General features: G+C 36.7%; 2 protein-coding genes and 3 pseudogenes across 2 annotated transcripts; all 5 read right to left on the bottom strand.

The window, feature by feature from the left end:
• Positions 1–11,938: 11,938 nt before the first annotated feature.
• LOC141812976 (UPF0481 protein At3g47200-like) lies at positions 11,939–13,152 on the bottom strand (annotated as a pseudogene).
• Positions 13,153–19,613: 6,461 nt separating this feature from the next.
• Positions 19,614–21,272, bottom strand: LOC141812881 (UPF0481 protein At3g47200-like; annotated as a pseudogene).
• A 17,774-nt stretch (positions 21,273–39,046) lies between these two features.
• LOC141813980 (UPF0481 protein At3g47200-like) lies at positions 39,047–40,633 on the bottom strand (annotated as a pseudogene).
• Positions 40,634–43,544: 2,911 nt separating this feature from the next.
• LOC141813714 (putative arabinosyltransferase ARAD1) lies at positions 43,545–47,477 on the bottom strand. Its single transcript, XM_074701693.1, has 3 exons — positions 46,586–47,477; positions 45,136–45,501; positions 43,545–43,981 (listed from the first exon to the last, which is right to left on the bottom strand). The coding sequence occupies exons 1-3, from the start codon at positions 47,441–47,443 to the stop codon at positions 43,790–43,792; spliced, it is 1,416 nt and encodes a 471-aa protein (XP_074557794.1). The 5' UTR covers positions 47,444–47,477; the 3' UTR covers positions 43,545–43,789.
• Positions 47,478–48,378: 901 nt separating this feature from the next.
• On the bottom strand, positions 48,379–62,397 carry LOC141813303 (uncharacterized). Its single transcript, XM_074701242.1, has 16 exons — positions 62,369–62,397; positions 59,725–60,134; positions 59,391–59,616; positions 59,051–59,299; positions 58,854–58,969; positions 58,384–58,479; positions 58,210–58,297; positions 55,512–55,741; positions 53,745–53,929; positions 53,193–53,392; positions 52,295–52,633; positions 52,074–52,175; positions 49,994–50,291; positions 49,493–49,641; positions 49,134–49,418; positions 48,379–48,975 (listed from the first exon to the last, which is right to left on the bottom strand). The coding sequence occupies exons 2-16, from the start codon at positions 60,036–60,038 to the stop codon at positions 48,799–48,801; spliced, it is 3,054 nt and encodes a 1,017-aa protein (XP_074557343.1). The 5' UTR covers positions 60,039–60,134; positions 62,369–62,397; the 3' UTR covers positions 48,379–48,798.
• Positions 62,398–72,089: the final 9,692 nt, after the last annotated feature.

The following is a 72,089-nucleotide window of genomic DNA, read 5'->3' as shown; positions in this document are numbered from 1 at the left end:
TGGAAGACAAGCGTCCAACTAAAAAATTTGCATTTAAGCTGAATATTCACGGGTTTAAATGCACATTTATGTTCAAAACAAGCATTTAATATATTTAAATAATAAAAAAATTAATAAACAGCTGGAAAATCAAATAATGCCTAAAAGATTAAATATTCAATCAACTGTCCTTGGAAAAATCCTTACTATGGAAGACATTGGAGAAACTAGATTTTCACCCGTAGTAGTATCTCAACGTTTTGACGATAAATAAAAATTATTTTAAGTTATTGGACAAACTATTTATTTTAAGCAATCTTTCTTTCAAATATTGTTGGAGATTTCACTAGAATTACAAAGGATAGTCTGAATTGAAAGTACAAATCTAAATCAGACTTGTTCCACCTGATCACGCAGGTAAAATACAGCTAACTCAACTTGTTACCAGCCTCAGTGCAAGTAATATACATGAAGGTATTAATAACGTTCTCTAACTAAGAATGTGCAAGTCATGGGTCAGATATATCCCCCATGGAACAGAGTCATCCGGTCCTTTACTGATTTTGCCAATGTGAAAATCTGACTCCTATCCCTCGTCCTACTAACCGTAGGCGGTATCAGGTCTGTCGACGGTATTTTCGGAACTTGAGAACTCCGCCTTACAGCTGGGGAGTTACGGGTCTGCTCCCGATTATCCCTATTATCCTCTGAACTCTCTGTCTCTACAAATCTAGCGGAGCGTCTCCGGGGTCGACCATGTGCTTGGTTTCGTCCAGAAGCCATAACAAAATTTAATCTCACCTGATGACATAATTACTATAAGCTTCTAGAAATGGATTAGATATACAAGATGACTTTACTTACAATTGCTTGGAGATCATGCCTCTGTCTGTCCCATCTCACAATCTGGATCGAATAACGATAACCAAATACGATTACTAATTCCTAAGAAGCAACGACAAATCCGATAACACATCCAACCGAAAAATAGACTCCGACACTATGAAATACAAAACGTAGATAAAACCAAACAATGATAAATCCGAATGAACCTAACCTTGGACCTGTGGATTATAGGGTCCACCACGCTTCCACTGCGCCACTCTAATAACACTAAATTGGTATCAGATAGGCTACAAATACAACGAAAATCCAATGACAACTCCCGAAGAACCGAACCTCGCTCTGATACCACTAAATTTTCACGTCTCGGGAGGCTGTCCGAAAAATTTTGACAACATCTCCCCTGGAACCATGACAATTTTCCCTGAATACATACGTAATCAAATGAGCCTACATGACCAAAACAACAATACAATACATGTGTATCCAACTATTATCTACACAAATAAAGGCCCACACGGCCATACAACATATATACAACTTATCATCAACTAGAAACACTACCACAACAACGAAAAATCGACCATGATTATACAAAAAGTCGACGTATAATAAAATCTACACAATGCAGTGGAAACATAACGATAACAACTAGAAATCTATTTTATACAACGTAAAACTACAAAAATCAACTCTTCTTCTTGCTGTGAGATGGGGGTAATCTGGCAGAACTCCAAGTTTTGATCAACATCTTTATCTACTACCTGAGGAGACAAAAAACCCCAGGGTCTGGGTGGTGAGTATAAAAATACTCAGTGGATACTAGATAAAAGTGCATAATATAGCAAGGTGTCAAAGAATATAAGGATGGATATCAACAGGTATACAGTTCAATATGATACTACAAGAGCAAGGTCAACATATAATATAAGAATCATGTATGCCATGTCATACAAATGCAGCAGTCATATAACAACAAGTGTATAATCATATAATAACAAGTGTAGCATCTATAAAAATGTAGTAAACAACAACGATGCATACATCATCACTGTCTGCACTCACCACCCCCAGACCCCCATATAATGATCTAGGGTGCAAAACAGGACAACTGCGCAAATTGTTCAACAACAGACCACTACACGTGAATGGGGAGCGGGAAAAATCTCATTGTCTGACCTCAACCTCCCAACAACAAACCACTACACGTGAGGGGTGTTGATGCAGTCTAACCCTAGTCAGACCCGAGTCTGACTCGAGTCAGACCTGAGTCTGTTTTGATGTTTGACAAAGATTAATTAGATCAACTAATCATGATTTAAGTTTAGCTTTAACTGGTAGAATTGAGTTAGGAAAGTCAAATTGAAGGTCGCCCGGGAAATTGACAACTTGCCCGGGATACCTAGGTTTTGAATAGGTTCCTTAGCTCCTGGGTTGATTGGTGAGGTACCCGGGAGAATGCTATTTTGACCAAGAGAAAACTTACCCTGGAAGGTTTAACTGGGAGAGAAGAGGTTGCCCGAGAATAGGTTTCACTGATAAGCTCTTGCCCGGGAAGAAGATAAACTTAACTAGGAAAGGTGAAACCAAGAGAAGATCTCACTTGCCGGGTGAGTCTCATGGAGAAACTACTCTGGTCGTATAAGACGTATGCGGGCTTGGCCGGGAGATGGATATCTTAGCCGGGCATATAATGTTGAGTTTGCTATGATCGGGAGAAGTAAGAAACGATTTATACTGACATGGTCGGGAAAGGTTTATATTGACCTGGCCATGATAAATCTGGTTAAAAGGAAGTTTTGTCCGATATCTAGAAATGGTTGTTGGGTCCAAAAGGATGTTTGTATCTCCACAATGGCATGATATTGTCCACTTTGGGCCTAAGCCCTCATGGCTTTGCTCTTGGGCTCTCCCCAAAAGGCCTCATGCCAATGTAGATACTTTCCATGCTTTTAACCCCATGATCTTTTCCATGTGCTTTAGATGTGAGACTATGTTTGCACCCTTGCAACCCAACAATCCCCCCTCAAACAAAGGACCACAGGGCCCCCCCTGAATCCTCGACCCACCAGGACTTTTTCACCTAGCCGCAGCTAGGACTTTTGGATCTACAAAAGACAGCTTTTCGTACTCGATATAGACACTATGAGTTTTTGGTGATGCCATTCCGACTCACCAATGCTCCGGTCGTATTTATGGATTTGATGAATTGGGTTTTCTTAGAGTATTTAGATTGGTTCATTATAGTCTTTATCGATGACATTCTCATATATTATCGATCAGAGGAAGAGCATGAGTAACATCTTCGCATTGTATTAGAGACATTACGTCGTGAGTAGCTGTATGTAAAATTCAACAAATGTGCTTTCTGGTTATCTTCTATGGGATTTCTCAAACACGTTGTATCTAGTAGAGGTATTTCTGTTGATCCTTAGAAGATAGAGGCTATTACTAGTTGAGAGTAGCCAAACACAGTTCAGGAGTTCCGTAGTTTTCTTAGTTTGACTAGATATTATCGTAGATTTATAGAGGGTTTCTCTTGTCTTGCTATACAACTGATTTGTCTAACCAAAAAAGGGGCAAAGTTTTTTTGGTCAGAGGCTTGTGAGACTAACTTCCAGGAGCTTAAGTAACGGTTAGTGAGTGCCTCGATATTGGTGATTCCTTCTGGTGAAGATAAATTTATTCTTTACACCGATGCATGATTTCGGGGATTAGGTGCAGTATTGATGCATCGTGATTGGGTGGTTGTTTATGCTTCTCGTCAGCTGAAGGACCACGAGAAGAACTACCCTGTTCATGATTTAGAACTTGCAGCTATTATCTTCACTCTGAAGATTTGGTGATATTATTTGTATGGAGTTACTTTCGAGATTTTCACTGATCATAAGAGTTTGAAGTATCTGTTCACTCAGAAAGAGCTGAACCTTAGATAGAGACGTTGGATGGAATATCTAAAGGATTATGGTTGTATCATTAACTATCACCCAAGGAGAGCTAATGTGGTAGCTGATGCACTAAACCAAAAATCTCATGAGATTCTAGCTAGTCAGTGGGTGGGAGTTACTGATCTAGTCTGACAGTTTTCTGAGTTGGGATTGGAGGAGCTTGGTCAGACTCAACGAGGAGTGTTGATTTCTATGATGGTGCAATCACCTATAGTAGAGAAGATCAAGTTGGCATAGACTAGCGACTAGCATATTTAGTTCATCTGCAATAGGGTGGACTCCGTACAGTAGTTAGGATTTTCTTGTAACGCAGATGGAATACTTCGATTCCTAGGACGACTTTGTGTTCCAGAGTAGCATCCAATTAAGGAGTTATTGCAGGAGGCATACCATTAATTCTAGGTTTGCAATACATCCTAGTGGTACTCGTATGTATCGGGATCTAAAACATTCTTATTAGTGGAATGTCATGAAGAGGGATATCGCAGATTCTGTTGCAAGATGTTTAGTGTGTCAATAGGTGACGGTTCAACATCAGAGACCAACCGGGTTACTTCAGGAGATACCGGTACCTGAGTGGAAGTGGGATCATATCATGATGGATTTTGTTATAGGCTATCTGGAAGGGGCATGATGTGATTTAGGTAATCGTTGATTGGTTAACCAAATCCGCTCATTTTCTTTTGATATGTCGAACTGATCCGTTGGATCGTTTGGTGGATTTGTATTGTAGAGAGATCGTTAGATTACATGGAGTACCTATGAGTATTATTTCTGATAGAGATCCGCTTTTTATCTCACGGTTCTGGCAGAGTCTGCAGCAAGCACTGAGTACAGAGCTTTGCTTTAGTATAACATTCTATCCATAGATAGACGGTTAGTTGGAGCGCACTATTCAAACTCTTGAGGACTTAATGAGAGCTTGTGTTTTGGATTTCAATGATAGTTGGGAGGATCACTTGCATCTGGTTGAGTTTGCGTATAATAACATTTATCATTCTATTATTCAGATGGCTCCGTTTGAGGTTTTGTATGGTAGACCTTGTTGATCTCCGGTGTTGTGGGAGGAGGTTGCCAAGAGACAACTGTTGGGTCCGCAAGATATTCAGTAGGATGCCGAGCTTGTACGAGTTATCAGACGACGTATGTCAGAGTCTCAGGATCGACAAAAGAGTTATGCGGATCAGAGACGGAGGCCTTTGGAGTTTTTTATGGGGGATCATGTGTTCTTATGCGTATCACCCACGAAAGGGGTAAAGAGGTTGGATTGAGGGGGAAGATATCTCCATGCTACATTGGACCATTTGAGATATTGGAGCAGATTGGTGAGGTGGCATATGTTCAGATTGAGGGGGAAGTTAGCTCCGTGCTACATTGGACCATTTGAGATATTAGAGCGGATTGGTGAAGTGGCATACTACCTGGCATTACCGTCGATACTTGTTGGTGTTCATAACGTATTTCATGTCTCCATGCTGCGAAAATACGTACCTCATCCTACTCATATTCTGAAGGAAGTACTTAGACCTCTTCAATCGGATGCGTCTTATGAGGAGATTTCAGTGCGGATTCTTGGCCATAAGGAGTAGCAATTGCAGAACAAAATCATTCGACTTGTAAAAGTCGGATGACAGCACCATACAGATGAGGACGCTACTTGGGAGCTGGAGGATGCTATCCGGGCTCAATACCCTGATCTATTTACTTAAGAGATGATTTTAATTATTATGGTATTTGTGTACTGTAGTATGAAGATAGTAAATTTAGGGACCAAATTTTATTAGTGGGGGGAATATAAAATACAAAAAGTTTTAGGAGTTATTTATAAATAATTTGGCCCTAAATTGGTAAAGATTAAGAGGCTAATTAAACCATCCCCTAAAGCCCAATTTAAGGCCCAAATAAACAACCCAATTAAAGCCTAATTAATTAATGGATTGAGTTTGGGTTAAACCCAAAACCCGTTAAAAATCCATATATACAGTGGCCGCGATTCCTCTCCTTTGTATTCCCGATTGTGATCCTCTGTTTCTTCCTCTTCTTCCTCAACGCGCGAACGCGTTCATCCGTAGACGGTGTCGACGTCGAGGAGAACCACCAACGATTAGGAGCTTTGGCCGTTGGGCTTGTATCTCGCTAGGGGTTGGCTAGGAACCGGTCGGTGGCGACAATTGACACGAACAGAGGGGAGTGCAGAGCTGAGGAAAGATCTTGATCAATAAGTTGATCCCTAATTAAATCCCTATTTCCATTGGGTTTTGTAGTCAGATTTCTGAGATTTGCTTCTGGATCAACAGATCGGAGGGAGTTCTTTGGTTTTAGCCGTGAGCTTTGGAACTGGAACTTGATCAGGGCTGAGCAAGATTTCTAGGGCGATCGGATCAATAGCTCTGAGGTAAGTGTTCTTGATTCGGTTAACAAATTGGTAGATTGTTTTTGGGATTTGATTGATTTCAGTTAGGTTACGGTTCGATTGGGATTTCTTGGAATTGATTGGTCTTGCTCTGTTGGATGCCAAGATTGGTCGATAGGGTTTCGGTTGGATTTTTATGGGTTTCTGTTTGATTGGCTTAGCTGATGGATTGATCTGATTAAAGATTGATTCATATTAGGTTTTGGATTTGTTGGATCCTAGTTGATTCTTAGCTTCAGATTAAGCTAGGTGTGGAATGAGGTTAGTTTAAATTAAATTAACCGAGTTGTGTTAATTTGATTTAATTGGGTTAAGTTGGTGTTGGATCTTTTGGATCTGTTGGATTGGCTTGTGTTGGTCCTAGATGATCCGGTTTAGGCTAACTTGAGTTAATTGGAGTTTAATTGATTAGGTTAAGTATTAGATCTTAAATTGGCTAAGGTCTATGTATTTATTATTGAATGTTGTTTATTCTATTTGCAGGACTTTAATTGATTGTGGGTTCGATTATATACGAGGTTATATTTTTTGGGGGTTCTTATATCGATGTTCGTCATATCAGGTTGGTAATCTCTGTACATGGGCAATATAAAATAAGTTTTTTTTTCTAGTGCATGTTTCTTTCTATTGTAGTTGGTTGGATACCTTGGGCATACTTCTGTTTATTCTATGCTTGTTCTTAATTCGATTGATCTTATGAACATCTATACTGTTGCTTGTGCAATCCCTTTGTTATCTATGTGATTATTATTTATTATCTCTAGTTATGATACCTGTGATCAGTTTACTTATACATGTTGATTTAGTATAGTAAATGTTGGTTATTGTTGCTTGATCATCACATCATGCATGGTGACAATTATAACTCCTAATGTTGTGGGGCAATCGTCATTGATAGTTGTCATCTCTTCATCACTATCGGAGGACTCTTGCTCGGATTCGGATGATTCTTCTTTCTCCTTCTTTTTCTTCTTGTCCTTCTTATCTACAAGCAAAGCAATACCTTTCTCTTTTGTGGACAAGTTAGCTTGCTCATGTAGCTCAAACTCACAAAATAATTCATCTAGTTTTACAGTAGACAAGTCCCTTGATACTTTATAAGCATCGACCATTGATGCCCATAGAGTGGTTCGGGGGAAAGCTTGTAAGACATACCTTACTAGATCTCGGTTGTCAATCTTTTCACCAATGATATGGAGGTCATTCATGATCTCCTTGAACCGTCCATGCATTTGGCTTACATTCTCGTTGGTCCTCATTGAGAACGATTGGAGTTGACCCACCAATAAATCTCTTTTGGCTCGCCTTGATTCGCTTGAGCCCTCATTGAGTTCAATAAGCTTTTCCCACAATTCCTTGGCCGAGTCGAATGGACCAACCTTGCTCAATTGTTCTTTGGAGAGTCCGCATTGCAAGGTTGTTGTGGCTTTCGCATTCGCTTGTGCCTTCTTGCATATATCCTTTGACCAATCCTTTGTAGGAAGAGGTTTTCCAGAAGCATCCTTGGGTTTTTCGAACCCATCTATAACACTAAACCAAATGTCAATATCATTCATCAAATAGTATTCCATCCTACCTTTCCAATATGCGAAATCGTTGCCGTCGAAGTAAGGCGGTCGTGCGGTGTTGTATCCCTCTTGAAACGCCATTTGATTCTTTCGGTTGAATGTTAGTTCGCGCGAAAGGAACCTGCTCTGATACCACTTGTTGGGATCGGTGCGTTCGCTAGAGGGGGGTGAATAGCATTTTTCGATCTTTCTCTGCGAAATAGTTAGCGGAAGCAAAATAATAATAAGAAAGAACAAGATCAAACGCTAACCCGGTTCGATTTACTTGGTATCCACCTCAACGAGGTGACTAATCCAAGGATCCACACACGCAGCCGACGATTCCACTATGAAACAATCTCCTTCTCAAAGCACGCTTCGAAGGCGGAGAAACCTTTACAACAGAGCTCTTCCTCTTACAAGGTTTTTAATGAAGTTTAAGGAGGAAGAGAATGGAGTTTTTCAATCACAGAGAGCTGTCAGAAAGATGAAGAAATCAAGTGTTGTTTTTCTGCGACGTTGATCGCTCTTTTTATAAAATTTCGTGCACCAGTCGACTGATCCTAGGGCCAGTCGACTGATGGGCTTCAACGGCTCTTTAATACGCATTTAATTTGCCAACTGTCACCCAACGGTAGTCTATCAGTCGACTGCTCCAACACCAGTCGACTGTACGACTGTACCTCTCGACTGATCTTTCTGTTTGACACCAGTCGACTAGAATTCAGGACTTCAGTCGACTGATACTTCTGAACTTGGCTGTGTGTTCTTCGGATCAACCCCAGTCGACTGCTGGCAGGGCCAGTCGACTGACTAAGCTGAAAACTCCCTTTTTCAGCTTCTTCTTCATCCCTTAGCCTTGACACAAGTCTTCAAACGCCTTCCACAAGCCTCGTGCACTTCCTTGCACTAGCTTGAGACGTTTCCCTCGACTTTGTCGTGCTAAGTCTTCTCTTGCCAAGAGGCCTCGCCTCCGGGACTTCGTCCTTTGCCAAGAGGCCGCGCCTCCGGGACTTCACCAAATGCCAAGACTCCATTCCTGGACTTTCCTGTGAACTCAAGTCACACATGTTAGATCACAAACATTGCCTAACTTAAACTGATTCAGCCAAACATTAAAATCTAAATCACTTGGGGGAAAAATAGCAAAATTGCCCCAACATTTGTCTCAGATCCAAGGACTATGCGATTTGGATTATGCACAGATGGATTCAACCCATTTGGTCAATAGGAACTTTTGTACCATATTCTATTATTAATAAAGATAAATTTTTTTGTTATTATACTTACTTTATGTTTGTGCCAAATAACTAAGTATAATAATGTCCATAGGTAGCTAGTTCTAATCTATATCATATCGATTGTTTGAGTCGATAGTGAGATGATGTAGAGAATAATACTCTTAATCAATCCTAGTCAAGCATTAATATTCAGGGACGATATTCATGCGTTGAGACTAGCATGTTGGTCAACTGGATGACTTGATCTCACAAGTCATGGATATGAGATATCGAATTGACACATGGGTATACATTAGAAAATGTATAATGAATTGATCCGCCATGAGAAAGTTTCATGGATCGTTATATGAGTGTCATAAACTTTCTCATGTGACTATTGGTATGAATAGTCTTTCGACCTGAAGTCACTACGGTTCACTACATAAGGAGTTATGTACTTTAGTATCGTCAAACGTCACCCGTAACATGGTGGACTATAAAGGCGATCACTGGATATATAACAAATTATGCGGAGGGATGTGAGTGATGTAGATAGGATCTATCCCTCCCATATGACATGAGTGATATCTTGAGGCCTCTTAATAGAGTAAGATCACGAAATACATGGTCATGCTTAAATGAGTCAATATGAGATATTGAGCTCATTTGTTTGAGTGAGTCTACTTGGGGATCAAGAAACACAAAGATTGATAAGAGGATGATAAGGTCTATGCCTCATTGATCAATCTAGATATCGAGGATAGAAGGACATGGTCATACATTATCATAGTCACGAAGGTTATGTCGGATCTCGACATTCTTGTCACTTGGGTAGCAATGATGCATTGCTAGATGCCACTCATTTCTTATGTTTCTAAAATAGATTTTAGAGGCATTGCCAATGTTATGAGAACCATTGGGTCACACACAAATAACATTCTATTTTGGAGATGAGTTCATTTTAGTTTGACTAAAGGAACAATTATGCTAATTGGACGGTCAAGATTTGAGTTAGACTCAAGTTGGTTGATTTGAAACTTAAATTAAACCAAGTTGATGAATCAAATTTGATTCATTATGCATGATTAATGTGGATTAATCATGTATTGAAAAAGATGAGGTTATCATGCATGGAGGTTATCATGCATAATTAATAAGGATTAATCATGCATTGATGAGAGAATATCAAAAGCCTAAAACCTTTGGTATTCATAGCTTGGGTATAAAAAGAGTTTTTCTTCCCAAAAGTCATGCTGGATATTCATCTTCACCTTCTCTTCTTCTCTTGGCCGAAACTCACACCAAGGGTTGCTAGCACAATCAACTTTCTCCAAAGTGAGTATTAGTGTGGATACGTATAGAGGTACGGATACTTGAACATGCAAGAGATCCGACAAACTTTGGATGAACTGAATAAGCGAAGGGCATGCTCCAAAGGTATATCCTACTAGATAGGATTTTGTAGATCTAAACTTGTATGAGTTTGTTTTTACATGGATCCATAAAGGGATCATTTTTCCACTGTGATTTATCATTTATCGCATATAATTTCCTACAGTGGTATCAGAGCCACTTGCGAAAGATCGTACAAGTTTTTTTATATGTGATATAGAAGTAGGATATGTTGTTGTTATGGGTTGCCTAATTGTATGAGTATTTTGTCTGTATTCAAAAGTTTGTGTTGATCAAACTAAGAGGATATAACATCATTATATTGACAGATGTGCAAATGTTTGTCTAACGAAAGTGTGTTATAGTTCGATTACATTTGACAAAAGTGTGATAAATTTTTCATAATATGTTGTAAACAGATTGTGCGATTTTTGTCACAAGGATGCATCAACGGAGCAAGAGAGTCTTGGGTTCATTTTGATGAACAAAGGGCAGCAACTCATTCAAGGAGTTGTAAATAAAAATTTACCGTGAGGTTTGTGTTCATGAGTACATTTTGCAAACATAATAATATTAATGTATTAGATCTATTTGTTGTGTGTTGGTTGTCATGATGCATGGTTATGACCCTTAACCCCGATGTGACTGTGGTTGTAATGTGTGTGCATGTTGTAATTCATAATATGTCCTGCGTGTTGTGCCTTTCTTTCTATTTTCTAGTTGTAAAAATAGATTTAGACTCGAATATAACTCGAGTATTCTTATTTTGTAATGTACAAAATGAGGAGTGGAAAATCCATTGGAGGATGAAGTTAAAAGAAGGATGCCGACGACACATGATGACTAAAGGAAACACTTGGAGAAGATGTTATCCCTAGGCTGACCATTCGATCATAGAATATGGGTCATAACCATGTCACGTTTAAGTTTATATGTTGATATATGCTATGCGTGTATGTGATGCATGTTAGATAATAAGTTTTATCTTAATTAAGTCAATTTGATATGCCTACCAAAGTTTGATACTCACTATTATCTCGATCATTTGTTGTTGGATTTGTCAAAATAAAGTGACATAATTTATCTTGGTAGAGTATGAGAGGATAATTGTGATGTCCCGCTATCGAATTTTGGGTGTGACTTAACTAAGTTACCTCAATTAGATTGAGAAAAATTTAGAGGCATATCCTAAAAGTTGGGAAAGTTGGGTAAGAGAAAAATTATACTAAGTCTTGAGTGATTAGCCAAAGCTAACTCAAGATGATATGTAATGTGAATCTTAACCCTTTATTTTCAAGAGTTGCATAAGATATAATTGGTAAAATATTGCCTACCTATCATACTAAGTTTTGGGCGATTAACCAAAGCTAACTCAAGGTGAGGTATAATGAGGATCTTATCCCACATGAATTTGTAGCTATTGGGTTAGGAGCTAGTAGTGTGGGCAAAATGTGTTTGCCTACATCCAAGACTAGCCTCTACCAAAGCTCTATGATTCAGTGGGAGCATCATTTAATTAAAGATCTAATTAAATGATTTAGATATGATACTTATTTCTGCATTTTACTATTATAGATTACTATGTCATCTAACTCGTCAAATACTTTCTCTGACGCGCGCGTTTCTGCAGTAGTTGTGCACATTGTACATTACCTCTGCTCTGCAAGAGACAAATGGTCGAAGTCGACGATAAGGGCATCCGTCCTTCGGAGCTTGTTGAATATGTGAGCCACTTCTTCGTCAGTGCGAAGGCGGCTGACGATGATCTTGTGTTTCCGGAGCACCGCCACGTCCTTGTCGGTGTTTATCAAGTAGTCCATGAACCAAACGTAAATCTAGATGTAGTTGTCGACGCCATGGCATTGCTGCTCGAAAACGATGAGGTTTCGGAGGAAGGAGATATTGTCATCGTCGATGAGGAGTTGAGCAATCTCCAAGGATCTCTTGCCTGCGTTGAAAGTGATGTCCAAGAAGCTACTGCCATCGGTCTTATTTGAAAATTGTATTCTCATTGCTTCGATCGAGCACCTCTGCGCTGGGGAAGGAAGGTAAGTAGACGCCGACGTGCCCATAGGCTTTTGCTTTCAGCTTACTAACAAACCGTGAATGGAAAAGGTGGAGCAAATGGGAACTTGTTTGAAAGCTACTGAAGTTCCAGGTCAAGGTCGATGTTGGAGAGAGGTTTCGGTGAATTTGATCCGTGAGATTTAATTTAGACAGAGGGAGTCTGTTGAGGATCTAGGGGAAAGCGAAGGCAGCGTAAATTCGCCCACATCGAGGAGATAAAAAAGGGGAAAAAGAGGGAACTGGTTTTCGACAAGGAACATATCGTTGACAATCGATGGAGCTGCCCACTTCCACGAGTACTCTCCCATCTCTGTTATATGCTGCCCCGCTTGCTCCATTAGAAACTCGGCCATGAAAGCACAGTCGAGCAGCATCATCTCCAAGAACTCATTCCTTGTCATGCCGAACTTCTCCGAGTAGACATCACGTAAATTCGACTCCCAGTTCTCGAATCGCACGACAATGTCCTGCACTGAATTCACGTACTCCATGCGGCTGAGAAAGTTGTTGGCATAGGGAAGTTTGATCCTTTCATCCGTTGCTCGAAAGCGTTGCTTTCCATGGTGGTAGGGGCCGAGGGAGACGATCTTTGGTTCAAAAGAATCGGCACTGGCTGTCCGGATGTTGTCAGGAACTCGATAGATCGTCGCCTCGTTGTCTCGTCCCTTATTTTGGTCTGATATCCACGACAACAGCTTCTTCGCAAAAATCATCGGCGGGTCTTCGATATCTTGACTTTCCATCTTTTTTTATGTAAACCAGTACCTTTGAAGGATCTAAAGTTGATTGCAGACCTCTAGCTCTGGATGTAAAGAAATTAAGCAAACTTAGATAATTAACAAATATAGAAAAGGAAAGAGACGATTAAGAAGAACTAAAGGCAGGCAAACAAGGATGCATGATTAAATAACCAGCTCCAATAAACTAGATCGCTTCGGCAACCTGCCTCGCTGCTTGGAAGTAGACCTGCCCACGGGCCGGGTCTGGCCCGGACCCGGCCCGGACCCGGACCGGGTCAAACCCGGACCCGGCCCGTTGACCTGGTTAGCCGGGCCGAACCGTAACCGGCCCGGCAGCCTGCCGGGCCGGTTAAGGTTCAAGAGGTCTTGAACCGGCGGTTCAGCCGGTTAACCGCCGGTTTGAACCGCCGGTTCAATAGTTTAAATTTTTTTTTTTGGGTATAGCCGTTGGAACCGGCGGTTCCAACGGCTCTGAACCGCCGGTTAACCGGCGGTTCAGAGCCGTTGGAGGCTTTTTTTGATTTTTTTTTTCAACGGATGAGATCATTTGACCGTTTTTTGATCAATGGCTAGGATTTAGTGTCCGTTATGATCCAAATTCTATAAATAGGGAGCTCATTTCATCATTTTTCACACACTTCTCTACTCTCTAACTCTCTTTCTCAATTTCGTAAGTTCGCGTTCTCTCGTTTCCGAGCTCCGACTCCGTCTTTCGCCTACAATGGAAGGAGGCCGCGGTGGAAGTTCTTCACATCGATCTCGGAGGGGAAAAGAAATAGCGCACGAGGATCCCAACATCCAATCCACCGACGATGAGATCGAGGCCGCCCAACACCTTCCAACCCCCGAAACACAAGGAAGTACTGATGCAATTACTTATAAGGTTCGGGAAAATCCTCCTCTTAAATCTACTATTTTTACAAAATATTTTGAGAAAGTCACTCTTCCGTCGGGAGAAATGCGTGCAAAATGCAAGCATTGTAATGCTTCCTACAAATTCCAAGCCGGCGGCGGCTATGGGTCGTTAAAACGACATGTAGAAACGAAGCACCCGACGGAATATAGACTTGACTTAAATCAAACACAATTATCTAGATTTTCTACCGGTAGTAGTACTGATTCTGGTTTATTTTTATATTCTGATAATAAATTAAGAGAATCATTAGCTAAATTTGTTTCCGTAGAACATTTGTCTTTTAGTTTTGGATCTAAATGTACTTTTGAAGATTTTTGTAAAGAATCCCTTAATCCTAGTGCTAAACGTGTTCCTAGGACTACTCTTACCCGTACAATTAAAAAATTAGTAAAACAAGGAAAAAAAGAATTTAATTGATGAATTTAGTAAATTAAATAATAAAGTTTCTTTATGTGCCGATATTTGGAGCGATCATTGGCAAACTCATTCCTATATGGGTGTGACTTGCCATTGGATTGATAGTTCTTGGATCCTCCAAAAACGATTAATAGCTTATAGAGTTTTTGATGAATCACATTCTGCTCATAATATTGCACAGTTATTATGTTTAATTTTAGAAGAATATGGATTAACTCATAAAATATTTTCAATATCATTAGATAATGCTAGTTCTAATATCGCTTCTATAGACGAATTAAAATTTGTTTGTCAACCTGTTATTGGTGGTTTATTTTTTCATATTCGTTGTGTTTGTCATGTTTTAAATTTATGTGTTCAAGTGGATTAAGGCTTTTAGAAAATTATATTAAACCAATTAGAATAGCAATTTCTTATTTATGGTCTCATCCATCTATGATGAAACAATGGGGTAGATTTTGTAGAGCTAATGGAATGAGACCTAAAAAATTTCCACGTGATGTACCAACACGTTGGAATTCTACATATCAATTATTACAAGATTCATTTCAATATAAAGATTTATTATGTTTATTTTTTGCAGAAAATAGTAATACTAATATATATTTATTTTCACAACAATGGAATATTTGTAGTAGTATTTGTGAAATTTTAAAAGTTTTTAATGATGCAACTGAACAACTTTCCGGTGTTTATTATCCTACTGCTCATTTAATTTTAGTGAATTTTTGTAGTATAGTATTAATTTTAAATGAACATATTAATAATGAAGTTTTAACTTCTTGTATAGTAGCTATGAAAACAAAATGGGAAAAATATTTTTATTTAATTTCTGAAATTTATTTAGTTGCATTTGCTTTAGATCCTAGATTTAAATTAGAAGTTTTACAAGAAATGCTTACTTTATATTATGACGCTTTAATTCCTGTTAAAGATTCTTCTTCTCCTAATCCCGCTAATATTATATATATTATTAGAAATTATTTATCTGATATTTATAATCAATATTATGTTAAATATGGAACACAAACTAATATTTCTGAAACACAACAACAAACTACTAATGTTAATTTAAAACTTACAAAAGCACAACTTTTATTAAAAGAATGGACGAAACGTCCACGAGGATCCTCAAGTTCCACACAGGAACTTGAGAATTATTTTACCACTTCTTTTGATTTTAATGAAGCAGACAGCGAAGATTTCGATATTTTGAAGTGGTGATCACAGAAGGCTTCAAGTTTTCCCGTTCTCTCGGTAATTGCCAAAGAAATTTTAGCATGTCCAGTGTCAACTGTTGCTGTGGAGCAGACATTCAGTGCCGGCGGCAACATATTAGATGAACGGCGATCAACTATGTCTCCTGACTCATTGGAAGCCCAAGCACTACTCGACGATTGGACCAGAGCCGAGAAGAGAATCCAAGGAATGCAACTTTCAGAAGACGAAGCTGAAGAATTTGATACGGAAGGAACGAATACGACGGGAGGAACGGGAGGAAATGGAAGTGAGTGAATGAGTGATGTAAAAGGGTAAAAATGTAAAAGAACTACGTGGGCTTTGATTCCTCTATACCCTAAGGGGATACGTAGGCAACTTAATAAGTGCAAGCCCTTTTTTCAATAAATTTTAAATTTTAAATTTAATAATTTTAAATTTTTAATTTTTTTAATATAATAATCTCGAACCGGCACGAACCGTGACGAACCGTGAACCGAACCGTGAACCGGCGGTTCCGAACCGTGAACCGTAACCGTCTTGGACGGTTAAGGTTAAGGGTCGACCTCCCACGAACCGTCGAACCAACGGTTCCGAACCGTCGAACCGACGGTTTCGAACCGTGGTCGGGTCTACTTGGAAGAAGAGGATACGGTATTATTAGACGTGGGAAAGTGTCGGTGCTTTGACTGTCTTTTTCTTTTTTCTTAAATCACATATTACAAAAAAGAAAAAAAAAGACTTTCATAGTACAAGTCCAGATCCAGATCTGGTCAATCAGTTCGTTGATATATTAACTGCATGTCGAGACAGCTGTTGAGGTGGTCGGTAGATACACCTACCTACTTACTTCCGATATTTACAATTATTGATTTAATATTATCGATCATTGATTTAATTATGACGGCCATTAAATTAATTCTATGAATGTTAACATATTTTATCAGGTTAGCTTATTCTTTTAGATATGTAAATTAAGGTAAAAGCAAAAGTAAACTTCTTCTCCTTAAAATTATATTGTCTTATTTAAGATTATTTACAATCATATCAAATTTTAAATTCTGGTGATCTTTTAAATCTTTAACAATCTTAAAAAGAATAGAAAGAAGAACTCGAGAAGATAAATCACTATTTAATTAAACTATGTAAGAGAGAAGAAATCAAAAAGATAAATCAGTATTTAAGAATTAAGTGATTTGAACAACATGTATATAAAGGAATAAAGGAATATCATCAAAACTCACTTTGAAAAGTGCATCTCCTTAAATTCCCTTTAACTCTGAATTAATGATGAAAACATTCAAATTATAAAATTTTTTACAACATCTTTGGAAGACAAGCGTCCAGCTAAAAAATTTGCATTTAAGCGGAATATTCACGGGTTTAAATGCACATTTATGTTCAAAACAAGCATTTAATATATTTAAATAATAAAAAAAATTAATAAACAGCTGGAAAATCAAATAATGCATAAAAGATTAAATATTCAATCAACTGTCCTTGGAAAAATCCTTGCTATGGAAGACATAGGAGAAACTAGATTTTCACCAGTTATAGTATCTCAACGTTTTGACGATAAATAAATAAAAATTATTTTAAGTTGTTGGACAAACTATTTATTTTAAGCAATCTTTCTTTCAAATATTGTTGGAGATTTCACTAGAATTACAAAGGATAGTCTGAATTGAAAGTACAAAACTAAATCAAACTTATCTATTAAAATTGCTTTGAGTTGATGATCTCAATCTGCTAGGCTAGGCTAGTTAGATCGGGTCTGAGTTGTTAAGTGCTCGAGCCAATCACGTAGCTGTCTGTTGGACTATTGAGTGAACTTTCCAAAGCTAGAGTGGGACATTATTGGTCGAATGTTGAGTGCTCCCGAGTGCCTCGAGGTCCAAGCAACTCGAGTGCTTTCCAAGCCTGAGTGGGAAGCCGAGTGCCACGAGAGTGAGTTGCTAAATGTCAAGTACCACTCGAGTAGGTTGTCGAATACTGAGTCAGGACGCTGAGTGCCAAGTGTTAGAATTCATACAAGCTAGAGGGGGTGAAAAGTGTTGATCACATTGAGTTGATTGAATAGCGAAAAGTTGAACAAATCGACAACACAACTCATATAAGGTTGATTTTACTTGGTTTACCGCCTCCCAAGCAACTACATTCAAGGTCTAGTCCTAACAACTACCACTATTAATTGATTGATACTCCTGTTTCAGCTTTACCAAAGTAGAATTCTCGCATTACCTAGTATATTATCTACCTTAACCTACTAGTACTTTCTTTGCCCTACAATCGGTCAATCTTAACCTACCAAGGCTTCATCATTATCTAACATCAAGTCAACCTTAACTTATCAGAACTTCATCGTTGTCTAGCATCTGGTCAACTTTAACCTACTGGGACTTCACGCCTCATACCAACTCTATGTTGGACTTCTAATCGCCCAGTGTCCGATCAACTGTGACACACTTGAACTTTTCTCTTACCAACTCCATGTTGAACTCCAGTCAATAATGATCCACTTTATCTTTCCTCTTGCCAATTTCCTATTGGACTTTGAACTACCAAGGGTCCAGTCAATCATTGACTCACTTGAACTTATCGCTCAACAAATTAATATATTGATCAACTGTCAAGTATCCAGTCAACCTTGACTTACTTGACACTCAACTAACATATTGATCAAATATCGAAACTTAACTTGAGTCAACTTGAGCTTAATCAACTTGATCAACCTTGACCAAAGATCGATTGCACCAATACTGAGTTAGGATGTCGAGTGCAAAGTAGGGAAGTCGAGTCGCCTGAATACCAAGTGTCACTTGAGCCCAAGTGGGTCGTTGAGCATTGAGTCGGGAAGCTAATGCAGAGTTAGTAAAGTGAGAAGCCGAGGCCTGTGTTAAATACAGTTTTCATAAAATAGATTTGTTTCCTTTAGCGGTGCTACAAGGTAACGATGGTGGTCTGTTTTCTAGGATACAATGGGGAAAGCACAATCGCAACTTAGTATAAGTTGTTTGTGGAGAATTGAGCATGTACTCGAACGCTATCACCAAGAGTATGTTGAGTAGGTTATGGATTCATCATTAATCATTCAACCATTTCAGATCAGCACATTAATGCATTTGTTACATATGTTACATACATGAGCAAACAAGAAAAAAATGACTCGTGTGGAAAAATATCGACGGATCCACTTTGGGCAATTTTACCCCAATCAGTCTGTCATTTGATGCATATAGATAGCGCTTGTATAAAAGTCATCTGGGATTATTATAATCCAAACCCTTAATTTGCACCTACCCTATAAGTGTATATATGCATATTCACACCTTCCACAATTGTGATAATAAACTAGCTTTAATGCCACTTAAATTCCAATGTGGGGCTTATCTCTCATTCATAATGGAGTCTCCTTTCATTTACCATTTTTCCATTCATATTTTCCAACATTTCCCAAGCCTCTTTTGAAGTTGAGACACTTGCAATTCTTGAGAATCCTATCATGTACTATTTGGTGAAGGATAAACAACACTTTTGAATCTTTCTTCTTGTTCTCCCTTGCTTGACTTTCATCAGTATCCTCATCATCAAAGTCTCTCTTTACTAAATGCTCTTTTTTATAATGAAAAAAAAAAAATCAAGAGTTGAGAAACTCTATTGATTGCATTAGGAATTAAGACACTTCAAATATGGCCCTGATCTGGACAATAAGAGATCAAAAATAGACAGAATATAAATTTTCAATTACTTCATTTGTAAACAAGTAGCTTATTAACTAATACAAACACATTGAATATAAACTATTTTTTTAAACTACCGACCAGCAATATTACCACTAATTATCAACTCATCAACTCATATATTTTGATCATCCATCAGCATCGCCATCATTATTCTTAATTAATTCACAATATACTTAATTTCACTGCTTTGCGTAACTGAGGATAGCATACACAGTCTGCACCAAAGTGAGAAGATTGAAGAAAATAGCTGCACTGACAACGATACTCACCCACCGATTCTTGAAATAGTTTTGCCTCAACCATGAGAAATTCCATAGTGCCCAAAGTCTGTTTGACCTGTTTCTGCAGTACTTGTCCACATTGTGCATTACCTCTGCCAGATACAAATGGTCGAAGTCGACGACAGAGGCATAGGTCCTTCGGAGCTCGTTGAATATGTGAGCCACTTCGTCGTCATAGCGCAGGCGGCTGACGATGATCCCATGTTTCCGGAGCACCGCCACGTCCTTGTCGGTGTTTATCAAGTAGTCCATGAACCAAACGTAAGTGGAGACGTAGTTGTCGACGCCATGGCATTGCTGCTCGAAAGCGATGAGGTTTCGGAGGAGGGAGATATTGTCATCGTCGATGAGGAGTTGAGGAATCTCCAAGGATCTCTTGCCTGCGTTGAAAGTGATGTCCAAGAAGCTACTGCCATCGGTCTTATTTGAAAATTGTATTCTCATTGCTTGGAGCACCTCTGCGCTGGGGAAGGAACGTAAGTGGACCCCGCCGTGCACATAGGCATTTGCGTTCAGCTCACTAGTAAGCCGTGAATGGAAAAGATGGAGCAAATGGGAACTTGTTTGAAAGCTACTGAAGTTCGAGGGCAATGTCGATGTCGGAGAGAGGTTTCGGTGAATTTGATCCGTGAGATTTAGACAGAGGGAGTATGTTGAGGATCCAGGGGAAAGCGAAGGCAGCGTAAATTCGCCCACATCGAAGAGATAAAAAAGGGGAAAAAGAGGGAACTGGTTTTCGACAAGGAACATATCGTTGACAATCGATGGAGCTGCCCACTTCCACGAGTACTCTCCCATCTCTGTTTTATGCAGCCCCGCTTGCTCCATTAGAAACTCGGCCATGAAAGCACAGTCGAGCAGCATCATCTCAAGAACTCATTCCTTTTCATGCCGATCTTCTCCGAGTAGACATCACGTAAATTCGACTCCCAGTTCTCGAATCGCGCGACAATGTCCTGCACTGAATTCCGTCCATGCGGCTGAGAAAGTTGTTGGCATAGGGAAGTTTGATCCTTTCATCCGTTGCTCGAAAGCGTTGCTTTCCATAGTTGTAGGGACCGAGGGAGACCATCTTTGGTTCAAAAGAATCAACATTGGTTCTGCGGATGCTCCCAGGAACTCGAAAGATCGACGCCTGGAATTGGATGCCTTGTTTGCCTGAGGCCGATTTCAGCTTCTCCATTAAAATCGTCGACCAGTGATCGGCATCTTCAAAATCGAGAGATGCGATAGACTCACTTTCCATCTCTTATAGTTAAGCAGCCTTTGAAGGATCTAAAGTCGATTGCAGACGTCTAGCTCTCTGGATTCCAAGAAATTAAGCAAACTTTAAAAGACCGTACATATACGAATATGCAAAAACTAACAAATTATAGAAAAGAAAAGATACGATTACGAAGAAGAACTAACGGCAGGCAAACAAGGATGATTAAAGAACCAGTAGGGCAGCTCCAACCTAGATCGCTTCGGCAACCCGCCTCGCTGCTTGGAAGAGGAGGAGGAGGATACGGGATCAGACTTAGAGATTGTATCTTGTAGATGCATAGGCGCCTTGACTTTTTTCCCCCTTTTTTTCTTAAAAGAAAAAGACTTTCATAATACAGATCGAGATCCAGATCTAATCGATCAGTTCGTTGATATATTAACAAACATTTATTCAGATCGAGATCCACAAACATTTAATAGATTTAAATAATAAAAAAATAAACATCTAGAAACTCAAATTAATGCCTAAAAGATTAAATATTCAATCATCTGCCCTTGGAAAAATCCTTGCTATGGAAGACATAGGAGAAACTAGATTTTCACCAGTAGAAGTATCTCATTTTGATGACAAACAAAAGTTGTTTTAAGATTGTTTGGCAATATATCTGTTTTAAGGCATCTTTCTTTCAATGATTATTGAAGATATTTGTCAGAGTTACAATAGATAGTCTGAATTGAAAGTACAAATCTAAATCAGATCTCAAACTGTCAGAGTGGACTAGTTAGATTGGGCTACTGGTTGTCTAATCCATCGAGTGCTCGAGCAAATTGCATAGTCATTTGCCAGACTACCGAGTGAACTTTCCAAACTCAGAGTGGGACATCGCTGGCTTAATGTCAAGAGCTCCCAAGTGCCGCGAGGCCCATGCGGCCCGAGTGCTTTTCCCAAACCCAAGTGGGAAGCTAGTGCCAAGTGCTGCCATAGTGGATTGCCAAGTGCCGAGTACTGCCCGAGTGGATTGTCGAGTATTGAGTCAGGACACTGAGTGCCAAGCTAAGTGGGAGAACCCATGTGAGCTAAGGGGGTGAATAACTTTGATTGTGTTGAGTTGATTGTGCAACGGAAACTCGAACAAATCGATAACACAATGCAAATAAGGTCAATTTTACTTGATTCATCACCTCCCAAGGCAACTACATCCCCACAAAATCTAGTCATAATGACTACCATTTGATTACGACGTATTTGCAGGAATTTTCCTCCAAATGGGGAACGCAATCAAAGGATGCTGGACATCTGGATTGGCCACAGTATGTGCTTCCCGATTTACCCTGGTGGTCGGTGGGAAACTTCCGTGGGACCGGGCCGGCCACCCCTAGGGATTGAGTCCATGAGACTGACTGGGATTTATCAATTTTTAGTCATAATGACTACAAGCACTATTATTCTCCTTTTCAGAAACCTTCCAAGGTAGATAGGTCTCGTACAACTTATTTCTGGAACAAATACAATAAAAAAATAAATATACAAATGAAATCAAAAGAAATCGAAACAAACACATTTACACTAGTGAGTTTTGCTTTGGATACTTCTTGTTACTTTGAATTACCTCTTGTTGGTTCATCCTTAAACCCCAAGGACCGACTACTTCAAAATACCTCAAAACCTTCTTTCTAGGATTATTGTTTGGATTAATTTTCGTCTAACAGTCGATTGTTTGGATTATTGAGGCCGACCTCAGCTTCTCAAAGAAAGTCCTCGTCAAATCATCCATCTCTTATAGTTAAACAACAAGAGAGGATTGCAGACTTCTAGCTCTGGATTCCAAGAAATTAAGCAAACTTAAACAGTTCGCATATATGAATATATATGCAAAAACTAACAAAAAAATAAAAGAAAAGAGACGATTAAGAAGAAGAACTAAAGGCAGACAAACAAGGATGATTAAAGAACCAGTAGGGCAGCTTTAACCTAGATCGCTTCGGCAACCTGCCTCCTCGCTGCTTGGGAGAAGATAGGAGACGAGAGAGGAGAGGAGAGGAAGGTATCAGACTTGGGAAATGTCGGTGCTTTGATTTCCTTTTTCTTTTTTCTTAAATCATTATAAAAAAAAAAAAAAAAAAAAAGACTACCATGATACAGATCGGGTCACTCAGTTCCTTGATTATCCTTATTTTTTTTAAATTGATATCATATATCTAATTTACACGGGTAATCAATTCGTTTCTGTCATCAAAATAAATAAAAAAGTACTCAATATTCTTAGATTAATTGTCTATTAAAATTAATTTATCTATTAATTCATGGAAATTGAAATGTAATTAAAATTACTTCACTATTGATTTATTATTGATCAGTGATTTAATTATGACGGTTGTTAAATTATGTCTATGTTCATATACTTTATCAAGTTGGCTTATTCTTTTAATAAAGAACATTAAGATAGAGACAAAGATAAACTTTTTCTTCTTAAAATTACATTATCTTATTTAAGATTATTAACAATTATTTATCAAAATATAATATGACCTGTAAATTAAAAAAAGTAACGTATCAAATTTTAAATAAAGGCAGGCAAACAAGGATGCATGATTAAATAACCAGCTCCAATAAACTAGATCGCTTCGCAACCTGCCTCGCTGCTTGGAAGAAGAGGATACGGTATTATTAGACGTGGGAAAGTGTCGGTGCGTTGATATATTAACAACTTAAACCAGTGGAATATCCATGTGATTCAAGTTTACTGGAGATTCTAGGCGAATTTTTTTAAATAATAATAATTATTTTTAAAAAAATTTCTCATCTTTTTTATTTGGACTTGAGATCTGGGGTTTAAAATTTTTTTAAAATAAATTAAAATATTAATTTTATAGAAATAAAAATATAATTTTTTATTCAGACATATTTATATTCAAATAATAATAATAAAAATATAATTCCCTATTATTTTATAGAATAAAATTATTTTAAAATTAAATAATAAAAAAACTTAATTTGTGCATAGCAAAGAGGAACATATTCACAGAGGATGTGCTCGGTGCTTACCACTCTTATTCGGTCTTGCTCTTCTTCAACCGCGACAAGCCGACGAGGTCTGGCGAAGGGCCAACTGCAAAGGCGAAGGGCGAACAATGAACGACCAACGGCGAACTGGCAAAGGCAAAAAATCAGAAAGAGTTGAACCAGTATGTATGGTTTTAAGTCAAGGAATTTAATTTGATAAGTTCTATTAAAGAAATAAAAGTTTACCTCTAGTTGATATAATCATATAGACGACATTACAGTTTCAATTGGGGCCATAATTAACTAAATCGGTTATTCTAATCATATAGATTGAAGGGTTTGTTGGCATTTTAGGGTTTTTCTTTTTTATTTGGGGCCATAATCAGTTAAATCGGTAATTAAAAATATTTTAATAATTTTTATTTTTTTAAAATCTATACATTGATATATTGAAAATTGGACCCCAATTAAAATTAGGCCCTAGGCATAGGCCTTAGTGGCCTATGCCTAGAGCCGGCCCTGCATGATATTCCTTTTAGATTCTTAAGACACTTCTTCAACTATTGAGACAGCTGTTGAGGTGGTAGGTTGATACTTTAGTAATTTTACATGGTCGATCTTACAATCATACGAGGAGATAAATCCGGAAGTCGCATTGGCCATAACAAGGGAGTCTATTATCTCGGCTTCACGATCATATGAGATAAATCGGGAAGCCGCATTGATCATAACAAGGGAGGCCATTACCTCGATTTCGCTGAGATTTGATCTTTGTCTACTTCAGTAAGTCTGTCCCATCATAACCAACTTAACTATGCCCCAAGTGCTAATAGATCATCTTCCGGTATTTACAATTATTGATTTAATATTATCGATCATTGATTTAATTATGACCATCATTAAATTAACTCTATGAATGTTAACATATTTTATCAGGTTAGCTTATTCTTTTAGATATGTAAATTAAGGTAAAAGCAAACGTAAACTTCTTCTCCGATCCTTAAAATTATATTGTCTTATTTAAGATTATTTACAATCATATCAAAATTTAAATTCTGGTGATCTTTTAAAACTTTAACAATCTTAAAAAGAATAGAAAGAAGAACTCGAGAAGATAAATCACTATTCAAACTATGTAAGAGAGAAGAAATCAAAAAGATAAATCAGTATTTAAGAATTAAGTGATTTGAACAACATGTATATATAGGAATAAAGGAATATCATCAAATAAAACTCACTTTGAAAAGTGCATCTCCTTAAATTCCCTTTAACTCTGAATTAATGATGAAAACATTCAAATTATATAAAATTTTAGACATCTTTGGAAGACAAGCGTCCAACTAAAAAATTTGCATTTAAGCTGAATAATCACGGGTTTAAATGCACATTTATGTTCAAAACAAGCATTTAATATATTTAAATAATAAAAAAAATTAATAAACAACTGGAAAATCAAATAATGCTAAAAGATTAAATTAAATATTCAATCAACTGTCCTTGGAAAAATCCTTGCTATGGAAGACATAGGAGAAACTAGCTAGATTTTCACCAGTTGTAGTATCTCAACGTTTTGACGATAAATAAAAATTATTTTAAGTTGTTGGACAAACTATTTATTTTAAGCAGTCTTTCTTTCAAATATTGTTGGAGATTTCACTAGAATTACAAAGGATAGTCTGAATTGAAAGTACAAATCTAAATAAGACTTATCTATTAAAATTGCTTTGAGTTGATGATCTCAACCTGCTAGGCTAGCCTAGGCTAGTTAGATCGGGTTGTTGGATTGTCTGAGTTGTTAAGTGCTCAAGCCAATCACGTAGCTGTCTGTTGGACTATCGAGTGAACTTTCCAAAGCTAGAGTGGGACATCATTGGTCGAATGTTGAGTGCTCCCGAGTGCCTCGAGGTCCAAGCAACTCGAGTGCTTTCCAAGCCTGAGTGGGAAGCCGAGTGCCACGAGAGTGAGTTGCTAAATGTCAAGTACCACCTGAGTAGGTTGTCGAATACTGAGTCAGGACGCTGAGTGCCAAGTGTTAGAATTCATACAAGCTAGAGGGGGTGAAAAGTGTTGATCGCATTGAGTTGATTGAATAGCGAAAAGTTGAACAAATCGACAGCACAACTCATATAAGGTTGATTTTACTTGGTTTACCGCCTCCCAAGCAACTACATTCAAGGTCTAGTCCTAACAACTACTACTATTATCCTTCTCCTCCTCGAATACCTTCCGGAGGCAGAGAGATCTCTTAAAACTTGTTTCTGTAACAAATACAATCAAAAATAAATATATAATGCAATCGAAACAAATATGTTTACACAATTGACTTTTAGGCACAGTTTACTTGAAAGAGTGGATGGTGGATGGATGAAACAAACCTAGGGATATGGAAAGGGAAAGGAAAGTGAATAAAATACATCCTTTATTGTGTTTGTTTACTTTGTTTAGGAAGGATGAATAAAATTATTTGTTATTGTTTAAAATACCCTCCCGACAGTGCTCGCAACGATCCGTCCCCCGGGGCTTCGCCGACGGCGCCTTCTGCCGTGTCTCCGAGAATTTGACGGACTCGCTTGAAAACTTCCAGCTACAGAAGCTCACCGGTTCTCTTTACCAATTCTTCAACAAGAAGAAGCAACCTTCCGATGCGGAACAAATTCTGGGCGATGATGCAGGAGAACAACATCGAGCCCGATTCGAGGATCTTCAACATGAAATTGCGTTGGCTGTTTGCCAAGGAAGAACGCACAGTGCCTGCCATCGAGCTCATCGACCAGATGAAGCGCATCGGGTCGAAGCCTGATGCTTTCGCCTTCAATTCCTTGGTCAAACGCCACATCAAAGATGGGAACTTGATCGAAGAAGTTGATCTTCGATTTCTCGAAGGAGTGCCCACCGAACCAGCAGACATTTGAGATTCTGATCCCTTATCTTTGTGACACAGCGAGCTCGATTGAGCAGTGAAATGCCGCTTCGATGTATCGAACAGGCGGTGCTTTGCGGAGCTCGATTGAGCTTTGACCCCTCTCCTTCCCTTCATAGGCAATGATGTTCACAATGTCTTTTGCCAAACAATGCTTCTCCAAATTGATCCTTTCCTTGCTATCCCTTGGCAGCGCCACATCGATTGATTCGAGCATCGCAGAATAATGGTCTAGTGTCTCTGTGAACCTGGTCAGGCGGTTGGCGCGTGTGTGGAGGCCGGCGGTTGGCGCGTGCGTGGAGGCGCTTGGTCATGTCCTCCATGTTGGCTTGATCAATTTGACAAATTTGACTTGATTTGACCGCGGTTGAGCTCGAGTTGGGTCCGATTTAACCCTAAAATCAATTAAAACCAAATTAATGCAAAAATTGCCATTAAATCATAAAAATTATAATCAAGCCTCAAATTATGCAATATAGGACAAATAAGATCAAATCGATTCATTTTATAATTTATTTTCATGTAAAAGCCCAAAAATAAATCGATTAAAAATTAATAAAACCCTAACTCATCAAATTCCCCCACACTTACCCTTGAGCGTCCCGCTCAAGTCAACAAAATAAACTAGGATTGTACCCCCTAGATCATCCTCAATCATGATTAGAAACAATTAAAAGAAAATTATCTAAGCTTGTAAAGTCTCAAAAACTTAAATCCATGGATTAGACTTGTATTTGGTTAACCGCATAGTAAGTTTCACCCTTCTTGACTAATTGAGAAAAATGCATCACACTGAATCTCACGAGGTTGTTTTCAATAGATAAATCAGTGGCTCTCACCCTAATTGCTAATTCATGATCAATGTAGAGTGGAGCTCACTCAAGCAACTTAGGTTTCATGCATTTCCATAGGCTTGCTTGTTTTCTACTCTCCACTACCATTCTTGATTTGGAATCCACATATACTAGGCTTATTGAAGACATGTAAAGAATCATGAACTGAAACAAATGAAATAGGAATTTAGAAATGAAATTTCAAGAGAAAAGAAATTCAAGAAAAGAGTGAATGAAAGTGGTAGACATGAGTATAGTTAAATGCTAATCAATGAACCCTTGCCCTTTTTCTGATTTCTTTCTCTTGTATTCCATTTGTTTAAGTGTGTTCTTCCATGAATCCATGAAGAAAAAGTTCCTCTTCCTCTAAAACTCATGAGGTTCCATTCAAACTTGATACAAAATCATCAAACATCAAAATTCACTTGAGGTCCATTTCTTGATACAAAACTCCTCTTCTTTCTTCTTCTTTTCTTCATCACCCAAATGTGCCATTTTTCATTTCTTCTTCGAATCAAGCCCAATTCTTTCACATTTAGGTTTCAAAAGACATAAGAAATAGCATCCAATCCTCAGGAGTCAAAATTCACCTCACATGAAACCACAATTTCAATGTATCAATGCATGCTTAATTCTGAAAATTATTGAAATTGCATTTGAAATTTGGCTTGTTCTCCCTTGTTTCTTGCTCTTTTGCTTCCATTCTTTTTGCATCATGAAGCTTGATTGATGAGGCTAATATCCATGCAAAATTTTCATGAAATCCAGATTCGGATTAATAGCAGCAAAATTAGGGAACATGGCTGAAAAATTAGAGCTGAAAAACTGATTTTTCTCAAAACGAAATCTTGCTTTTCTCTCTTGTTTCTTGCTCTTTTGCCTCCATTCTTTTTGCATCATGAAGCTTGATTGATGAGGCTAATAGCCATGCAAATTTCCATGAAATTCGAATTCGGATCAGTGCCGTAAAAATTGCTCAAATAAAAACTGAAAAACTAAAACTGTTTTCTGATTTTCTGAATTTTTTTTTTAGCTGTTTTGTTTTCTCTGGTTTCTTTTTCTGTTTTGTTTCTGATTTTTTTTTTCTGTTGGAGCAGCACTTGGGACAACTTGAATTCTGAATTTGTTGTTTAGAAGACAACTGAAATGGAGTAGGTTCTACTGTGGTTCTTCATCCGATCAAATTCTTGAAACTCCTTGATACAAAGTTCTCTTCTTCTTTTCTTTTTCTTTTCTTCAACACACCCAAATGTGCTATTTTTGTTTTTCCTTTGAAATCTAACCCAATTCCTTCACATTTAGGTTCCACAAGAGCTGAGAAATAGCACCCAATCATTAGGAACCAAAATTCACTTCACATGAAACCGTAATTGCAATGTATCATTAGCACGAATCAATTCTAAAACTCATTTAAAACCAATCTGAAATTTTGCTTTTTCTCTCCTTTCTCTTACTGTTTTTCCTCCGTTCTTTTTCCATCTTGAAGTTTGCTTGATAATGCTAATAACCCTGCAATTTTCTGTGAAATTCGAATTCATTTCAGCCCCTCAAAAATTCAGAAATAGGCTGAAAAACCCAAACTGCAATTTCTGATTTTCTCTCTTTTTTTTTTTTTTTTTCTCTGAATTTTTTTCTGATGTAATGCATTTCAAATCTGATTTGTGCCCTTAGTTTGCTACACTTCAATCCACTTCTTCAAATGAATCTCCATTGATTTGTTGACTCAATCCAAGCAAACCAAGCAAAATTCATCAACAACTTCAAAACTCATCATTTTTCTTTCCAATTTCAAACTGTTTTCTTTTCATTTTTTTTTTCTGATCCTTTTGAATCTGAATTCTTTGGCTTTCTAACCTCAATACATTCCCAACAATGCAGCTCAGTAATTTCCCATTGAAACCGATCCACATGAGACTTTAAAAATCAAAGTTGAAGCTCTACTCCTTTTGGCACACCCTTCATTCTAAAAAAAAAATTTTTTTTTTTCTTCAAAATTTCAAACCTCCTCCCCCACACTTAAATCATTGACCGTCTCGGGCAAAGGAACATCAATAACATTTAAAATACCCATGTCCAAGAAAGCATGAAAAGTGAATCAAAAATGGGGAAGAAAAATTTCAAATGCAAATGACTAAACATGGATAAAACATAAAGGTGGATGGTTTATGGGGGGGGGAATTTTTTTTTTTTTAACCTAAATAAATGTGGACCCATCATAGATATTGTAGCCTTGAAAGAAAACAAGCAAGTTCTAGCATTGGCAATCACCTAAGTGCATCACACAAAATGGCTAACCTCACTAGGTATAAAAATCGCATTTTCTCAAGTTCATCAATCTAGGTTCCATTACTAAGGGTCATGCAAGCATTCCAAAGTGTTCATCCATGGATTTAAATTCCTAGAATAATCAATCAAATTTAATCCTCTTTCAAAAGCTTCTAACATGATATAAAGAAATCCTAGGGGGTACACTTTCAAGGTTCTTATTCCCTACCCTAAACCATGCATGCAAAATCCAAAATGCTCATGAAAATGAATTTTATTACTGATTTAAACTGAAAATGCAAAATAAAAACTAACATTGGTATTAACAATGAAAAAGAAAGTGAAAGTTGGAACAAACTCCCCTTCATCCTGGCGGTTGTAGAAGATTCAGTAATAAAATCCACGCCGGTAATGGAATGGATCGGGGAGAGGTAAGCATCTTCAGAATATGGTCATGAATGTGCTGAGTTGCTTTCTTAAAATTCTTCACCTCCTTGAATGGTGTCTCAGGTGGTCGAAGGTGATTCAGATGGAGCATCCACTTGGGAAGCTCGATTGTTGCTTGAATTGTTGTTGCCTTTTTCAGCATTAATGGAGACTCTATCAACCGTGGAAGTGTGCAATCTGATTTTTCGAATAAATCTGCAAGGCCAAAATAGAACCAATCTTCCACACGCATGTGGAGTAAGAAAGAGCAGAAATAACAATATCAAAATGTTTAGGGCATGCATAAAGAAATGAATCACATCCAATAAAATCAAAAACTGGTACCTCTATGATATTTTCTGAATGATGGGCATGAATAATATCCATGGATGAATAGGAGGTACCTGAAGCATGGCAAAGACTGGAGTGATCACAAATAAGCCCTAATTGCTGACTGTGTGGCTCCACAACTTCATCCTCCTCAACAGATGAGGTTTCCTGCTCTGACTCAAAATGAATGTATAAAAACTGGAAGTGATTCTTGGGGTGATTCCTTCAAATGAATCCCCTACACTTCAATATCTCTCCTCAGACTCCTCAATCACTAATGGTGGTCCCTGGGGCTCAGTGCAATCCCCTACACTCATTTACCTATCCTCTGAATCTTCTGATACCTCAATCAATAGGCTCTATATCTTCTTCCTTAATAACCAATGCACTCCTGTGGTCAAACTCATCTGAAGGTAAATCAGAAAATCACCATATCAGGGCTGATTTGTGTAGGAGAGTAGGAGTCATCCAAATCAAAATCAACCTCTTTAAATTTGGAATTTCTTGAGTACTTGACTTGATCTTTGAGCTTGGATTTGACTCATGCTATTTACAATCTGTCCAATGTATCTCTCAAGATTTTGCAATATTTTGCAAGGTTGTATCAAGCACTTGTTGACCTTGTTGAATAAACTCACTAGAATTTTCATAACTCCCTTGATGTGCATTGGACCTTTGTTGATTTTGAAATTGATTGGGCTGCTGAAAACCACTTGAATTCTGTCCACTTTGACTCACTTGCTGTTGGTACTGATTTGGGAGTTGATTGGGTTGATTTTGATGCTGAAAATTCCCTAGGAAGTTCATGTAAGGCTGCTGAAAATTATTGGAAAATTGCTGAAAATTCTGGTTTGAATGCTGAAATTGTGGAGGCTGAATATTTTGATATTGCTACTGATTTTGATGGAAATTTGGTTGATAAGGTTGCTGAAATTGATTCGATTGTTGTTGGAAACCTTGTTGAAATTGCCCTATCTGAAAATTCTGGTTTTGAAGTTGAAATTGTTGACCAACATTTTGAAAACCTTGATATGGCTCCTGCAAATAAAAATTTTGTTGTTCAGATTGTTGATAAAATGGTTGTTGATAAAAAGAATTTCCATACATTTTAGAAACCAACAATGATCAAAGCAACAATAAAGGAAATTATTTATAAGCTCAAATCAAACAATTTCTACTAGTTCCTTGGCAATACTGAAAATTATTCTTTCTTTTTTTCTCTTTCTTTTTTATTATTATTTTTTATTTCTTTTATTTTTATTTTTTATTCTTTTTAAAAATAAAAAAAAAGTAGATCATGTCCCCCATGTTGGCTTGATCAATTTGGCAAATTTGACTCGATTTGACCGTGGTTGAGCTCGAGTTGGGTCCGATTTGAGCCCTAAAATTAATTAAAACCAAATTAATGCAAAAATTCACCATTAAATCATAAAAATTATATCAAGCCTCAAATCATGCAATATAGGACAAATACGAATGAATCGATTCATTTTATAATTTATTTTCATGTAAAAGCCCAAAAATAAATCGATTAAAAATTAATAAAACTCTAACTCATCAAGCGCCATGACTGCGCTTCTGAATCTCTCGCTGGAGGAGGAGAACAAGAAGCCCATCACGGGTGCTCTTTCGAAGCTAGGGAACGAGGAGAAGTAGGGAGGAGCAGGACGAAGACAGAGAGAGTCGGGAAGAGAGAGAGAGAGGTATTTATGTCTTTTTGTTTTCCATCCTTTCCTTTCCGTCCGATTTGGAGGGGATCGATTTTGATAAAAAAATTGATCAGCGGATGGATTAGTTTTCTCTTCCCTCGTAAAAATTTAGAAAAGTAAGCAGCGGATGGATGAGTACTAAGGAAAACTTTCCTCAATTTTCCTTTCCGCGCTTCCAAGTAAACGCAGCATTACTTTGAATGCTTCTTGTTATTTTAAATTATCTCTTGTTGGTCCGGAAATGTATCAACATTTTATCCTCAAATCCCCAAGAACAGTAACTTCAAAACCTTCTTTTATAGGGTTGTAGTTTAGGTCGATTTCCTTCGACAATTGACTGATTTTACCCATTAGTTGATTGATCAATTATAGATTTGAATGCTGCTCTGACCCGTCATTTCAATGACTTCATCCACCTCAGCATCAATCGAATAGCCATTATCATCAATCGATTGTTGTCTAATCAGTCGAATCCTACAATCGAGTTCTGAACACTTAGTTCCCTTGAACAATGACATCACTCGAATGTTCATTACCATCAGTCAATTGTTACCGAATTAGTTGAATCTTGTAGTCGAATTCTGAACTTTCTATTTGATTGAACAGTGATATCAGTCGACTAATTATGATCAACCGAATTAAACAATTGGTGGTTTAACTCTCTGTTTGCTATAGTAACACTAAGGGTGCGTTTGGTTCAAGTTATGATGTATAACTTTGGTTATGTGATTACCTGGTAATCACATAACCAAGATTATGGGCATAAAACATAACCTAATGTTGTTTGGTTTACTTAATTTATTTGGAGGGAATAAAATATAATCAGTTTTATATTTACTATATTACCCTTCATTCAATTATATTTTAATATAATTCATTAAATTAACAAATATAATTTGATAATTTTATTTTAAAAAAATAATTTATTAAAAATAATTATTTTAATAAAAATATTAAAATAATAAATATAATTTGTTAATTTTATTTTTAAAATTTAAAATAAATTTATATATTTTAATAAAATAATTTATTAAAATAATTTATTAAAATAATTATTTTAATAAAATAATCTATTAAATTAATAAATATAATTCCTTAATTTTAAAATTTTAAATTTAAAATAAATTTATATTTATTTTAATAAAATAATTTATTAAAATAATTATTTTAATAAAATAATTTGTTAAATTAATAAATATAATATGATAATTTTATTTTAATAAAATAATTTATTAAAAAATTATTTTAATAAAATAATTTATTAAATTAATAAATATAATTTGTTAATTTTATATTTTAATATTTTAAAAAATATATATTTTTAATAAAATAATTCATTAAATAATTATTTTAATAAAATAATTTATTAAATTAATAAATATAATTCATTAATTTTATTTTTTTAATTTTAAAATAAATTATTTTTAAATTTAAAAATATTTAAATTAAAATTTATTGAATTAATTAATTTGATTTTAATTAGATTTCGTAGTACATTTTAATTAATTCAATTTTAAAATCGGAGGGTAATCATGAAAATTTTTTTGTTAACCTCTGGAATCATAGAAAACCTTAGGCTGCCAAGATAATCATAGATTACCCCCAACCAAACACCCCCTAACAGTCGACTGATCAAACTCATCAATCGACTGTTACTATAGCATATTATTGTTCATAGGTATGGTAGTACATTATTGTTCATAGGTTACTATAGCAAATCATATTTTCGAGGTTTAACATTCGTTAGTTGATTGATACACCCTATCAATCGATTGATACTTCTGTTTCAGCTTTACCAAAGCAGAATTCTCGCATTGCCTAGTATATTATCTACCTTAACCTACTATTACTTTCTTTGCCCTACAATCGGTCAATCTTGACCTATCAGGGCTTCATCATTGTCCAACATCCAGTTAACCTTAACTTATTAGAACTTCATCATTGCCTAGCATCCGGTCAACCTTGACCTGCTGGGACTTTACGTTTTATACCAACTCTATATTGGACTTTCAATCGCCCAGTGCCCGGTCAACCATGACCCACTTGAACTTTCCTTTTACCAACTCCATGTTGAACTCCAATCAACAATGATCCACTTGAACTTTCTTCTTGCCAATTCCTTATTGGACTTCGGACTACCAAGTGTCCAGTCAATCATTGACTCACTTGAACTTCTCGCTCAACCAATTAATATATTGATCAATTGTGTCAACTTTGACTATTTTACTTGACGCCCAACTAACATATTGATTAAATACCGAAACTTAACTTGAGTCAACTCGAGCTTAGTCAACTTGATCAACCTTGACCAGAGATCGATTGCACCAATACTGAGTTAGGATGTCGAATGTAGAGTCGGGAAGTCGAGTCGCCTGACTACCAAGTGTCACTCGAGCCCGAGTGGGCCATTGAGTATTGAGTCGGGAAGCTAATGCAGAGTTAGTAAAGTGAGAAGTCGAGGCCTATGTTAAATATAGTTTTCTTAAAATAGATTTGTCCCCTTAGCTTTAGCGGTGCTACAGGTTAACGAGGTGGTTTGTTTTCCATGATACAATGGGGAAACCACACTCGCAACTTAGTACAAGTTGTTCATGGAGAATTGAGCATGTACTTGAACGCTATCACCAAGAGTCTATTGAGTAGGGTGCACGGCACAGAGAAGGAAACGAGGAAAAACAAAAGTAGAAGGATTTCTTTCCTTCTGCTTCTTCATCTCCTACTTCTCTGCTCGTGGTTAAAGTCTCCTTATATAGGAGCTCTAACCCTTACAATATTAAATAGCTCATTAATGATCATTTACTGTCTTTACTCACCTAACTCAAAATGTTGACTGTCGATTATCAATGGTCAATCATTTTTATCCGTGAGGTTATGGATTCACCATTAATCGTCAGACCATTTCAGATTAGAACATTAATGCATCTGTTACACACATGAGCAAACAAGAAAAAAAAATGACTCATGTGGCAAAATATCGACAGATCCACTTTGGGCAACTTTACCCCAATCGGTCCATCATTTGATGCGTATAGGTAGCGCTCATACAAAAGTCATCTAGGGTTATTACAATCCGAACTCTTAATTTGCACCTGTCATACAAGTATATACATATTCACACCTTCCTCAATTATGATTATAAACTAGCTTTAATGCCACTTAAATTCCAATGTGAGACTTAGCTTTCATTCATAATGGAGTCTCTTTTCATTTACCATTTTTTCATTCATATTTTCCAACATTTCCTAAGCCTCTTTTGAAGTTGAGACAGTTGCAATTTTTGAGAATCATCTCATGTACTATGTGTTGAAGGATAAACAACACTTTTAAATCTTTCTTTCGGTTCTCCCTTAATTGATTTCCATTAATATCTTCATTGTCAAAGTCTCTCTACTAAATTCGAAAGATGTTAAGATCTAAATAAAATTTTTATTTTAATACTTCAAAACTCATAGTACTCTTCTTTGAAATGAAAAAGCAAAAGTTGAGAAATGCTATTGATTGTCCTTGTGAATTAAGACACTTCAAATATATGACCCTCTGATACCATTGTTAGAGAAAAAAAGGACAATAAGAGATCAAAAATAGACAAAGAGAATACAAATTTTCAATTACTTCATTTGTAATCAAGTAGCTTATTTACAGGTTAATTACATAATTATATCTCACTAACTCAACTAATACAAACACATTGAATATAAACTAGTTGTTTAAACTACCGACCACCAATATTACCACTAATTATCAACTCATGATCAACCCATTAACTTTGATCATCCATCAGCATCGCCATCATTATTCTTCACAATATACTTTCACTGCTTGGCGTAGCTGAGGATTGCATACACAGTTTGCACCAAAGTGAGAAGGTTGAAAAAATACAACTGCAGCGAAAGTCTGTTAGACCTGTTTCTGCAGTAGCTCTCCACATTGTTTACCGATAGTCACCCACCGATTCTTGAAATAGTTTTGCCTCAACCATGAGAAATTCCATAGTGCCCAAAGTTGAGGAATCTCCCAGCACTATCATTCTCCTTTTTGAAAACCTTCTTTCAGGAGGCGAAGAGGTCTCGTACAACTTATTTCTAGAACAAATACAACCAAAAATTAAATATACAAATGAAATCAAAAGAAATCGAAACAAACACATTTACACAAGTGAGTTTTGCTTTGGATACTTCTTGTTACTTTGAATTGCCTCTTGTTGGTTGGTTCATCCTTAAACCCGAGATTCGAATGTTACTCTGACCTATCCACTCAACATCTTCATCCATCTCAACATCAATCGATTGACTATTACCATCAGTCAATTGTTGCATAATCAGTCAAATCTCACAATCAAGTTCTAAACACTCTGTTCGCTTGAACAATGACATTACTCGATTGTTCATTACTATTAATCGATTGTTGTCTAATCAGTTAAACCCCGTAGTCGAGTTCTAAACTTTTTATTCGCTTGAACAATGATATCAGCTGACTGATATACTCCATTAGTCGATTGATTACGATCAACCTAGTTGAACAATCAATTTTTTAACTATCTATTTGCTACAGTAACATCAATAGTTAACTGACCGAACTCATCAATCATCTGCTATTGTAGCAGATTATTATTCATAAGGCTACTGTGGCAGATTGTTATTTCATAAGTTACTATAGCAACCCTATTTTCGGGGTTTAGCATCCATTAGTCGATCGATACTTTTGTTTCAATTACCAAAGTTGAATTTTCGCCTTGCCTAGTATCTTATTAATCTTAACCTGCTAGTACTTCCTTTGCCTTGCATTCGATCAATTTTAACTTACCAAGACTTCATCATTGTCTATCATCCGGTCAACCTTAGTCTACTAGGACTTCATCGTTACCTAACATTTGGTCAACTTAATCTACTAGAACTTTATCGTTGCCTAGCATCCGATCAACCTTAACCTGCTTGGACTTCACGCCTCATTCTAACTCTTTGTTGGACTTCTAATCATCAAATGTTCAATCAATTGTGATCCACTTGGATTTTCCTCTTGCCAACTCTCTGTTGGAATTTTGACTGCCAAGTGTCCAATCAACTATCACCCACTTAGACATTCCTCTTGCCAACTCCTTGTTGAACTTCCGACCGTTAGATATCTGATCAACCATTAAGCCACTTGGACTTCTCGCTAACCAATTAATATATTGATCAACTGTCATGTATCCAATCAACCTTAACTTACTTAACGTCCAACTAACATATTGATTAAACATCGAAATTCAATTTAAGTCAACTCGAGCTTGGTCAACCTGGTTAACCTTGACTAGAAATTGATTGCACCAACATCGAGTCTGAATGCCGAGTGCCGAGTCGGGAAGCTTAGTGCCAAGTTGGGAAGCCAAGTGTCGAGTTAGGATGTCGAGTGTTGAACTGGTCGAGTCACCTGAGTATCAAATATCGCCCAAGACTGATTGAGTTGCTAAGTACTGAATTGGGAAGGTGATGCAGAGTTGGTAAAGTGAGAAGCCGAGGCTAGTGTTAGACATAGTTTCCTTAAAACAGATTCGTCTCCTTTAGCAGTGCTATGAGGTAACGATAGATGTCTGTCTCCCAAGATACAATGGTGAAACCATGATTGCAACTTAGCACAAGTTATTCATGAAGAATTGAGCAAGTACCCGAATGTTATCACAAAGAGTACGCTAAGCAGGATGCACGACGGAGAGAAGGAAATGAGAGAAAACAAAGGTGAAAAGATTTCTTTGCTTATGCTTCTTCGTCTCCTACTTCTGTGCTCATGGTCTCGGCCTCCTTATATAGGACTTGCAACGTTAAATGGTTGATTAATGGTCATTTACTATCTTTACTCATCCAGCTTGAAACGTCGGTCGTCAACCATCAAAGATTGATCATTTCTGTCCGAGAGGTTATGGATTCACCATTAATCGTCTGATTATTTCAAATCAATACATTAATACATTTGTTACACAAATGAGTAAGCAGGAAAAAATTGATTCATGTAGCAAAATATTCGCGAATCCATTTTGGGCAATTTTGCCCTGACCGATCCGTCATTTGATGCGTGCAGGTAATGCTCGTACAACATTCATCTGAGATTATTGCAATCCAAACCTTGGATTTACACCTTCTCCTACAAGTGTGCATCGTTCACAACTTCCACGATTGTGATTATAAATTAGCTTTAATATCACTTAAATTCTAATGTGAAATTTAACTCTCATACACATGAATCTCCTTCCATCTATTTTTTTTTTCATTCATATTTTTCCAATATTTTACAAGTCTCTTTTGAAGTTGAGAGAGTTGAAATTCTTAAGAAAATCGTCTCATGTAGGTTTATTGAAGGTTAAATAACATCTTTGAATCTTTCTCCCTTAATCAACTTTCATCAGCATCATCGTCATCAAAGCCTCTCTCTATTAAATCTCATAGATCTTGAGATCTAAATAAAATTTTCATTTTAATACTCCAAAACTCATGTACTATTTTTTGAAAATGAAAATGAAGACTTGAAGAAACTCCATTGATTGTCATTATGAATTAAAACATTTCAAATCTATCACTCTGATATCATTGTTAAAGGGAAAAAAAAAGACAACAACAGATAAAAAATGCACAAAGAGAATACAAATTTTCAATTACTTCATTCTTAAATAAGTAGCTTATTTATAGACTAATTGCATAACATAAACAAACTACTAATTCCATAATTATAGCCCACTAACTCAACTAATACAAATACATTGAATATAGAGAAATTTTTTTAAACTACTAACCATCAATATTACCCCTAATTATACCCATGGACTCACTAATTCCATCATTAATTTTGATCATTTATCCGCATCGCCATCATTATTCTTCACAATATAGGTACTTAATTTCACTGCTTGGCGTAGCTGAGGATTGCATACACAGTTTGCACCAAAGTGAGAAGGTTGAAGAAAACAACTGCAGTGACACCGATAGTCACCCACCGATTCTTGAAGTAGTTTTGCCTCAACCATGAGAAATTCCATAGTGCCCAAAGTCTGTTAGTCCTCTTTCTGCAGTAGCTCTCCACATTGTTTATTACCTCTGCGAGATAGAAATTGTCCACGTCGAAGTCGACGACAAGGGCATCTGTCCTTCGGAGCTCGTTGAATATGTGAGCCACTTCTTCGTCAGTGCGAAGGCGGCTGACGATGATCTTGTGTTGCCGGAGCACCGCCACGTCCTTGTCGGTGTTTATCAAGCAGTCCATGAACCAAACGTAAGTGGAGATGTACTTGCGGATCACCTGGCATTGCTGCTCGAAAGCGATGAGGTTTCGGAGGAGGGAGATGTTGTCATCGTTGATGACGAGTTGAGGAATCTCCATGGATCTCTTGGTTGCGTCGAAAGTGATGTCCAAGAAGCTACTGCCATCGGTCTTATTTGTAAATTGTATTCTCATTGCTTGGAGCATCTCTGCACTGGGGAAGGAAGGTAAGTCGACGGTGTGAAGGCGGCTTGCCTTTTCCATCAGCGGCCAAACAAGATTTGAATGGAAAATATGGAGCAAATGGGCACTTGTATCAATTGATGTATATCTGTTCAAGTCCAGCTGGGTCGTCGGAGAGAGGTTTCGGTGAATTTGCTGCATGAGAGCAAAACAGAAGAGTTCCGTTATGTTGGAAGGTTCACCAGTGCACATATCGAGGAGATAAAGGAGGGGAGAAAGAGGGAACTGGTTTTCGACAAGCATCATATCGTTGACAATCGATGGAGCTGCCCACTTCCACGAGTACTCCATCTCTTCCATCTTCTGTTCGATGCCCCCCTTCTTGCTCCCATAATACGAACTCGGCCATGAAAGCGCAGTCAAGCAGCAGCATCTCCACGAACTCACTGCTGGTCATACTGATCTGCTCCGAGTAGGCACAACGGAAATCAGACTCCAAGACCTTCAATTGCTCGACAAAGCATTGCGCATGCACTACTAATCCACGTCGACATGCGCCTAAAAAAGTTGCTGGCATAGGGCAATTTGATCCGTTCATCCGTTGCTCGAAAGCGTTGCTTTCCATGGTGGTAGGGGCCGAGGGAGACCATCTTTGGTTCAAAAGAATCCACATTGGTTCTGCGGATGTTCTCAGGAACTCGAAAGATCGTCGCCCAGATGCCTTCCTTAGGTTTGCTTGAGGCCGACCACAGCTTCTCCATGAAATTCCTCGCCAAATCGACGGATGCGATAGACTCATTTTCCATCTCTTATAGTTAAACAACAAGAGACGATTGCAGACTTCTAGCTCTGGATTCCAAGAAATTAAGCAAACTTAAATAGTTCGTATATATGAATATGCAAAAACTAACAAAATATAGAAAAGGAAAGAGACGATTAAGAAGAAGAACTAAAGGCAGGCAAACAAGGATGATTAAAGAACATAGGGCAGCTTTAACCTAAATAGCCTCCTCGCTGCTTGGGAGAGGAGAGGAGAGGCAGACAAACAAGGATGCATGATTAAAGAACCAGTAGGGCAGCTTTAAATCTTCGGCAACCTGCCTCCTCGCTGCTTGGGAGGAGAGGAAGGTATCAGACTTGGAGAGGGGAGAGGAGAGAGGAGAGAGGAGAGGAGAGGAAGGTATCAGACTTGGAGAGGAGAGGAGAGGAAGGTATCAGACTTGGAGAGGGGAGAGGGGAGAGGAGAGAGGAGAGGAGAGGAAGGTATCAGACTTGGAGAGGGGAGAGGGGAGAGGAGAGAGGAGAGGAGAGGAGAGGAAGGTATCAGACTTGTAGAGGAGAGAGGAGAGAGGAGAGAGGAGAGGAGAGGAAGGTATCAGACTTGTAGAGGAGAGAGGAGAGGAGAGGAAGGTGACTTGTATGCTATGTTTACTTGGTTGAGCGGATGAAGAAAAGAAAGGATTCCTTAGGGAAAATAAATCTCGAGGGGGAGAGAAAGAATATCCGAAGGATTACAGAGTAAACGGAGGGAGAGGAGGGAGAGGAAAAGCGGAAAATCGAAGGATTACAGAGTAACCGGCGTTCCGAAGGAAGCATCGGCTCAGGCTTCCTCCTCCTATGGCGCGGCGAGAATGGAGCAAAACAGGGGATGAAGGACCCTTGCCTTCGCTCTCTGCCTGGGGTTCGACTGCTACTTCATCGGCGCGGCGAGCAGAGAAAAGAGCTGGCGGCCGCGCGAAGCGGAGAGGGAAAGGGAAGCAAGAGCCGCGACCGCGCGGCTTGAGAAGATGATCCACCTTGCTGCTCCTTGTGTTGGCAAAAGAGGATAGATTGGCTAGGGTTTTCTTCTCATCTTCTTCGCCGTCGACTAGTGCAGACTCTGGAAGGGCCGTCGGCGCTTCCCGCTCCTCCTCTGCCTTGGCCCGCCTCGTCGAGTACCGCCTCGCCGCCTTCTCGCGATCGCAGTCATCGGCCACGTCTCGGAACTCGCCGTCGCCTGCGGCAACTCCGGAGTTGAGGGTCTTCTTTGCTGGCGTCTTCTTCGTCGGAGTCGAGGGTCTGACGGCGCCTCTTTGCTGCCGGCGGCGAGCAGGGGACGGCAGCAGAGGAGAAGAAGAAGAATCAAGGCAGAGGAGAAGAATCGGGTTGCGTCGGAGGAGAAGAAGAGAAGCGGTGCGTGCTTTTGCGTGCGCATTTTGTCCGTCCGTCGCTTTTCCGCCCGATTTTGGGGTGATAGGTTTTGAGGAAAAAACAGATCCGCTGATGGATTATAAATCTTTCCTTCTTAAAAAATTAATAAAGTAAACAACGGACGGATATATACGAAGGAAAACTTTCCGTGGTTTTTCTTTCCACGCTTCCAAGTAAACAGACCGGTAGAGGAGAGAGGAGAGGAGAGGAAGGTATCAGACTTGGGAAATGCCGGTGCTTTGATTTCCTTTTTCTTTTTTCTTAAATCATTATAAAAAAATATAAAAAAGGACTACCATGATACAGATCGGGTCACTCAGTTCCTTGATTATCATTAATTCTTAGATTAATGATAATCATGGGAAACAAGTAGTTAATATTCTTAGATTAATTGCCTATTAATAATTAATTTATCTATTAATTCATGGAAATTGAAATTTAATTAAAATTACTTCACTATCATCGCTGAAATTATTATTGATCATTGATTTAATTATTACGGTTGTTAAATTATGTCTATGTTCACCATACTTTATCAAGTTGGCTTATAACAATTTAAAATAATGTAACATTAAGATAGATTTATTCTTTTAACAAGAACATTAAGACTTTTTCTTCTTAAAATTATATTATCTTATTTAAGATTATTAACAATTATTTCTCAAAATATAATATGACCTGTAAATTAAAAAAGTGACGTATCAAATTTTAAATTCTGGTGTTCTTTTTAAAACTTTGGCACTTTAAAAAAAATATAAAAAAGAAGAAGATAAATCACTATTTAAATTATTTAAGAGAGAAGAAATCAAAAAGATAAATCAGTATTTAAAATTAAGTGATTTGAACCACATTTATAGGAACAAAGAAATATTACTCTCTTGAATATTAGCAGTTTGAAAAGTACATGCTCCTTTTATTCCTTTTAACTCTGATTAAATAATCAAAATCAAAATTTTTTTTTAACACATTTATTTTCAATTTTTTTCGTTACATAAATTCATACATTAGAATTTGCTTATTTTAGATGTATAATTAATAGAGAGAAGATTCTTGGTGGGCTAAGTGCATAATTTATAATTGGATGAGAAAAGACAAGCTTCAACTAAAAATTTGCATTTAAGCTGAATGTTCACCGGTTTAAATACACATTTATATTCAAAACAAACATTCAAATATCCTTGCTATGGACGATAAGTAAAAGCTATGGAAGAAAAAAAAAAAGAAAGACCCTAGAGTTGATAGTATTAAAATAAATTTTAGAAATTTTAATTAAATTTTATCTTATAAATTATTTTTAGAGGAGGTTGTCCAATGTAGCCAACAGCTCAATATACATATGAATATTTAAGATGACCGCTACTAATTATGAACAAAATATAAACTATTTTGTAATCTAGATGAAATTATATGCAATGTGATCCTATTTGACAAGGCAAATCAACAAAATGTAAATTCAAGTAAATAGATAGGACTATTTTTTGACATCTAGTCATCGAATGTGATTCCACCAGCTCATCCGAGCAACTCTTTGTTCCAATCATACTGCAAAATTTATATATTAACTATGAGAAAAATACATATTAACCGTGGGAAAAATTTCCACTCAGAAAGATCTAAAGGTAGTTTTCTTTTACAGTGAATTAGAAGACAAGTCATAGACTAAAAACACAAAAACTTTAGGTGATTCGAGGTGAATCTATATTTGGACTGGCATTTTATCTACTCATTTGAAATCGACAGAGCAAAACAGAAGGAACATGACAGGGTTGCCCTCATCTCATAACACTGAAGGTTGCATTTCCTTTAGAACATATACACGAGCAGTCATGATCATCTTGACCTCTCTGTACAAGGCGTTTGTCACGGTTGATCATCAGCTTGATTTGAGGAACCTTTGACGAAACTTGACGCCATATCTCATTTACTGTTCCGTTTGGATGTTCATACTCAAAGTAGTGTTGCACCTGAAATAAGAATCAGCCTGATGAGTAAACTGTAAAACAAAGGAGTGTATCCACTACTATAGATTCAAAGATCTCTCCCTCTAGTTTTTGAATTGGTAATTGCTTTACAGCGTTTTTTGCTATCTTAGTATCTTGCATATACACACAGTAGGTTAGCAGCTTGGTAATTATGACCATTGTTTGATTGTCAGATTACCCTTTTTCTTATACATATGGTTTACATGAAGGCAAAAGGAGCAAAAGAAATTTTATGTCGTTATTTAAATCTCCTATATCTTGCAATTCTATTGGATTCGTCTTTGTTAATCATTTTTTGTTAATGGGTTTTAATAATTTCCTAATAGACTACACTTTTTATCGTTTCTCACACAACTAATCATTCTCTAACCTTGAAAATAAGGGAAAAGAAAAATTTTAAGCACCTAGGTTATCCTACTTCCACTTTGGAGACCATCTTTCAGCACAAATCCTACCTTAAGTTCCTCAGACATGTCCACTACAAGGTTGAGCAGATCCTCTAATGTTGTATTATTAAGAGGCATGTATCTGTATATGATTTGATAAATTTACTAGCTGTGCAACATGAATTCAACTGATTTGTGTATGAAGCAAGAAATCCTGAAGCCAATTCAAAAAGAGGCTAACAGCTAATAAGTAGTGAATAAATGACTAGGCATGAACCAACATATTATGTATGATTGTATGGTTTTTGTTTTAATAAGAAAAAATAAAAACACTCAGTAGCCACCTCAGACAAATTAAAGCTATCTAACTAGACACAAGAATATATTTTTCACTTCAGAAATCATCCCCAAATATGAAGGTAGTTTGCAGTCTGCGTGTCAGGCTTTGGCATGACGCAAGAATTCCATCTTTTGTTGTAAACATCAAATCTAAAAATATTGGCATGTCGTTTGAATTACAATTTAAAGATCTCAATCATCTAAATTTCACCAATGAAAAATGAAAATCAATATTCTTAAAAATTCAACTGAAAGTCAAAGAACCATCTGCATACAAAAAGACAGAATTATGCATACAAAATGACTGAAGCAGGAACAAGCTTTCAACTAAGATACAAGCGTACCAAGTGTTGATTGAAATCATGAACGAAGAGGCAAAATAAGATGGAATATAAGAGCAGACGAGTTTACCTTTTTGAGTTCTTGCTGGTATTGCAATATTCTTTCTTCACTAATTTTTGTAAGCTCTGAAACTAAAAAAGTAGGCTTCACGGCATTGTTGGTATCTATAAAAATAGCAATCTTCTTGTAGTCTATGAGATCTTCAAAAGGCAACTCGATGTAATCGCTAACTATCACTGGGATGCATAAGCTAACAATTGCATCAAATAACCTGCAAGCTGAAGGAGTATCTCCAGCTGGATGTAGACAGAATTTAGATGAGTGCATTCCTTGTGTTGCCATTCGCCTACTTACCCTGGACTGTGTACCATGTTTGATGATAACATCCTTCTCATTTTCAAGAATTTGAAAAAGAGTATCACGCACTTTTCCACCCTGTATTTTGTAAGTAGTTAGATCATGGAAACATCTTAATAACAAAAGACATAAATCTGATTACAGAAAATCTTAATTACTTTTCCACATAACAATTCATATTCTCCTTGTTAGGAAAATTTCCTTCTAAGATAGGAATCCAATGATCATAATTCATAAAAGCAAAAAAACCACTAACTTACTGTGAACTTAATTATTTAAAAAGCATAATAAAGGGACTTCTTGTCAACACCAATGGCTTATGTTTCATTTTTTGCTTCATATGTCTTTATAATTCAAGACTCAAAGTAACTGTGTCTTTCTTCAACAGTATACCCCAGATGGATCCAGAAAATTTACATTTAAGGATATTCAGCAGATATATTTTCAAAAATATACTCTCTATATTCACATAAAAAAATTGGTGAAGATATAGCTAGAACGCACAGATAAAACAATCTTGGAAACCATTGGAGTGGTAATATTATAACGACTAACTATGATGAATACCTTTAACCTAAAACAAAGAACACTGTAGATACTCAACATCATCAATCTTGTTTCCACTACAATGAGAAGTTTGGCTCAAAACAAAAGGCATATGGTCAACTGATTGATTCACGTGATTCCGATCCACACATCACATTAGCAGTGAACATGAAGATACAAAATATGATGGTCATAATGATCATAAACTTAGGGTGTTAACTGTTATTACAAATAAAAATTACACAAATAAGAAAAGGCAAACGCTTAAGCAATAGAAAGGAAATAAATATAACAGGTTAAATGCGTACATGTATAACCTACTCATAATCACTTAAATAAATAGGCTCAGACCCCTGCAGCATTTTCCTAGTTGTCTATTTATTTATTGGAAGACAGTTGAAGAACCATGACAACATGAAATGTGGAACTTTAACAATTTTGCGCATCTGCATTCAACAAATTCCTATATGAGTAGATAAAAGTTCAGACAGAGTTGCAACATCAAATTAGTCCGACAATTTTTACTGTCTATTCCACTGCTGCGAAGAAATTAATCAATTTAATTCAAAATGATAAGCAATGAAAGAAGGAAGAAGAGTAAAAGAGAGTGTTTCACCTCCTTTCTGTATCGGTTGCCCATGAAAAACAACAAAGATTGCCGCTTTTCAACCCCAACCTCCCCTTTGTAGGAATTGATCCGGTGAGAGTATGGCAAGATCACGTCTTTAACAAGAGACGCCTGATAGGGCTGGAGCCTCCCGAAGTCCGACACCAGGAGCACCGCATTCCTCACCCGATCGATCACTCGGTAAAGCGCATTGGGGTCCTGGCACACTATGACGTGATCCCTCCCCCGATTGCGCTTCCAATACTCCTGCTCCTCCAGCCACACCACCAGCTCCTCCTGCATCCCCTCGTCGCTGTACTCCGCGGATCCGCCCGCGGAGTCCCCGGCCGGGCGGATCGGGTTGACGATGAGGCTGAGGGAGGAGAAGAAGGGGACGTAGAAGAGATCCGCGTCATCGGGATCGAGGGTGCGCCGGAGGGGGGAGGAGGAGGGCCGGACGTCGGAGGAGAGGTCGGAGAAGAGCCACCACTCTGCGGAGTGCTGGTGGCCGGGGTAGCGGAGATCGGCGTCGGCGGGGGGATCGGGGGCGTCGCGGGCGCGGAGGTAGCTGCGGATGACGCCGTAGGTGAACTTGGGCGGGAGGTCGTAGAGGTAGATCTTGGGGACCGGAGGGAGGGGGAGAGTGGCGGCGGAGGAGGAGAGGGAAGGGGCGGGGGAGATGAGGGCGTGGGCGAGGACGTAGAGGAAGAGGAGGAGGAGGAGGAGGGTGGCGAGGGTGGGCTTTAGGAGGAAGCGGCGAGCCATCTTGAGGGCTAGGGTTAGGGTTAGAGTTAGGGTTGAGGAGGAAGGGGGAGATGAGGAAGAGAAGCAGAGTTTGGGTTTCCTCGGTTTGGCTCCGTCGGACATCGCTGAGATCCTCCGCTCGCCGCGGTAAACACCATACGCAACTAGCAAGCTGTCATTTCAACGCATTCCGTTAACTAGTTTTGTTTGTATGGTTCCCTTTTTTTTAATTTATTAATTTAAAATAAGTCCTTAGTGGAAATTTTTCGTTTGATTTGTGAATTTCTTTTTGTGTGTTTGTTTTTTAAAAAATTTTATTTTAGAAAAGAAAACTAGAATTTTGAAATCCTAAAAAATTGAATAAAATGTATTTATTTATTTATTATTTTTTGAGCAGTTAGAGTGACTAATAGCTGGCTCACTGAGCATAATTTTGAAGGGTTATAACTTTTGAGCGAAATAAAATAATATGTCAAAAATAAGCAAACATGTGGGACTTTAATTAAATATAAATAAGTGGCATTAATTACAGATGACGTAATACAGTCAAGATTCAAATCTCAATAATATGAGATATCTAAATGATCGACATGAAATTATTTTATTTATAAAATAAATTAGTTCAACTAATTTTAAATATTATAAAATTAATTTCTAAGTCCCTCAAAATTTGATTGCTAGTACTTCAATCAAAATTTGATAATCAATTAAAAAAAGTACAAATTAACAGTGAATTAACAAATCAAAGTTACAAAAAGAAATAATAATCTTCATACAGAACCCAAAAGAAAAAGAATAGTTTGGCATTAAGGTTCCAAAAGAAAAAGAAGCTTAAACCCAACAAACTTAGCAATAAAACTTTGAATTGATCTACACAACTGCTGCCCGTTGGTCTCCCGCCTCAAGAGCAGTCCCTTGTTTCATTCCGGAGCACCACCGAGCTGGTGAAGCCGGCAACGGCGACAATGAAGATGCCGACGTTGAAGGACATGACGACAAACACAAGGAGGTAAGCGAGGCCGACGCCTTTTGGTTTTGTTTCGGGACTATGATGCACATGAGTAATCTTGTTAAATTCACTCTTGAGCAGTAAGAAGAATAAATTAGCAATATCAGAGCTCACAATACAAATGATGGATATTGTTTGCAATAAAAGGGTGCTATGTGTAATCTCTTTCTATGACTAGAACACTATAAAACCAATGAAATTCATGGTGAAACATGTGTCTGTGGGTGATGGTTGGACCAAAAAAATAATTAACTTGCAGGGACGGACCTTAATCCCAGTATACGAGTCCAGATCCCAAACAAACTCAAAGCTACAACAGAATTACACTGGCCTGAGACTTTGGATACATCTCCCTTCCCTCTTTAGAACTATTGACATACAGTTGCATTGATCTTTCAGCATCAGCAACTCGTCGATGAGAAGAAGAATAAATCAACCGGCTGTGAAAAAAAATCGTTGAGAAGGGAGATTATTGAACGGCCTTGGTTCTTTTGATGACAAAGTGATCGACCACTCTCACTGAGTTGACAGGGTCTGTGCCTGAGGCAGCCTTCCACTTGCTAGGGAACCTTCTCTGATGGCTAAGTTGCCGTGGTTGTCTTATTTCCGCGTCCCAATCAGGATCTAGTTTCCAACTTTTCGGAACCTGTTCAGCAGAACATTATGAGATGAATGGTTTTTTTGAGGCCTATGGAATGTGTGTATTTGCAATCAAGAAATATGTGGTTTCGGAATGTTGCTCTTGCACAAGATATCAGCTAGACCTTTTTAAGCTGTGATATGTTGTGCACAAGAAGGTGTTACCTTGTCGACTGCAAGAGTGAAGACCTCGAGATCGCCAGAAGTGGTGATGTGGAAACGAGTAAAAGCCTTGTAATTTGCAATCCGGAGTGACGAGAAAGCTTCATCGAAGTGTAATCGTAACCAGTTGACGCATATGTACAGATAGCTCCCGAATACAAGAGATACGACAGGGGTGGAGAGCACCCAGAAATAAAGGAACACAGAGGCGTAGTAGATGATGGCAATGCCACGGGATAAGGATTCCATACCTCCTTTGCATATGTTACTTCTAGTAACAGCCATCACCTGCAAAACTTCTCTGAATATTATTATGAAGAAAGATGAAGAAATGCAGAATCATGAGGGGTAATAGGAATTACCTCTGGAACATCAAAGGCGGACATGAGGTACTTTATGCATGCCGGATAAAGTCCAAACGTCCATTTCTCCATGCGAGCTCGGAGACCAGTAGGATCTGGGAAATGCTCACTCTCCATTGCCCGGTACCATTCATAGAGTGTGTGATAACCTTTGATAAGTAGCATGATAGTCAATGTTTGGATTGAACACTTTAAGAAACAAGCATTAGATGCATATTTAGATTCCAATTATTGGAGTCAAATGTCCTTAACTTTCTCATTTAGTGCCTAATAACGTCTATTGTTTATTTGAACTACTTTTTGCATAGAGGCTTCAAAATTTTGCTATAACTACCATAATGCATCTTTAACTGAAAGACTTGAAGCAACAGGTATGTTAATTTGCAGTAAAAATAGTGAATGTTATTATCAGACTTACAATCACGTGCATAGCGGACAAATGTAGATAGAAGTGGTTTTCTTGTGTAGACTACTAGTCAAAATAGGAGAATATTTATGTACCTGAAGTTGCTAGAAGATGATTACGAATACACATCTCGATACCCAACTCCAACAGCAACATTAGAATAAATGAGGCAACCATATGGGCAAACGCATGAACAAAACCAAGTAAAGCCCGTCTTCTACGCGATAACTTTGCAGGAACAAATGAATATGATGACAATATCAATATAAGAGTTCCTGCTGAAGACACATACGAGTGTTGCAACATGTAAACAAAAGCATTGAACATTCTAAACAAGAAGCTCTTTATACGACCAGCCCAAGAATCTTCTTGTAATATTTGTACAACATTACACTGCAATAGCAAACATCAAAAGGTGAGTGTTTGAGATCTAGTATAGTGAGATCTTAGAATAGAAATTCACATTGGAAGCTGGATATATGTAACTTGTGGATACCGACTTAATGAGAGATTATGTTCATCACTACATTGCTGTGTTCAGTAAGAGAAATGCTGAAACTTAGAACATATTCTTCAAGGTATCGCACATGGATATTACAAAGAAAGATGATGAACTGAATCCTAGTTTTTCCATAGATTTGTACATTTCCTTTTGTAACCACCATATGGAAATACAGCATAGTTATCTCAACCAGATCAGACTGACCGGTCAACTAAGAAGCCTGGAACCACAGCAAATCCAGTCTGGTCAAGTGACAAAATGGAATATGGAATCACTTAGAAAAAACTGGTCAGTCCAGCTGGGTTTTAAGCAAACTGGAAACCAAGTAACCATGAAAAAACCAGTTGAACCGGCCAGATTGTAAAATTGTAAAGTTTTTGTACAAAACATTATACTTCTAACAATTTACTAGCAGAGGCGATGTTAAAACCAGACCTTTTACAAGAGAAACTACATGGATCTGATATCAAATAGTTTACAAAGAGATTATTGACAATTAAGATTGAATATATGAATTATACTGCTTTTGAAAAGACAAAAGTTATTGCATGACAAAGAAGGGTATCAATCCATGTTGGTTAATGTGCAATTTCTCAGATCATAACATAGTCCAACACAATGGAATTATGTTAATATAGTGTGTTTTTCTTATCCTTATTTAACATCAAATCTAGGTCAGTCAGACCATTAAATTTGACCTGGTCAATCCCTGAGCCAACTTCCAGATCGATGATTGACTCATTGGTTCAACCAGTGAATAGTGCTTAGAATCTCATTCGAGTCAATGCATAATCTAGTAAAACTAAGGATTCCAATATTATCTTGAGATCTATTGATTTTCTTTAGAAACAAGTGAAGAGAAAATAAAGTATTACAGGGCTTGGTTTAAGAATTTTATATTTTTACATTTGGTAAATTTGTATTCTTTCCTGAGGATTCAATACAATATTAATGATGCCTCTTTCAGGTTAGATTCCAGATTATCTATGTGTCTAACCTTGATAAATTGAAGAGGATAATATATAGTTCAATCATTTTTAATTGTGACACCAAGATGGATAAACCTAGTGCTCAGACACTAAGTTAAGAATAGAGAAAGAGAATAATAACTAATTTTTTTAGTTGTGCTAAGGTCTTGTTTTACACAAGTGGATACATCCAACAAAAGGTAAGGAAGTCACATGAATGGGAAAAGAATATGAAGCTAATATGGTACTTTATTGTGGTAAATTAGGAAAGAGTATGTGGAGAATCAGGCATGAAATTAGGAGGATAATGTCATTCATTAACAATGGTAAAATAATTAAATTCTATTAGTTGTATAACTTGTTGAAAAGACCACACTTAGTAAACATTTTTTTTACCTTCTAAATGAGATTGTTTATTCCCCTGCAAGCCTACTCCCTTTGCATGGTGTCGCCTACTCCCTGTCATCTCTCAACAAGGTATACTATGCCAATATTGGTTCACTTTTTTCAGAAAAGACACAACATGTCTTTAAGATTGTTCAAATTCAGTAAGATGATTAGCCCCTTGAAAGAAAAAACTGAAATTTTAAGACTTAACTGTGTGGGTATATTTCCAAGGGAATTTATTCTAATGTGTTGTACTTTCAGCATATTATAAATGAAAATTGTTAAAAACAAAAAGAACTATAAGTGATGAAGCATCACCTGTGGGAACGTAGAGAACACCAATATAAAATAGATAATACCACCAATTATATCAAACTGCCAATTTTTCTTACGAAACTTTAGAATATTGCCCAATGCTATCTGAAAGAGATTGTGAGTGGATCAAAACAAATATTCAATCACTGAGGTAAATATAAGACAATTAATAAAAATTGGTAATTGGCAAAAAAATGTGAAAACTAAAGAAGACTAATTTTCACCTTACTCGAATCATCAAAGGATGGGTACGTCGCCCTTCTCTCATAAAGAGCTCCCTCATATTCCTTGAAATCCTGAAAGATATGTGTCGGATGCAAAAAGGCCCCACCACAACCATTTACAAGAAGGTGTTGTGCATGAACTGATTTCTTTGAAGAAGGAAGAATGACAGTATGGCGCATGTAATGATGTAGATCTCCTGCCATTCTAAGTTTGCATCTTCCCTTCAGGTACTCACGAATTAAGTGAGATGTATTCTTCCCAGTAGTCTCATTCCAGTACCAATCAAGTAGCCAATTTGGCTCATGTGTCATGACTATAACAGAGTCATTCTCACCAACCTATGGAGACCTTGCAAGTATGAGAGGATAAAATACAATTATTCAACATTAATATATATGTTTTGTGAAAAATAATACTTCAATTTTTTAAATGAATTACATGATTTATATGCAAATATTATAAATTTGCTGTCAAATGGTCATTACATGAAAGGCAAGGTAAGGCTGCGTACAATGGATCCTATATGCAAATATTATAAAATTTAAAAATATATATTTGAAAAATATTATGCTGCAAGTTCTAAACCTACAGATATAATTGATTGAGGTTTTAATCATTGCCGAGTGTGTTAACTCTTTCCTTGCACTTCACACCTACCAAAAAACCACAACCTTTCACTATTTAGCAGTAATCATTATCAGATGGCTTGAATATTGGTACAAGTGATTCATAGTCCAAAAAGGTAGCTAAAACTTGACAACAGAAAAATCTAAAGTCAGAGTTCTGTACTTCTATGCTGAATTCCCTAAGTTCAATAAGTAAGAAAAGGCTACTGTGGCAAAAAATACAGCAATGTGATGCTATACTGCAACTGAGTAAAATAGAAGCAAAATGTACCTTGTTTTTACATAGCTCTGCAAAAAACTTGAACTGGTAAACATCAATGTCACAGTGTAGAGCTAGATCAAGACCAAATACCCACCATCCCTTTGAAAGTTGCAAGGCAAAATAACTTTTCTTCTGAGGCAAAAGCCACCCACCCAACCAGCTCTTGTGACATATGTATCTCATAAAAGTATGTAGCCCATCAAACCAGTCTGTAGAAGTGAAAATTATCCTAAAATCAATTTTGGTCTCCCTACCAAAATGACAAAATGCAAACGAACTGCATGTACAATAGCTACACTGATTTTTTTCGAAAAGATAGTTATGACTTATGAGAGCCCACAAGCACTGACACATGTGGATGAATGTAGGTTTCAACCCCAAACCTTGGCAACAACTTCCAAGGACCTTTACCAACTGAGTTAGTTGGCACCCTAAATAATTAATTACTGATAACTCATGTGGAAATAAAATAACTAATGAATTGTCATGAAGTAACCAAATCATTGTGATAATCTTAAAGAAACGATTTCAGGGCTCATGCATATTTCATCTAGAAAGTACCATGATTTCCAGGAATTAGGAAACACTGAGGCCCATCATACTGACGTAGTCCTGAAATTCCATAAGGAACCTCTGGCTTATTGAATGCTATATGCTCAGACTTGTACCAAGGTGGAGGTTGCAGAGCGCATTCAAATGGAGAGAAAAATCGCCTCTCATAAGTAAATGCGGAAGGGTTAGGATACCTGTGCAGTAACTAAATTAGCAAAGTTTAACTTGGAAGTATAACATCTATAAAACTATTAACACTTCCCTAGGAACTATTTATTCTGGAAATTTTAACTTTCACACGATCAAGGTTCATCTCATCAATAATCAATCTAAATCACAAGAATCAGTAATTACACATCCAAATTGGCAATCATAATTCTACACTCAGACATATTCTTCAAGTTATAGCCCAAATGACATAACACAAACTTTGACTATAAACTAAGACTACATTCTGGATTTAGTTTGACTTAAATCAATAATTCACATGCAACCATATTGGATGCACAACAATCAATCTAGTGGGAAGGTGCTATAGGGAATCTATCAAGAAAAAGTATGTAGATCACATGGTCCAGCAGTAAATTTAGACATCCATTTAATTTGATTATCTTCGTTCTTTAGAATTTAGACATCAAACCAACAGGCATATTTTGTAAATCATCAAGGAATGCAAGCAGCTAGCCTTCAAAACTAGGCCAGTTAACTTTGTACCGATTTTTGAGAAGAAGAGTTCCATCAATTGACAAAAATACTTTCCACTAAATATTTTTATACCTTTCCAATCAAACCAAGCTGTCAAAGGATTAACTCCCTATTGAGCAAAAAATCAAGTGTATTTTTCTTTTACACAATATCTGGAGTTGTCCATAACAACTATTTAAAGTCAGCCCAAAAGCAGTAAAAACATGAAAAGGGGAAAGGAAAGGAGAGAGGAGAGAGGGGACTAGAGAATTCACAAGCAATGGCATTAGAGGAATGAATATTCCTAGCATTACAATGAGAGAAATCAAAAGTAGAGGTGATAATCAAGTTCGATCTTAATTTGATTCTAAGATTATGAATTAACAGCACAGTTAGCTGCAGATAGATAACTTTAACTTTGAATCGTCTTGAAAATAGTGGTTTCCATAGAGATTGGATGGATATGTTAGTTGTTCATATATGCTATCAGCTGTTACAAAAGTTTGGGTATACCACTAATGGCACTTTGGTTTATGATGACAGTTAACTATAGACTAAAATGACTGAACAAAATCTCCTCTAATTGCTGTATCTATAACCACTTGATGACTTGATGGTTTTGTCTCCTTCATCTGATACTCATGCTCTCTCATGAAAATAAACCACCAGAAATATAAAGCAGAAAGTTAGCACTGCTATATACTATAGGTTTTATTCATTGTTTCTGCATTTTCAACAAATTAGTATTAAAATTTTGAAATATTAAACCGGCCAACTAATGGGTTGCGGTCTCATGAATATTGCATCAAAGAATCACAAACCATATACAGATTCATGTAAATGAGGAATGTAGTTTTTCACAAAAATTGTTCAAAGCACTTGTAAGCTTTCTAGGCCAATATATCGAATTGATGCTATATTTATTCTGTGGAATATAGCATGTGCCAGAGTTCAAAATCATAAATGTAAAAACTATCTCAGGTCATTAGACAGCTTGATGAGCAATTTAGATTATTTTGCTTAGGCCTTTTACTTTGTCAAATATCTCTGTTTCGCTAAAGAATATTGCTGACAAAGGTTAGACCAGCTTACGCCAGATCTCCTCCAATAAGAAGTAAATCACCACGGGGAAGAACACAGATGGAGTTTCTAGACTTAATCTGAATGGAAGGCTGGGCCAATAGTCGAGCCACTGCATAAGATGAGTTTCCACCATCCCCAGTGTCTGCAATAAAATCAAACCACAGCTCATCTCGATTGTTAAGGTGGTCATAGAACAGATCACCATCTTTTGCTTCTTCAGGTTTATTGCTCATTGCAGCCTGGTTCCAAAGAATGCACAAACTAATGAGAATGGAAAAGTTTTGACCAGGATTACATTGTACGAGGCTAAACCAGCAATAAACCAAAACAATGGAATACAGAAACAAAAACAAATAATATAATGAACAAAATATTTCTGATATAATAGCCTCAATTTGCAGGGTTCAGTCATTACTTGATTAAAGAAACTGGATCAGTTACCCTGAAAAGGTAAACTCCAAATCTATTTTCAATCCAAATTCACTGCGTTGTAAGATACAGATGCTTTAACCCTACAATTAGAATCCATTACAGCAACTAAAAAACTTATCATACTCTCCATCAAATGGTGAAGTTATTAGATGTTTCAAGATTTAAAGTAATTCCCAAATGCAAAACTTCAATGATTGCTCAACTTCATGATTATGATATGATATAACTGATACCTCAGTGCATGAGGTTCCCTCCAACGCAGGGTCTAGAAAGGGTCAAATATACAGACTTACCCTTAAATAGCAAATAAGTTCAACGTGTCGATGATTCAAAAATCACACTAAACTATTATAGTATGATAGTTTTTTGCAATTTATTCAGGTAACCAGGTTCCTACACATTTGTGATCTGCCAATTAATTAATTCAAGCAGACAAAACAGAATGAAGCTAACACCATACTAAGGTATGAATGCCACCCTGCAGATCTGGCTGGCCAATGTTCTATGTCTAACAAGGATAAGTTGTGGCCTAAATCTTGCAACAAGTATATCCTCATATGACAAAGCATTTGTTTTTATACAAACAAAGATATATTGGCAATCCATAAACTGGGTCCCCAAGATGATTGAGATGATAATATTGCTTATTATTTTGGTTACACATGCGAAAAACTTCAAATTGACTGTGTTTTGCAATATTATTTAGCACAATATGATCATCTATACATGGACTCAGCATTCAGACAGGAGAACTGACTCCTGCATCATTGTAATGTATTCTTTGCCAAATGCCAATATTGCTGACCAGATCACCTTTTTTGGCCTCTTCCCCTCAATTTCACCTATAAAATCACCCCAACCAGTCGTAATTTCCTCACTCGACATCCATACTCCACTCTCTGCCTCTCAGTCACTCTTAAACCTTACTGCTCTACTTTCTTAATCTTAGTTAAATATCTCAATATCTAATCTTGGAGCTTGAAACTCTCTTTGTCAGATAATTAGTTTTTATGAATTGCCTCTCCTACATTTATATACATTAGTTTTAGATAATTACCCTTACTTAGGCCAATTAGATGAGCAAATTGACTTAAACAATGATAAGATGATCCTACATTGTAGCATGCATGAGAGCTAGAAACAGTTTCCACTAATAACACTGATTTGATTGGTGCATGGTGAATGGTGGCAACTGGCAAGATAATATGTTTGTACTAGCAACTTGTGAATGAATACCATACATGATGTTTGAAAGACTCTTAAAATTCACAAGAAAGTATATTAAATGAATGAGAAGTTTAGCTTAAAGAAAGTTACCAAATATTATCAAACACAAGAGTAAAAAGAATATAAATGGTCAACTAATGAAAAATTCACCTAGGACGAATTTGAAGACCATGAAGATGACATGAGCTGCATATGTCTGTGAGTAACATGTCATAATCCTTGCACAGTACATACCAACAAAAAATAGAAGTAAGCACTATCTCTTAATAAGGGTGATACAAAGATGGGCTTTGGTTCACAATAATTATAAATTTTTCATGTTGATGTTGTTGCAATTTCGGTCTACAGGTGGAATGACAGGTTTCGCCTATGTGAATTGAAACGCAACACGATTTCAAACTTCATATCACATTTTATACTGAAGTTTCTAAAATTCATTATTTGTGGTAACATGTTCTAGATAGTTCTCTGTCATTCTTTTCCTCTGCTGGTAATATGGTCTCATATGTAAATAGTAAAATTGCAGCACTGGTAATCATTTCTCTTTATTTGAATCTGCACAAGCTCTTCTATTGTACTTCTACCCTCTCTGCTTCTTGACACCTCTAGTGTCCTATGAAATGTATCTATACTCTGTACTTTTATGACTTTTCAATCTCTATATTGGATATTCTGGTAGGACGTCCCCATCCAGATTTTCTTTTAAAATAAACAAATATATTGGTAATTCTGGATTTGTGCAAATCAATAAGTATAATAGCAAGCTTTGGGTATCTAATTCAATTCAATTTAGTATGGAATCGGAGTGAGAGCTCTTATATTTGAATCCTTTCAGTGTCGACAATTTAAAAGATAGCAATACTGCAAGTCAACTCACTATTGGTTTATGTTGCCTACAAACAATTGAGCATAAAAGTGTAGGTTGGGTTTTCCACATTTAAAAAGTAGTATAGTTCCACTGAATCTAATGAAGACAGTACAGACTAAATATGTGAAAGGATTCATATATTCGGCAAAAATGCAGGATTAAACACCTTCTATTGTTTACCTGCATCATCCTCATATCAAAACGACCAACAAAAAGAGTTACAGAAACTAATAGATCAAACACTGTCTTGAACAAGTCAGCTGAAGTCCTGCAAAAATATGCATATACAGAAAGGATAAGGTAATGTGATTCTTGGATCATAGACCAAAACTTCTTTCATGTCTAGAAGCTCACCCAGAATACCAAGGAACCATATCCAAGAAATCAGGTTTCACCTGCTTTTTCAACCTTTCATGCTCCGAAATTGACAAGGGGTGAGTTAGAGCCCATCTGTTAAGTAGGGATGATGTATGAGTGCATCCTAAGAAAAATAAAGAAGCTTAAAAAGCAACATGCACATTCATAAACAAAAATGTTTGGTGAATCGATCACAATTAATATATAACAGAAAGACTAATAAGCGAACTATAAAAACAATCCGTGAGTTTCATTGTAGGCATCTAACAACAGTAAAAAAATGCATCACAAGTTTCTTTGTCAGACATTTGGCACTATAATTTAACAATTCAAAGTTTCTAGAATTGAAGGTAATAATGCAGAATGCAATTCAAATATTTTCCTCAAAATTCTGATTTCTAAATGTAACAGATGAACCGATGTATTGTACACAGAATTAAAGATTTTAATTAATCATTATAACGTACCCAGTTGATCGCTCAACAACATAGTTAGCTATGTAAAGGCCAATGAACGTTGCCCATAACGAATATATCGGAGATATTTCATCAGACTGATCGGCACATGATCCACTGCAAGCTAACTGGAATATGCATGTTAGACGTACCAAAACTGCATTGTTCTTCAAAACTACAGAAATATTTTTAGCATAATATCATCATACCTCTCCATAAATGACCCACCCTGATAGAAAAGGATAATCACTGGCAGATCCAACTGGAGCAAACCAAGATGAGCAGATTTGATCTTTTAATTCAGACATTTGAAGAAAATTTGACAGCCAGGTGCTCCCATCTTTACTTTTCACAAATAGAGATGAATTGAAAGAATTTCTTTCTCCCAAGAATTTATCCCTTTGAATGGCACGATTACCACAGTGGCTATAGAAAACACAACACCCAATACTTATAACCTGAAAATAGGGAAAGAGGGATCATCAATCAAATTTATTTCATGCAGAAGCCTAAATAGACTTCACAAGTAGGTACTATGATAATACTGACAGTACAATTCTGGAGAATGGTGAATATCTCTGGCCTTTTTCCTGCTACACGAGCGACAAGCCCAACATACCAAAGGCCAAGAAAGATAATATGGAAGACAGTAAGGAATACTATAGATGATACATATATTGTCAGAAACAAGGAAAGATTCATCTTTAAATCCACTCCCATAGACAGAAAACTAGGAAGATGATAGAGAGCTGCTACAAAAATCCAAACAACATACCTGCAATGTAATTAGCTAGTAAATCAGAAAGAAATCAAAATAAATGACTAAGCATATAAGTAGCAATCATAAAAATTGGAAACCAAATGTCGGTAAAAATAACCATACCAACGGCTGAAGTTTGAGTAATTTGGTATAATTCTCTTCCCAATAAATGGTGACGAGAAGAAATAGAAGAATCCAATTAAAAATAAGTACATAGACCACCACTTAATATTGCTGTCCAGTTTCTGTATGAGGGTATGTATACTATCAGATGAAATGAAGAATAAACATGTCACTATCACCGCTGTAATAGTATGCCTTGAATGCTCATGTGGATAAGCATATGTTGGATTCAGGATTGTTGAAACCCTCTCCATTTCGAGGGTATCCAGCAATGAGCTCATAGATTCTTTATCTCCAACCTTCAGACTAACCATCCACCAATCAGAATAACTCCAAGCATGTCCCACAGGTTTTCCAATAAGTATTTATATAACATCTTCCACAGAATCCATCAAACACTATGTCTAATTCTGCATAGAGAAAATCCAAATAAAGCATAAGTGCAACAACCAGAAAAATTAAGAATTGTAGGTTCTTCCTGTTTCTCAAGAGAATGTTATTCTGTTAATATGCCTCTGTATCCTTCTGTGTGTTTGTGTATATATAGGACTCCCAAGACATGTATACACTATGCTATCAGCCACTTTAAATTGCTCCATACTCTACATTCCTAATAGTCGTAGCATCTTGTGAAAATGACATTATTTAGTAGGAAAGAGAAATACAATCAAAACTGCCTTTGAAATTGTGATGAAGCTATATTTGTCAAGAAGCATTCAAAAAAGGAAAAAAGTCTAATAAGCCCCAAGAAGCAGGGAGGCTCTACCATATAAAGGAAGAACTGCATAGTACCAGAGAGTAATACTTAGAGCAACTGTGCATGACTGTGACACTCCGAAAGTATTAGATGATCTTCATGAGAATCTTTTAACTTTCAGCAGCATGTTATATGAAGAGAGATAGCATCATTTGTTATTGAGGAAAGGACAAAAAAATATAACAGTAAGCCTTTACCAGTATAAATATGTAAAAGACCCTTTGTGGCAGTTAGTATATATCTCCAATTAGCAAAATTCAATAATATGAAGAAAAAAAATCTTGACAGCAAAAAAGGACAAACAACTTGAAGGAGTTAAAAGGAGTGCATGTGAGATAGACAGTCTCACATTCTAAAAAAAGGCTTTATAAATATGATTAAATACCAAGCAGCCCCGGTGCCAAGACATTTATGGTTGGATTGTGCTGTCCTTTGAGTTTAAACATGGTCTAAGAGTCAGGCTCTAGAAAAATGATTTTGAACCTGAGGAGACATGTTAAAAGAAGTGGATGTGAGACAGAGAGTTAAACTCTATCCCTTTAGTCCCACATCCTAAAAATGAGGTTTATAAATATGATTAGATACCAAGAGGCCCCGCCCCGTAAGTGCCTTAGCATTTTGGGTTCAATATAACTCTCTTTTGGACTTTAACAGAAGGAAAGTGACATCAGTATGCCATCTACTAATCCATCAGTAAAGAGTGTAAATTTGGTGTACCATCTGCTAATCCAGTTCCATCAAGACTAAAGGGCAGCCCGGTGCACGAAGTTCAACCATGCGGGGTCTGGGGAAAGGAATTTGTACGCAAAACTTGCCTTTGGCAAGAGGTTGTTTCCAGGATTTGAACCCGTGACCTACACAATACATGGCAGCAACCTAATCTGAAATTTGTAGTCAAAACTCTATGCAGATCAAATAACTCAAATACACAATATTGGAGAAGGATAAGTACATATTTGACTTCTTATTATTTCTACATGGACAGTAAAAATCTTAATCTGAAATCTACTGTTTAAGTGGATCACATCAGATTGAAAGAACGCCTGTAGCCTAAAATGGATATATTGTATTTAACAAACCAATATCTATCATAGTTGATCTGGTGGTGGTGAGTAGCATCAGATTGAAAGAACACATCTAGCCTAAAATGGATCTATTGTCTCTACAAACCAACATATTTCACGCTTAATGAACACACAACACGCTATGTAGACTAAAAATCAACAATATATGAGTATGGGGCCTGCCACTGTTTGCTTGGAAACTTTTAGAAGTGGAGTCGACCTTAATGTCGTCGGAACGAAACGGGAAAAAAGTAATTTTTAAGCCGACTGCAAAAAAAAAAAAAAAAAAGCACGTCTTGCTTGCTCAATCAAAAATATAATTCCAAAATATCTACCGAATAAAATTCCCAGGCTTTCCCTGTTTTGTAAAACCAATTCAAAATAACGGATTCGATCCAAATCCGAACAAAAAATAGTTGATACTGCGATTTCATATCTGTTATTCTTTAAAAAACCCATTTTTGATTTACTGTATCATTCACCCTCCTAATCAACCTGGCCGTCGATCCACCATCCAAAACTCGTTCTTTTATCCACAACCTCAACCAGAAACAACCGCCACCCAAATTACATTACAAAACAAAAGCTTACAACGCACGAGAAACAAGGACATCTATTCGAATCGCCGAGTATTACATAATGCCGAAACTCTCATCTGCACAACACTAACAAAAATGAAAGGAACATGCATCTCCGCAAAAGCCAAATCATTATTCCACAAATCGAGAACGTGAAACAGAAACCAACCGGGCAAAGAGTGATCCGAGAAAAGAACGAAGATGTAAAGGAAATAAGGGAAGCGTGATCGGAGATTGCGACGTACCGGATCCGTGAACCGGGAGAGCGAGCGAGAAGTCGGTATTGATTTGGGCCTCGAATCTCATCAAATGGACACTAAAATAGTTGGGAGGAAGGGAGGAAGGAACCGCGAAGGGCATATTCTTCTCCTCTCCACCACGTCCGCGGAAGCACAAGCGAAGAAGCGCAAGTGTGAACGTCGATTCCACTCGGGTCCGTGCCTGGTGGAGACTGCTACAGTTGCCAGATTTGCCCCACGACAATGGAAAATCAAGCCGCGAAAATATTTATTTATTAAAATTAATAATAATGCGCCAAAATTAAACTTTTTCGGAAATTGAAAAATAGAAGCATATTCCAAGCCTATTTAAAGGAATTTTATTTTTTATTCCCTGTCCTTTTTTAGAAAATTATCATTTTGGCCCTTTGTTGTTTAGAGATTTTTGAAAATACTCTTTGGAACAACAAAGTGTCAAGTTTGCATGAAAATTTAATTTCTTTTACCAATTTATGTCAATTAAACAACAATCCAAAATTAATATTGGTGTTTAAATTAACTTAAAAGAATTTATCTTTGAAATAAATTAAAGTTCTTTAAAGTCATTGTAGTGACTTTTCAATCATTATTGGTGGTCCTAAAGGGGTTTTAATTAAATAAATATAAATATCTGTGGATAGTTTCAGAATAGTAGGAGTATAACATATTTATTTGATATAAATATAAGATTTTTAAAGGTAATAAAGACTTTTGGCCAAATGATATTAAATATTTTTGATATAAAATTTTAAATTTGATATGAATCTAAGATTTTTAAAGTCGTCAATAATTTTTTAAAAATACTTGATAAAATAACTAATTTTTCTTATTTTTTACTTAGTTCGATTTGGTAAAAGAATCAATTTTTTTACTTGGTTGGAGGCTACAATGGTGAAAGGGTTTGGGGAATAATATCATCTTTTTAATAAATATCATGCAACACATGTCTTTATGTTTACCATTCAAGATCCAAACATCTATCATTCAAATCTCAACTATGATATATTTTAAGGTATTTTCTTATAGTAAAATTGAAAATTTTATGAACTATTAGATAAGGAACCATTTGCGTTTCCAAATATATCGAGAGAATTAAGGAAAAGATTATCCACTTTTAAGAATTAATTGAATCTAAAAGATATCTGAATTATAAAAAAATAGAGAAGTAACTTAGAGTGAGTTTAATTTTTTTCTTGCTACTAAGAAACTTAATAATAAAATTTGAATTTTGTCAAAAAAAATAAAAATTAATAAGAACACTGGTGTCAATTTTTCCCACTTTTTTGTATTTCGAATTTTCTGATCAATTTTTTATAATTAAAATTCCAATTCAGACATTTAATAAAGTCGACTATTTTGACCAAACACGTTCTCCTTAATTGCCTCGACGCCGTAAAGACTGTCTAATCTTATTCCTTTGTCCTTTCCACCCTTTTTATTTATTTATTTATTTATTTTTGTAAAATACAATAATTAAAGAAAGAGAATAATGATAAAGACCGGATTTGAAATTACGACTTTGACAAAAAAAAAAACAATTGTTTAGAAATAATGATTAAATATTATGAGACGGATTAAATTAAATAAAGAGACGGTATTACAATTCAAATAGTTTATGCTTTATATTTGATTTCATAGATATAAATTATTTTATTAATCAGTTTGCATTTTATTACTTATTTAATCTCAAACTGATTTACATTTATTTTTATTAATTTACAAATCAATTTATATTTTTAAAACATTTGTTGACCATCATAAATTTTTAAGTATCATAAGTTGAATTTTTAATTTAAAATGTTTTAATAAAAAATTTAACTATAAGTTATTTTATAAATAATTTATTTTTAAAATAGGTAATATTTGATAAAAATTACTTTAGAAATATCGTTTTATCATCCTCGATTATAAAATTTGCCTTTAGTTACTCTTTTAGTCATTAACGCTTAATTTATAACTATACTAAAATTATGTATAATTATTATTATTATTATTATATTATATATATATATATATATATATATATATATATATATATATATATATATATATATATATATATATTTATATATTCGCAAAAAAAGTATTTGTTTATGAATTATTTTATTTCAAATACTTATAAAATTTATAAATGATAAAAAATATTATAAAATTTTAAATATATATTGTCCATTATCATGATTTATTATAGACTTTGCTGTGGAAGATTTGATATGTCGTAATCTCGATGAATAAATGATTTGGAATAGCCAAAATCAATGATGCCGTGGTGCCTCGTTAGCTTGAGGCTTTAAAATATTAGAAAATAATGAAATGAAATGAAATGGCTAGTACCTTGAGTTATGAAATTTTAATATACGGTTAAATAAGTTTGAAATTAACTCTTAATTATTTAATACGTGTATTTAAACATATAGAGACTTAAAAGAATACACGTAATTTAGATAGCGAACCTTGCCAGAAGATGCAAACGAGCGAGAAATATGGCATGAGAAAGGAATCGACGGGCTCGATACATCCGAAGTACGAGGAGCTGCAGAACAGTACTCTTATGGAGCAAGAAGAACGCTCAGGAGCGAATCGAAAAAGCTCAGTGCATCCAAAGGACGAGAAGTTGGAAGAAAGATTGCGCAAAGCAACTAAGGCAGAACGGGGGTGGAAAATAATCAACACGAGGTTAACCCATTCTAGGGACCCTCGATCCATTTCGGGTGCCCCTACATCCAAGCCCCCGGATCCATTCCGAGCGCCCTGTCTTCTAGCGCCTGGATCCCTTCCGGGCACCCGGATACTGATCCAAGTTAGCACGAGTCGTTGCTGAGACAGATCGAGATGGAGTCCACATCAGCAAATTCCAAGTGCTCAGATTGTTTCCAGGCACTCGGAACTATCACCTCAGTACAACGATCAGATCGAAGAAAAAGTTATAAATAGACTGAAGCTCGAGAAAAAAATATACACACTCGATTTTATTTGCTTTCGTTCAGTTTGTTTTATTGTCTACGCTCAATCGTTATATGAGTTTTCTCCGCCTTCAGATCACTTCCGACGAGGGGATTTTGAGTAGAGCTTTCATAGTTCTTAGACTAACAACCTGAGGGTTATAATCAAGTAGTTGTACCTTATATTTTTTATGTTATATTTCTATTTTAATTAGTGTGTTTTTGCTAAAACATCAGTAAGAGAAAATTGTTGAATTCTATTGTAGGTCGTTATTCACCCCTCTCCTCTAGCGATCTACGAACCGCTCCCGCTGCATCAACAATTGGTATTAGAGCAGGACCGCTTAGAAGGACCAATCGACAACTCAATAACTAGATCAGGAGGAATGGTTGGATCAAGTATTTATCCACCAAAATGTTGGTGCGGGAAGTACCAGATGATCAAACTTTAGTTTTGATAATGACACTAGGTTCAAGTTAAGTGTGTTATTGAACTAATATTGTTGATCTAGTGTGTAGGGAGCACAAGTAAAGTCTTAGTTGAGGCTAGGCAAAAGACAGTTCTAGTTGTAGGCTAGGCAAGGACAAGTTCTGATTTGGAGGATCAAGTGGAAGTCTTAGCGAGTCAAGAGCACCAAGTGCAAGCCCATGCAGTGTCGAAGGACCGGGAAGCATGACCAAAGTCCAATCGAGTACGGTCAGGAGGACCAGAGGATTGGTGAAGACTGGGCGGTTTGGAGGACCGAGTCGCAGCAGCAAACCCTGCGGGCTAATGACAAAGTCAAGCAGGAAAAGTTCAACAAGTCTGGAGGACTTGGTTGGTAGTCAGGTAAACTCTCCCGAGAGGAGTGAGTCAGAACGCGTTCCTCGAATAGGAACATTAGGCGTCGGTCTAACCTAAGGTTTCATCGAAAACCTAAAGTTAAGACCAAGAAACAGTTCTGAGAACTAATTCTCCACCTGTTTTTTAATATGTTTTTGGAGCTAATTTGTAATGCAGGTTGGAGAGGTGAAGTACTTGACTCCGGACAAAGTTATCCAAATTTTAGATGCTCGAGTCGATCGAAATGGGCATTCCAGTCGACATGATCTTGGATAAGTGCAGCGGAAGTCGAAGTATATCAAAACCCTCCACATCAGATTGGAGTCGACCGGAATGATGATTCCAGTCGACCTGAGCTCGGATAAGCACAGCCGAAGTTGAAGTCTATCAACATCCTCCACGTTAGCTTCGAGTCGACCTGAGTAGGGACTCCAGCCGACCGGAAGGCGAAGTCAGCCGCGGAGGAAGAGGATCGCAGTCTACGTGGGGTCGACCTGAGATGGACTCCAGTCGACCTAAGTGGGTTATATAATCAACTTCGACCAGAGGCTTCGTACAACAATTCTTACACTTCCACGATCAAGTTCTGTCGAGCCGACGGCGTCCTGAGCGAGCAGAAGCAATCAACCAAGCCATCGTAATGCCGGATTCGCGCCCAATCGAAGATTCAAGAAGCTCCGGCAATTTGGGTAATGAGTTACTTTGTTTGTATTATTAAAATACGATAAAGGTTTATTTTATCGTAATTATTTGTACTCGTTTCAACTTGTTTCCGTAAGGAAACAAGTTCATTAGTGAATTGTCCATTGGAAACGATCACAGATCATGGTCCTTGGAGTAGCAGCCTTCAGCTGTGAACCAAGTAAAAAACTGTCATCTTATCTCTTGTTTTACTTTATTTAGTCTTCCGCTATCGCAATACTTTGATTTACGTAATCAAATGCACAAATTTTTGAAAATCGAGAAAAAATGCTTAAGCGCTATTCACCCCCCCCCCCCCCCCCCCCCCCCTAGCACTTAACTCGATCCTACACAAAGTTCGAAGGTGACTTCACCATGTGGAAAAATAAAATGGAGGTATACTTTAAAATCGATTTTGAAATTATGTCATGCATTAAGTATGGTTTTGAAGCACCCAAGAATGAAAATGGAGATGAACCTGAAGAATACAAATGAACCAAATAGCAACGAGACGAGTTCATGGCCAACGGTAAAGTAGAGTTCTATCTACTAAGAGTTTTACCAGTGCAGGAACTAAATCGAATCGACACCTACAACTTTGCCAAAGAACTCTAAAAAAAATTCCTAGAGCTCCATGAAGGCACCTCGAAGGTAAAACTAGCCAGACATGATCTAATAAGGAATCAACTCAACAATCTTCGATTGGAAAAAAGAGGAAAGGTGGTGCAACTACATAGTAGGCTCAAGGAGATCTTAACAAATCTCCATAATCTTGAAGAAATTATTACAAATTGAGACATGTTATGATATACGTTAAATGTCTTCCCACACACTCAAAATGGGTATCCATAGCAGACTCATATTATATTTCCAAGAACCTCAAGGTAAATAGTTTAGAAGATTTTTTTCAACTACTATGAAATTACACGAATCAAGATGTACAGGTTTAAAAGAAATAGAGAAGACAAATCACAATCTAGCACTAAAAGCAAGGCAAAGCGAGTTAGATTCAGAATCTTCAATGGATTGAGATTAAGAAGCCTATTTGGTAAGAAACATGGGAAAAAATACATCTAACAAATTTAATAAGAAATAATCTTTAAGATTGCTAAGAAGAAAGGAGAAAGAAAGTAAAGTGCTTCAATTGTGATGAGGAATGTCACATCAAGGATAACTACCCCAAACTCAAGAAGATAATCAAAGAAAAGGGGAAAGAAAAGATGAAGCCTAAATAAAAGAATCTAAAAGCATATGATTCTTCAGAAAATTTGGAGTCAAAATAAATAGTTGGGCTTGGGTTGATGGCAACACAAGAAGAAGAGTTAAAAGTAGGATCTAACGACGAAAACAATAGTACAGGGGAGCCTTAATCAACGAATCCAAAAAGATAAGTGAGGTATGTAATCTACCCTCTGATCAATTATATGATACAATTAAAATGCTATTTAGATCATTATGTAGAGTTAGGAAGAAATACATGGAATTAACATGAACAAATCTTGAACTAGAAAATAAATTTTATAGTACATGCCCTAAGGAAGAATATAAAAAATTAACTATTGACAATTTAAGACTAGGGGATTAGATAGACACCTTAACATCTTCCTTAAGAAAATTTTCTACTAGTCGAGAAGTTGTAGCTGACCACTATAGAAGAGGGTATTTTCTCGGCTTCGTCAAGATTCGATCTTTGTTCATTGTAACAATATCTATCCCATAGTAACCAACTCAATATTGTCTCGGGCAACGTTGGTTTTCTCGTGTTTTGGGTGCAGGATAAGGTGCATGCCAATGAAACAATGACAATTTACTAAAAGTAAAGGAGACGACCTCGAAATCACGTAATTCTCAAAGGGGCACTGCAGTTTATTATTTTTTTTAAAAGATGTATTTATTTCCGATAATACCCCTCCCATTAATAACTTATCCTATTCTTTTTTTTCAAAACATTCTAGTCATGAAATATCATAGCCGAAGACGCCTACCGGACATCCGTATATGCTTAATTGACACCCCGAGATGCCTACTCGAAGAAGCCTAGCCTATCTTCGCCTATCCTATGGGCAGCCTTTGGTTGGGCTCATTTGCCTTGATTTGTCGACCGAACCTTGATCTAATTTCCCGTCGAAATCCAACATCTTCACGAGGTAATCCATCAACGAGGCTTCTGTTTTTTATACTCATCGATCGTTGGAGTGACATAGTCTTTCTCGACCTAAGCTTGGATTTTTTATTGATTTTTTTCTCTTATATTGTGAAGAAATCAGAGTGGCGCAGCGGAAGCGTGGTGGGCCCATAACCCACAGGTCCTAAGATCGAAACTTGGCTCTGATATTAAGAATTTTAGTTTTTTAAACTAAATTTTGTTCTTTTTGATTCATTTGCCTTATTCGTCGGTCGAACCTTGATCTAATTTCCCGTCGAAATTCAACGTCTTCAAAATAATCCATCAATGATGTTCAACTCACCCTTCTCGTATCGATTAAAATCCCATTATTTGTTGAAGGCTTCTATTTTTTATGCTCATTGATCATTAGAGTGACATGACCTTTCTCGATCCAAGGTTGAATTTTCATCGACTTTTTTATCTTGGATTATGAAGAAATCAGAGTGGCGTAACGGAAGCGTAGTGAAATCGGCCACCCCAGCAGCATCACACGATCAGCTTTACGATCATTTATGAGAAGGTAAGTCGAGAAGTTAACTAAGTTGTACAAATGACCAAAATATAATTATCAAAATTTCAGAGGTTAAATCAGAAAAATACCAAGATGGTTCATTTCAGAAAAATATTTAATAAATCCAATATGTTTAAATTTATTTTGAATTTGTTCTTTTTGATTCATTTGCCTTATTTGTCGGTTGAACCTTGTTCTAATTTCCCGTCGAAATTCAACGTCTTCAAAATAATCCATCAATGATGTTCAATTCACCCTTCTCGTATCGATTAAAATCCCATTGTTTGTTGAAGGCTTCTATTTTTTATGCTCAATGATCGTTAGAGTGACATGACCTTTCTCGACCCAAGGTTGAATTTTCATCGACTTTTTTTATCTTGGATTATGAAGAAATCAGAGTGGCGTAACGGAAGCATAGTGAAATCGGCCACCCAACAACCTCACGCGATCAGCTTTACGACCATTTATGAGAAGGTAAATCGAGAAGTCAACTAAGTTATACAAATGACCAAAATATAATTATCAAAATTTCAGAGGTTAAATCAGAAAAATACCAAGATGTGGTTCATTTTAAAAAAATATTTAATAAATCCAGTATGTTTAAATTTATTTTAAATTTCAAAATCAATTTTGACTACTTAATTTTTTTTAAATATATTCGGTACGAAATTGTTTATAAATTTTGTGTTGTCAAAATATGATATGCTTCTATCATATAAAAATTTTAGAATTTTTTGAACGATTGAATATTTTTTAATAATTATCAAACAAAAATCATATTTTTTAAAAATTCAAAAATTAATTAAAATATATTTTTAGTGAAAATTAATTTTTTATGATTAAGGATATTGTGATCTACATATGGTAAAAAATTTAAAAATTTTATGGTCTGAATAATTAAGTATCATATTTTTTATACAATCGAGTATTTTTTTTACTGTTGTCAAAAAGGAGAAGTAATAGAAAAATTAAGAAATTAGGCATAAATGTTTGGGAGTAAGAATATTTTTATTGCATTATGCTTGTTTATTTTTTATTATGTTTCTTTTTATTAGTAATTTATCTTAATTTCAAACTTAGTTTGACTAACATCAAAAAGGAAGAGATTGTTAGTACCATAGTGGAGTTTTGATGTGTGGTTAAATAAGTCTGAAATTAGGTCCTGATTATATTTGATACGTGTGTCTAAGTGTATAGGGACTTAGGAGAACACACGTAATCCAGATGGCGAACCTTAGCAGAAGATGTAAGTGAGCGAGAAAGATGACAAGAGAAAGGAGCCGACATGCTCGGTGCATCAAAGGTACAAGGAACTGTGGAAGAGTACTCCAATGGAACGAAAAACACTCACGGGAGCAAGTCGGAAAGACTCGGTGCATCTGAGGGATGAGAAGCTGGAAGGAAGGCTGTGCAAGGCGACCAAGATAGAATGGAGGTGAAAATGATCAACATGAGGTTGACCATTTCAGGAGTCTCGGATCCATTTCGGGTGTCCAGGTGTCTGAATCCATTTTAGGCACCCGGATACCCATTCCAAGTTAGCACGAGTCATTGCCGAGACGGATCAGGATGGAGTCCACGTCAGCGGATTCCAAACGCCCGGATCGCAAGGAGTCATCGAAAGCCATTAGCGAACCGTTGCTAGAGTGGATTGGATTCGACGAATCCAAGGGCCCGGAAGGCTTCAAGCATCTGGAACTGTCACGTCAGTATAATGGTCAGATTAAAGAATACTGAAGCTCGAAGAAGAATGTACACACTTGATTTTATTTGCTTTCGTTCAGTTTGTTTTAGTGGCTATGATCAACCATTGTACGAGGTTTTTCTGCCTCCAGATCATTTCTGACAAGGAAATTTTGAGGAGAATTTTCATAGTTTTTGGACTAACAACTCAATAGTTGTAATTAACTACATTATATGCCTCATCTTTTTATATTATATTTCTATTTTAATTAGTATGTCCTTGCTAAAATATCAATAAAAGAAAAAAGTTAAATTCTATTATAGGTCACTATTTACACCTCCCTTTTAGCAATCCACAATTCATGAAACACTTTTGCTGCACCAACAGAAATATCTGAGGGACTACAAGAAAAGAAATTTTAGAATACAATATATATAGGTGAAGATGAACATACAAAGTATGAACAAATTAAGTATGAAGATGACATGCGGAGTAATTGAACGCATTTAAGCGATGACAGATGGTATTGTGGCAAAAAAAAAACACACAATGTTGACTCTTAAATTAATTGAGAGTTGAGAAATTTTACTTATAAGAGGATAATTTTTAACTTAAATGGAGATTTAAGTCATTTAACCATTAAGACAGTCCTAATCAACAATTTAATTGATTAAAAAGTGTCTTTAGTTAATTAGTGGTTGAGTCAATCAAAATACATTAGTAACACTCTTTCTCCCTCATCCTAAGTCCAATCATAACACTTTGAGAAAGTTTATAAAATCTTTCTTCACATCTGAAAAGGAAAAGCTAACGAGACTTTCAAAAATTATCCATCAAAGGATTATAGATCATATACAATAGAAACGAATTTTTTTAAATTTTTTGCTGCATTTGTTTGTCT

This window comes from Curcuma longa, chromosome 20, assembly GCF_044706935.1.
Source record: "Curcuma longa cultivar G26 ecotype Majalengka, Jawa Barat chromosome 20, ITB_CL_G26_1.1, whole genome shotgun sequence".
Taxonomy (NCBI): domain Eukaryota; kingdom Viridiplantae; phylum Streptophyta; class Magnoliopsida; order Zingiberales; family Zingiberaceae; genus Curcuma; species Curcuma longa.
This window is presented reverse-complemented; position numbering and strand designations above follow the sequence as displayed.

Bases quoted from the DNA above. Each gene is read 5' to 3' on its own strand.
- LOC141813714 (XM_074701693.1), bottom strand. From the start codon at position 47,443: ATGTCCGACGGAGCCAAACCGAGGAAACCCAAACTCTGCTTCTCTTCC. The intron at 45,502-46,585 runs GTGAAACACTCT...TACAAAATACAG, and splicing joins GCAACCGATACAGAAAGGAG to GGTGGAAAAGTGCGTGATAC. The intron at 43,982-45,135 runs GTAAACTCGTCT...TTCTTATTTCAG, and splicing joins ACCAGCAAGAACTCAAAAAG to GTGCAACACTACTTTGAGTA.
- LOC141813303 (XM_074701242.1), bottom strand. From the start codon at position 60,038: ATGGTTAGTCTGAAGGTTGGAGATAAAGAATCTATGAGCTCATTGCTG. The intron at 59,300-59,390 runs GTCAGTATTATC...CCCTATTTTCAG, and splicing joins CCATTCTCCAGAATTGTACT to GTTATAAGTATTGGGTGTTG. The intron at 52,176-52,294 runs GTGAAAATTAGT...AATCTCTTTCAG, and splicing joins CCTTTGATGATTCGAGTAAG to ATAGCATTGGGCAATATTCT.